Source organism: Homarus americanus, unplaced genomic scaffold (genome assembly GCF_018991925.1).
Source record: "Homarus americanus isolate GMGI-L3 unplaced genomic scaffold, GMGI_Hamer_2.0 scaffold45956, whole genome shotgun sequence".
Taxonomy (NCBI): Eukaryota; Metazoa; Arthropoda; class Malacostraca; order Decapoda; family Nephropidae; genus Homarus; species Homarus americanus.
Window position 1 is genome coordinate 1 of NW_024731226.1, and position 52,890 is coordinate 52,890.

General features: G+C 41.5%; 2 protein-coding genes across 5 annotated transcripts; one reads left to right on the forward strand and one right to left on the reverse strand.

Moving 5' to 3' along the window:
• Nucleotides 1-6,728: 6,728 nt before the first annotated feature.
• On the reverse strand, nucleotides 6,729-25,237 carry LOC121867576. 2 transcript variants are annotated; one of them, XM_042367582.1, is made up of 8 exons: nucleotides 24,573-24,945; nucleotides 20,492-20,639; nucleotides 15,279-15,484; nucleotides 12,425-12,619; nucleotides 11,941-12,039; nucleotides 10,360-10,437; nucleotides 9,669-9,767; nucleotides 6,729-6,928 (listed from the first exon to the last, which is right to left on the reverse strand). In XM_042367582.1, the coding sequence occupies exons 1-8, from the start codon at nucleotides 24,585-24,587 to the stop codon at nucleotides 6,749-6,751; spliced, it is 1,020 nt and encodes a 339-aa protein (XP_042223516.1). In that variant the 5' UTR covers nucleotides 24,588-24,945; the 3' UTR covers nucleotides 6,729-6,748. The 2 variants fall into 2 exon arrangements, with proteins under 2 accessions (XP_042223516.1, XP_042223517.1); XM_042367583.1 differs by lacking the exon at nucleotides 10,360-10,437 and having other exon boundaries at nucleotides 24,573-25,237.
• Nucleotides 10,359-52,528, forward strand: LOC121867577. 3 transcript variants are annotated; one of them, XM_042367585.1, is made up of 6 exons: nucleotides 10,359-10,449; nucleotides 31,384-31,549; nucleotides 32,611-32,918; nucleotides 46,636-46,830; nucleotides 50,800-50,898; nucleotides 52,429-52,528. In XM_042367585.1, exons 2-6 carry the CDS (start codon nucleotides 31,396-31,398, stop codon nucleotides 52,510-52,512), a joined length of 840 nt encoding a protein of 279 aa, XP_042223519.1. In that variant the 5' UTR covers nucleotides 10,359-10,449; nucleotides 31,384-31,395; the 3' UTR covers nucleotides 52,513-52,528. The 3 variants fall into 3 exon arrangements, with proteins under 3 accessions (XP_042223519.1, XP_042223518.1, XP_042223521.1); XM_042367584.1 differs by lacking the exon at nucleotides 10,359-10,449 and adding an exon at nucleotides 25,461-26,139; XM_042367587.1 differs by lacking the exons at nucleotides 10,359-10,449; nucleotides 50,800-50,898; nucleotides 52,429-52,528 and adding exons at nucleotides 25,461-26,139; nucleotides 48,849-49,178.
• The last annotated feature ends 362 nt before the right edge of the window (nucleotides 52,529-52,890 follow it).

Here is a 52,890-nt window from a genome sequence, read left to right on the forward strand (position 1 = left end):
GTGTGGAGTGTGAGGGTGATGTTCTGGGCATCTAACGAGACATATATACAGTAAGTAGCAGAGAGCGGCCTAGAGTCAGTCAACTGTTTCTGCTCTAGTGTAAAGTACAACGAGCCTGAGTAAGACAGCTGAAGATAATTGTTGTGCAAATATTGTGGGTGCTGTGATCAATATAAAGTGAAAAGACTAAGGAATTGTACACTGCAAGTGTGCCGACTTTATATTCGAAGTGAAGTGCTGTGACCTGGTGGAAATCTACCTGCCTATTGTTTGTCTGTACACTGATACCGATCGTAAAGAAAATTGCGGAGACGGGGCAGCCAGTGTGTAATTCAACGACACTTGTAAATATCTACTGCTTCTGTATATACGACCCTGTTGGTGGTAACGACCATCCTTTCACCGCTTACCCATTTTCCACTACAAAAGCTGTTTTTATTTTTTATTTATTTGTTTATTTTTTTTTTCGGGCGTTAGCCCACCCGGCAAGGGTCATTTTATGACCATAGAGGCATGGTTGGGAAAATATAGTAAATAATAAAAGTAATAAATTTAATAAAACTTAATATAAATTGTAATAATAATAATAATAAAAAATAATAATAATAATAAAAATAATAATAATAATAATAATAATATAAAAAATAATAATAATAATAAAAATATAATAATAATAATAATAATAATAATAATAATAATAATAATAATAATAATAATAATAATAATATATTATAAAATTTTTTTTTTTTTTTTTTTTTATAATAATAATAATAATAATAATAATAATATTATTAAAGGCCATATTAAATAATAAAACAAAATAATAAAAATATCAAGGAGAAATGATATGTGTGTATTATGTTGTCAAGTAAAGATAAATAGGTGAGGATGAATTGTGTGTGAAATGGGGCAGGTCAGATCTGCATGGGACTTGGTCATAATTTTGTGGTGTCATGTAGCAGGGTCTACCATTAGACAACACATTATGCTCTTGTTTGACACTGGTGTCAGGAGTGGGAAGTTTAGAAGTGAAATATTAGGAAGGGTGAGAGGTGTCAGACCAGGTGCAAGGTAGGGAAGGGAGATTTTATGTTGGGGCTTGATGCAATTCTTGCACACAACGGAAGAACAAAACAATTTGCAAGAAGACAAGAAGAACATAAACAACTACTGGAAGAACAGAAGGAGCAACAAACAAGGTTGCAAGAACAGCTACATTAACAACGAGAAGAGCAGAAACGTGAAAAGCGCAGCTGCAAGTAAATTCAGGAACAACAGCAGGAACAGAGAGACAAAACAACTGCAGTTGATGCAGGAAGAGACCGACAAGAAAATTCAGGAACGGGATGAGGCTTTTGCAAGCGATGTGTAACAGATGGAATGATGTGTTCATGAGTGTAAGTTGAAGTGGGTGAAAATTTAAAATGCACAAGCAAAAGTGAGTGGTGAGATCACAGATGTACGAAGGAGTTAATAGTGAGGACAGTGAGCTCAGAAAGTCAGTAGCAGGATGGAAGCTGGTGTGGGTTGGTTGTTTTGTTGGTTGTTGTTTGTACACTCTGAGTGGAATGCATATGTTGAAATTTCTGGAAAATGTGATGAGCGTGTGGAAAAGTGTTGGGTTAGTTAGAGAGCACCTGAGTTCAGACCCAGAGCTAGTCAGTGGTGGTGAGCTATCCAAGAGTGCCAGTGAAGAAAAACTGGAATCGATGGCAAGGTCTCATGGGGCATACCAAGCACAGTTTGAGTTACTGGCTGAATAAATGGGGTGGAGATAGGTGTGCAGTGCAATTAGCCAAGATTATTAAGGGCGGATGTGGGTTCTCAGCCAGTTGACGATGAGTGAAGCAGTTACATGTCACTGGTAAAGGTATTGGAACGAAGGTATGTAAATATGCAAAAAAATTGGGTTTACAGGGGTGATTCTGTAATCGTACCAGTAATTGTTGGTGAATTGCACAGCTCTCAAGAACGGGAAAGTATGGCTTTTAGGGCGTACCTGGAGCGTCCTGGTCTGTTAGCTGGTTTGTTGAGGGACTAGTTTGTGGACGCATTGGACAGCCTGCTGCTCAAGATTCAGGTGAAGCAATTCAAGCCTGTAACTCTACAGGAAGCTTGGCTAGAGCCTTGAGTTTGAATCTTAGGTGAGGTCAAGTTTAAGCTTGGGGACGAGTCTAGCTCCGGGTTTAATTCACGAAAGGGCCAAACAAGAGACAGAGAGAGAGATTTAAAGGAACCTGCTGGTATGCGAAAAGATTGGGCATAAACAGGGAGGACTGTTAGCAAGCGTGAACGAGGAGCGAGCAGGGGCAATACAGAGAAGAACGTGGAGAAGAGAGGATGTTGGACGTGGAGAAGATGGAACTTAAAGACTAAGTGCCCACAGAATTCCAAGGGATGGAAAGAAGAGCGGCCAACTAAGACGGAAAACTAGAGGTGGCTGGTGCTGAGGCAACGACCAGCCTGTCTCACCAGAGCCCCACTGTTGACAAAATACAACCGAACCACTGTAAGCAGTGTCTAGGTTGAAGGAGATCGATGGCATAAGTCCGTTGGTGATCGACACAGCCTCGAAGCAGACTTGTGAGGGGCCGGACGTAGTTAGTCATCGAAAACTAGTTGAGACCTCCCAGCAGCTGCGAAAACTGGACAATCTGCAGTGCTAAAGGGACCAGTGGATATCGGCATCAAGCTAGGAGAGGAGAAGAACTACAGGTTTATGTAGCGGATATAGAAGACCCTTGCATCCTGGGCCTGGACTACATCTACTCCTCGCAGGTGTCAATTGACCTAATGATGCAGCTGAATATTAAAGGAAAGTGGGTACCGCTGAGGACTGTGAAGCATGAGCTAGGTTACAGCTAGCGGTCAGTAGTTATTCCCCATGTTCAGAGGTGCTGTTGCCATGCAAGGTAAATGGTGCATACCCGTCTAGGAATGGTGGGAGCCTGATGAGCAGTGTGGGAGTAGAAGATGGAGTGATGGTGGGGGATAACTTAGTCAGATCCATCTGCAGAGAGGTACCTGTAATTGTGGTCAATTTTCTCCGGCCAAAGAAAATACAGCAGGAGTGGTAGATGGACTTTGCCAAGGTCGACCAGGAGTAGCAGCCAGGACTTGCAAGAGAGCGTATTGGCAGAAAAATGGTCTGCCTACCTGCATTTGCAGGACTTGTTTTCCAGGAGCTCCCAGCGTCTGGGTGAGGCCTAAGTGATACAACTGGAACAATTGTTATTGAAGTATACGGACGTCTTCGCAGGAAACCTAGACCTGGGTTATACAGACCTGGTACAGCATCACATCGACACTGAGGATCACCGCCCAATCAAGCAGCCGCCCGAGGATAGCAGCACCTCGTCGCCAGGAAATGGAGAAGGCGGGGCCTTATTCACCAAGGTCTGGTCGAAAAGTCCGGCAGTCCGTGGGCGTCAGTAGTCGTCCTAGTGAGGAAGAAGGGTGGCGCAGTGTGGTGCTGTGTGGACTACCGCGCCCAATGACGTGACGGTGAAGGGACTTCCTTGCCAAGAATTATGATCACACTGATGCTCTGACAGGCACCAAGTGGTTTCAACACTTGACATGAAGTCTGGGTATCATCTGGTGAAGATGGCTGAGGAAGACAAGAAAGACAGATTACATGGACAAGGGCTATGGCAGTTCAAAGTTATGCCATTCAGCCTGTGCAACACCAGCTACCTTCGAACGCCTCATGGAGGGTTCTGGAAGACATGCACTGGAAGACTGCCGTCATATATCCGGACTACGTGATTGTCTTTGGCAAAACTTTCGAGTAGGAACAGGAGGCTATAAGTGTTTGGGTTCGGGCAGCACACCTTAAACTGAGCCCAAAAGTGTTACTTGTTCCAGAAGGAATTTTAAATATCTGGCACATATAGTAAGTGAAGACAGTACACAGACCCGAAGGTGGCGTGGTGAGAAACTGGCCAGTGTCAACTTGTATAAGGGGCTTTGTACTTACTGCTGTCGATGGTCACAGCACCGTTGCTGAAAGCTGACTAAGAAGGGCAGAAGTTTCTGTGGACTACTGAGAGTCAAGGCTCCTTCGACCAGCTAAAGGATGCCTTGGTCAGCTCTTGGTTGCTCCGTAATTCACCCCAACTCAACCATTCATCTTGGACTGTGATGCTAGTGATGACGGCATCGGTGGGGTGCTCTCCCAGAAGAAGGATGACATCGAGTACATAGTGGCATACTACAGCAAAATTAAGCTCTCCATAAAGAAATTATTGTGTGACTGGAAGGAACTCTTAACTGGTAAAGAGTTTTGACTTTTCCATCGGATCTAGATTCACCATCCGGACTGACTACGCAGCATTGAGGTGGCTTAAAACTGTGAAGAAACCAGAAGGACAACTGGCACGGTGGATTGGGAAGCTGGATCAGTACAATTATACCATGGGAGATTAGAGATGGCTGGTGCTGAGGGGCAACGACCAGCCTGTCTTACCAGAGCCCCACTATTGACAAAATGCAACAAAGCCACTGTACACCTATGCAAGGTGTCCGTTGGTGATCGACACAGCCTCGGAGCAGACTTTTGCGAGGCCGAAAATGGTCAGCTATCGAAAAGTACCCGAGACGTCTCAGCAGTGTGCGGGATAATTGGACAATGCGCAATGTTTAAGGGACCAGTGGATATCAGCATCAAGCTGGGAGGGGAAGAAGAAGCCCAGCAGGTTTATGTAGCGGATAGAAGACCCTTGCATCCTGGGCTTGGAAAACCTCCTACCTCGCAAATGCCAACTGGACCTTGGCTCGATGCAGCTTAACATTAAAGGAAAGTGGGTACCGCTGAGGACTGTGAAGCAAGCAAGTGCTTAGGTTACAACTTGGCGGTCAGGAGTTATGCCCTCAGGATCGGAGGTGCGATTGCAACGCAAGGTGAAAGGTGCCTTGCATGCCCGTCTGGGAGTGGTGGAGCCTCATTGTGACCAGTATTGCCAGAGAGAGGCGCTTCCCAAGAAGTGTAGTCACACTACAGTGGAAGAGGAGCCAACCATTGCTGGTGAAGGCCTTGCGAAGCTGCAGCTGGAAGACCAAGACCTGCGACCAATGGTCAAGTGGATAAACCAGAGCTCAGTGCTGCCAGCCTGCGAGACAATCTCAAGAGCAGGAGTGACGACTGAAAACTACTGGGCACAATGGGATGCTCTTCGGCTGAAGGACGGTCTGCTGCAGCGCCAGTGGGTGACTACCAATGGCCTCAACAGGTACTGGCAGACAGTATTTCCCCGGAAGATGAGGTCAGAGATCCTGAGGGAGATGCACAACAATCTAACCAGAGGACATCTGGGAGTGAAGAAGACCCTGAGTCACCTGTGGCAAGGGTTTTAATGGGTTGGCATGCATAAGGATGTGGTAGAATGGTGCCGTTCATGCAATGTCTGCTGCGCCAAGAAGGGACCAAAGTTAAACATGCGTGCCCCACTGCAGCTGTACCATGCAGGCGCACCAATGGAGAGGGTCGCAGTATTGCAGGACCTCTGCCACTCACTGCAGATGGGAATAGGTACTGTACATATGTGTGGCCATGGATTACTTCACTAAGTGGCCAGAAGCTTATGCCATCCCAAATTAGGAAGCCACGACTGTTGCCAGGGTGCTGGTGGACCAGTTCTTCTGCCGGTTTGGTGTGCCCCACAAGTTGCACTCGGACCAGGGCAGAAATTTTGAGTCAGCTGTGTTCAGCGAGTGCTGTAAACTGTTGGGCAAGAAGAAGACTAGGACCATTCCACTTCGGCCACAGTCAGACAGAATGGTGGAAAAGTTTAATTGGACCCTGGGATAAGAACTAGCCAAGTACTGTGTTGCAGGGCAGACAGAATGGGACCAGAAGCTGCCTGCTTTGCTAATGGCATATCAGTCGGCTGCCCACGTCAACTAGATACACACCGGCAAAACTGATGCTGGGTCACGAGCTGCACCTGCCAGTGGACCTGGTGACAAAAATATCATCTGATGAAGAAATTCCTGAGGAAACCACCAGTTATGTCATAAGCCTCCAAGAAAAGTTGATGGAGGTCCACCATCAAGTTTGAGGAGCTTTAGAGTTCTTGGTGAAGTGATGAAGCGCAACCATGATGTCAAAGCAAGCCAAGTCTGTTACAAGGGCGGTGATAAGGTCTGGCTGTATAGCCCTCTGCGGAAGAAGGGTCAGTCACCAAAGTTGCAGAGTCCATGGGAAGGACCATACACTGTAGTGGAATGCCTTTCAGATGTGACCTACCAGATCAGGGGAAGAAGGAAGGCTAAGTCGAAGGTAGCCCACATCCATCGTCTGTGGCAGTATCATGGGCCAGGGCAGTACTCCTGGGAAGACTCTGAGGAGCTGTCAAGTGAGAAGTCCAGCTGTGAAGCCATTACCCTGTTAACAGTGTTGTGAAGAATAAGTGACTATTAAAGAAGACTACAGTGCACAAGTGTGTTTCTGTGACCTGGTGGAAATCTATCTGCCTATTGTTTGTCTGTACACTGATACCAATCGTCGGGAAATTACTGGAGACTGGTGGGACAGCCAGGGGTATCTTGATGACAGATGTGAGATATCTACTGCTTCTGTATATGCGACCCTGGCCGCTGGTAACCAGTGGTGGAAGCTGGGTAAGCGGTGAAAGGAGGGTTGCAACAATAGTTTTGCGCATGATCAAAATATTCATCGAGTCTTGAAACGGTTATACAGGGTAATTATCAAGAAGAGTCATCTCCAGTGAATTAGGAAAACTTTGCTTTATTGACTGGGCTGTGGCTCACTATTATAGGGCATGATGTGAATCTTGGTTGACTCATGATACAGGAGATAGTGATTTTGCTTTATATGAATGAGGCGGTACCCATGTTCTTGAAGGTTTTCCTTAACTTCGTCTAGACTGAAGAACTGCAGGAGTTCATTATCTTGGTACAGAATCATCTGGAATAGGAAGCACGATATAGGTAACCACAAACACTGTAGTTCACTGAAAAAGGAACAGTTACAGTAATATAAATAAGAAATAATTATAACTTTTGTATTTTGTTGACGAAATTACAAAATTACGAGCACCGCTGCAAAAACGACACCGCCTTTGTCCCAAAATGCATTGTAGTAATTAAACGATAACCAGAAAGATGGTGGTTGTTATTTATGATTCGTAACAAATTGAGACTAATTTAGTGGTGGCCCCTGGCACGCACGCACGCACGCACGCACGCACGCACGCACGCACGCACACACACACACACACACACACACACACATATATATAGTGCGTTTTGTCAGATCAAACCAGTATAAAAACATACATATCAGTAACTATGAGGGAAGTGCTACCGATAGGTGGTGGTTATTGTTCGTACCATGATCACTGCCGATATAGTAGCCTATGTGTCATCAGTTCTCTGGTGTGTTAGCTTTGGTCTTGGCGGGAGGTGTAATGATTGTTTATCAGATCATAGCTTACAGCCCAGAGAAGGACAGCACATATAGCAGTGACTGGAAGCACAGGTGTATACCCACGTAGGCTGACCCGCCCTTCATAATTAAAGTGAGATTAAGACCTGACCCAGCAGAGATCACGGTCACAATGAAACAGTTCTCACCGCCGCGTGATTAGTCAAACCGGTGTCATGAATGTGTTAACTCAAGAAACTACACTCCAGCCAGCACCTGTTCAAACACAGCTGTCTCGACACACCCAGATTAGTGTTAATTAGTGACGACATCTGCCGGCCTGACACCACCAATATAAGGGGCCGACAGCTCCTTCCCACAGACAGACAGGGAGAGTCAGAATTTAGGTGAAGACGGATTCACGCTCGTCACTAGTCGAGATCGGGAGGAAGACTTCCCTTCCCAGCACAGAATCCCCAGCTAGCAAAGTCCAGCAACCCCTGGGATCAGTCTCTTCAGCAGCACCAGCAAACAGATTCCCCAGCCGCTGGGCCTCCCTCAGGTCACACGTGAGTCATTGTCAGAGCGGTCCGCAGGGTGAGTTACTTATGGTGAGAAGTGTATCCATATTATGTTTGTGTCCGGGAGTCATTGTCTAGTAACTTCGATATAATGATTTATTAATGTGTTCATGCCATCCAGTTAACTAATAAATAGCTGTACTTAGAATTGGTGTTTAGAAAATTTCCCATAGGACATAGTAACGGTTAAATACCTAATCGGCCACGTTACCAACTTTCCTCACTTTGCAACTATAAATTCTTACTTTACTTGTACTTCCCACTTCACCCTCATTACACTGGCATGGCGGTGAGAACTGTTTCATTGTGACCGTGACCTCTGCTGGGTCAGGTCTTAATCTCACTTTAATTACGAAGGGCGGGTCAGCCTACGTGGGTATACACCTGTGCTTCCAGTCACTGCTATATGTGCTGTCCTTCTCTGGGCTGTAAGCTATGATCTGATAAACAATCATTACACCTGTAAGCTATGGTCTGATAAAAATTATTACACACACACACACAGTTAACAAGAGATCCGGAAAAGGTATAATTTGGAAGTTTATTTAATTAAATTTCGTAAGAAATAAAATTGGGATTATGTTCTCCTTTATAGAAGTTTTATAAGTAAATCATTCGTACAGAAACCAGAGACTATGTAAAACAAGCCCAATTCTTATATATAAAAAACTTTGGGTACAATATGCATTTTCTTCGTGGCTATTACAGAATATTTAATATTGTCTGAACATATATGAATGGAGATTTTTATCAACTTTGAAAAAGCCAAAACTTTTCTTTTGATATCAGTCAAACATAATATAATCTAATGAGCTAATCAGACCCGCCATAGAAATGTCCGCATATACCTGGTTGGTGTGCGTTAAAGAGTATATGACATCATGGAACCAGTTCAACTTAAGACTGCCTTTCAACCGTATCTGTTCGTCTTTCCTCTTCAAAACTGATCGGCCTGTTAGCCGCTTGGTCGGTCATGTCTGTTACGCACTGTTGGCAAGTACTGGACATATACTGGCTCCATAGTCCAAATGTTTGCGTACATGTGCCAGTATTGGTTAAGTCAGGTCTTAAATGAACTCATTCGGTACCATTGTTCTGCAAAATATCTACCGCTGTGAAATAAGTCACAGGTGACATTTTTGCATAAAATCCATGTAAAATAAGTCCCACTAAAAATATCTACCCAGGTGTGGTTTCAGATATGCTTTCAATAAAGCTATTGTTCTTTTATATCTTGAACTGAGCATATACTCTGAGTTGCTCATGGCTCACGGCATGTGAGTAATGATCTATCAGTACATGTATAGGGAGGATTGATTGATTGACTGTGGTAATTGCATTTCTGGCGACGCAACTGCTTAAGTCATATTGTAGCCTAGTTAAATGAAGGCTTAAAAGACTAAATTAATGCAAGTTAAAAACAATAAATAACATGGAACGTCCATAAAACCATTTAATCGTTAATAAATAAAATTGAAAGCTCGCCTAGAAGGCCGGCTTCCTCCACAAAGGAGAGGACGAAAATTCTGTGCACGAACCATTGATGATTTGAGTATACTGAACATTTAATATGGATATGTTTCCACTTTGAACATTATTTTTGCATTTGACAGAGATTTGCCGTAAATAATATATTTATATTTTTCCGTAAAAGCACCAAGATAAAAAATTTTGTTTTATTGAACAGAGAATTCATTTACCTTGACATGGAAATGATTGCCTATATCCTTGTTTTCTGTGAGGAACTTTGTCATCATCTCGAAGCCGCCGCCGGACACATCTAAGATGAGCAGATCAACCTGAAAGGGAGGAAGGCGTCGATCACACCAACATCCTACATGTCCTACTGTACGTGATAAATGGACATCCACCATGTCCTATACATCAGATAGTAACGACTGGAGATTATGCATATCCTAATATAGATGATAACTGGACATTCTACATATCCTACTCTAGGTGATTATTGGATATCCACCATGCTCTCTACACATCAATAAATAACTGTAAATCCTACACATTAGGTGACGACTTATGGTGATGATCAGAAATTTCCAACTACGTGATGCTGGACATTCTGCATGATCCACAGACAAGGTAATGATTATATCCTGCATGTTTTACTCCATTTGATGAGTGGACATCCTGCATGGTTACTCTACATAATTACTGGACTTCCTGCTTGTCCTATACACGAGGAGTGACTAGTTATAAATGTCTATTCTCTACGTCCGACTCATTAGTTATTGACTGGATATCCTATATGTCTTACTCTAAGTGATAATTAAACATTCCACTTGTCCATATGATCTGAAAAGGAGGATGACGCTACCTTCACGGCCCAGAGCGAGAATTCCCACTTATACGGTGCTATCACTCTTGTACACTTACCGTCTTGTAGCCAGCAGCGGCGAGGACTGAGAAGAGCGGGTAGCAGGTGGTGTTCCATACCTCTCCGAGTGCAACGTCCTAAGGAGTATAGTACATAACAGTTTACTTTATCTTTTAATTTTTATCCTCTTCACCATTGATCGGCTCGTTACCCGCTTGGGCAATCGGCCACGTCTCTGTCACGCACTGTTGGCAAGTACTGGGAATGCACCGGCTCCTGAATGTACCTGAACCTGCTCCAGTGTTGGTCAAGTCTGGTCTTGAAAGAGCTCTCACTCGATGCCGTCACAACACTTTCTGGCAGATTGTTTTAAGAGTTCACAACTCTCACCCCGAAAAAGTTTGCCCTCACAGTTTTCTGGACCTGCTGCTTCTTCAATCTTGAGCTGTGACCCCTTGTGGGGCGAGCGTCCGACAGCTCCAAGTAAGGACACTCGACTGAGTAGTGCCCCTTGAGATCTTATACACCTCAATTAGGTCGCCCTTTGCCCGTCTGTAGTATAAGCTAGGCAAGTTCAGGCTCTCCAATCTCTCAGGGTAGTTGAAGTGCCGAAGTGCAGGCACCAGTCTGGTGGCCCTCCTTTGAACATTTTCAACCAACTGACAGTCCCTAGCATATCTCGGGGACCAGACGGGGTGACAGTACTCCATATGGAGTTACGAGGGACGAACTGTCTAGATATCTGAACGACGTTCTTATAAGACCCAATAATTTATTTGCCTGATTTATCTTCTCGCAATGGCCCGAGAACTTCAGCTCATTGTCAACTTACACACCTAAGTCCTTCTCACATTCAGTCTCAAATAGTGGTTTCTTCATCCCGTTGGGACAGATGATACGCCTCCATACCGTTGGTACGCCCCAGGTGCATCCACTTACACCTCGTGATATTCGTATGATAAGAAATTAAGTTATCAAGAGCGTTATCTACTGTAGATTATGATAGTATAGCAGAGTATCACTCACAGAAAGGATGGATAGCTCAGTGCAAAGTAATCTAAGACTTATTTACATGTATATTATCTCTAATTCCCTCCCTCTATTTCTGTTTCATTTCTTTCTATGTATCTTTATCTCTATATTTCATGTAGGTAGCAGGGAGGTACTACTGCCTGGGAAGATATTGGAAGCATAATGTGTTGCCTAATGGTAGACCCTGCTGCCATATGGCATCACGAAAATTGTGACCAAGTCCCAGGTTGCTGATCTGACTTTCTGCCTCATTTACACACAATTGCAGGGTCTCAATTGTTTCTCTTACTATTAACAACACAACATATATATCGTTTCTCACTATTGATCTCCCTTTCATTCTTGTATTTATTTATGGATATATATTATTATTATTATAATTATTATTATTATAATTATTATTATAATTATTAATAATATTTTCATTGATATTATTTTATTATTATAATTTTTATTTATTTTATTAATTATTATTATTATTATTATTATTTCACCCCCGCCAGGTCCTGATGTGGGTCAATGATCTGTGCCCGGGTGGGCTAATCCCGTAAAAAAAAACGCAGTGTGACATACATCACTGAATCAGTGATATGGTTAGGGAGACTTACAGTGGGGGTAGCGTACTTGAGACGTTTGGAGTGCCCCGTCTGGATGCGAAACAACTCCTCCGTTACGTGGCTGGGATTGCGGGTGCGGACCATTTGTTCCTGGGGACGACACACACACACACACACAGTTATCTAGGTTGCCCTTACATTTACAACACTAGTATTGTAGTGTATGCATTGAATTCATTCACTACAGGTCCACCATACTCAGTGACATGATACAAGTGATATGTGAGCAAACTTAGCTTTAGTGAATTGAATTTCAATTCTTAATACTTTACTGCATAAATTTCATAAAGAGATCATATGTACGTTATAAAGATGTGTAAATCAAACTGTATTGAATTGTTAAAATTAGTCATATTCTCAATATCATCATTCAGACACATATCCTATCTGTCGGTATACAGGTATACACAAATTGTTAATGTAACTAGTTAAGTATTTGAAGTTGTTACCATACTGTTAGCATTGAGCGAGTTACCTGGACGATATGAGTATCGGCGGTGACGCAAACAGGGAGGATGCGGGAGGTTCTGGGTGAGGCTCGGAGCTGGAGGTAATTGAGAGGGTCAGCTTCCACCAGTAACCCCTGCCAGCCTCGAACGGCCTCCAGCCACCAGCTGTTACTTAACCATAGTCCATCCTGCGCCCCCACCTCCACAAATACTCCACCAGCCTAACACAGAAAATATTGATATTTAGCAATGTTCTTGTTTCTAATACAAAATACCACTTTTGTAGTGTACAGTCAACTTGCTACTTTGTACAAACGTATATTGTAATCCTATAGCTAGCATAAGGCGCCATCATTTACCAACACAATTGTATGAGCAATAATCTTAACATATTTTTCATCAGTTTTCACAACCGAAAAATTGAACATAATACCCGAAGCACCGACTATCTACAGAGATAGTGTATTTGCAAAACACAAGGCTAACAAAAGTACTTGGGTTTGCAAACAAATAGATAAACTAAAGTGTATTAAGTCACCAGGTCCAGACGAGATACTTGTCAGAATATTATATAAGGAAGAACTTAGTATGCCCTTCGCAAACTTATTTAACATATCATGAAAAACGGGTGTAGTACCAGAATCCTGGAAAACAGAGAATGCGATACCGGTTTTCAAGAAGGGAGATAGATCAATATACTCTAACTACCGTCCAATTAGTTTAACATTAATTGTAGGCAAATTGCTAGAAGCAACAACTTCAGTCAATTCGAAATCACCTCCAGAAACACAAATTGATCAGTGATTCCCAGCATGGATTCACAAGTAGGTATTCATGTCTGACATATCTATTATCATTCTTTCCAGCTGTCCAAAACAGTGGATGACGGACACGATTACGATGTGGTTTATCTAGACTTTAGCACACCTTTCGAAAGGGCCCCCCCATGAAAGACTACAGTACTATGTAAAGTGTACGCACATAGAAATGGGAATGTTCTAAACTGGATTAGGGCGTGGTTACAGGGCAGGAAACAGCGAGTAAACATTAATGGTACTAAATCCATTTGGGGTGACGTCACTAGTGGAGAACCCCAAGGCTTAGTACTTGGACCATTACTATTTATTATATACATAAACGACATAGATATAGGAGTAGACAGCAACAGAAGTAAATTTGCTGATGACACTAAAATAGGGCGTGTCATTAAATCTGACGAAGACTCATCAATGCTATAGGAAGAACCCCCCCAAAAATTTCGCATGGTCTGAAAAATGGCAGATGAAATTTAATGTGGACAAATGTAAAATACTTAGTCTAGGAGATGTAAACAGATAAACCAGATACCAGATGAACAACGTTGTTATAGAGAAATCCAACTGTGAAAAAGACTTAGGAGTAATGTTAAGTAGGCATCTTAAACCAAGACAACAATGTGTATTTGCTCTAAACAAGGCTAACAAAGAACTTGGATTCATACAAAGGAGTGTTACTTACAAGACTAGCGCAGTTATCCTAAAACTATATCTTGCACTTGTGAGACCTTACTTGGATTATGCAGTTCAATTTTGGTCACCTTACCAAAGAATGGATATATAATCCCAAGAAAGCATACAGAAAAGGATGACAAGACTAATCTTGGGCACTAGAAACCTTGAGTATAGGGACAGATTAAAGCATCTGAGTTTGCACTCCCCCAAGAGACATGAGTGAGGGGCGATATGAATGAGGTGTATAAATTGAAGTCAAGGTTAAGCAAAGGTGATATAACAAAGGTACTTAAATTATACAACCAGGAACTAACTCGTAACAATGGTTTTAAATTAGACAAATTTAGATTTAAGCGCGAGATAGGTAAACACTGGTTTGGAAATAGAGTAATGGATGAATGGTACAAATTATCAAACATCAATTACCTTGAACACGCTGGATAGCTTCAAATATAGGTTGGTTGGATATATAAGCGATAGGGGTAATTGGGTGTTGTAAGAGTGTACCATCGTACGATATGTTTTCCCATGTTGAGTGGGGGAGGCTGGTCCTTGGCAGCGCCTGGTGGCCAGTGCCCAGCTGATGCTGTTATAATAAAGTCTATAGAAAACATGGTCTATGACTCCAACCTCTCACATATCCTACTCACTGCGCCATGTGAGAGGTTGGAGTCATAGACCATGTTTTCTATAGACTTTATTATAACAGCGTCAGCTGGGCACTGGCCACCAGGCGCTGCCAAGGACCAGCCTCCCCCACTCAACATGGGAAAACATATCGTACGATGGTACACTCTTACAGGTGTAAAGGGGACTGCCTACTATGGGCCAATAGGCCCGCTGCGGTTTCCTCCATTCTTATGTTCTTTTGTATCCAGTGGGAAGTACGTACCTGCTCATTTCAGCTGCTAACAAAATTCTACAAGTGGAAATTGTAGTAAAGATTTTTTGGCAATTACTTTTAGAGAATTACACCAAAATACATTGTAGCTCTCAGCCGAGTGATGCATTAATATGTATAGACTGCGACATTATTTATGAATAAAATTTTTAAATTATGTTAATGTGAAATGATTGTTGACAACACAATAGCGGTTCATGGTACTGGACATGTATTCGGTATACAGTAGTTAGCATGAGAGTTAAGAATAAAGTACATACCAGTTGTACCCTTGCTCCATGCATAAAAGTTTACTTGATACTCGTCTGTGTGTGTGTGTGTGTGTGTGTGTGTGTGTGTGTGTGTGTGTGTGTGTGTGCGCGCGCGCGCGTGTGTGTGTGTGTGTGTGTGTGTGTGTGTATGATGAACAGCCAGGACAGACACAAATGTGCGAGGTAAGACTGAATGACAAGACATAAAAGTAGTACAGTAATATAAAATAAGATTTACCTTTCCTTGAAAAATAGTTCTAAGGAGTCCTTCAGTTTGATTGTATGAAAAGAGGTGTTCCCAGGGCGGGTGGTGAGGGTCTAGGCCATTTAGGTGTTGGGGGGACAATTTAGGCGGCGTCTCCATCTTGGCCTGCAGGTGGTGCAACAGACGCTTGTCCCACCATGCCAGTGGGTGATGCAGTCGCTGATGTATACAGTGTCTTGCTACCCACACAATGGAAACATCATTAATTCAAGAAAACATCGACGAACGGTTAAGGGAATATATTTGTTGATGGAAATTAAACAATAAGTTCTCCGTCTTACAGAAGTATAGTCTACTGTTTCTGTTGACGGGGACTTCCCCAACTTCCCAGTAATATCGACCTATCAAGCTTCACTGAAACTAGTACTGTACTTCACTCCCTTCAAATTTAATTATCCGTTTGATAATCGCCTCGTTTTAGCCTCAACCATCTGCTCGACCTCCATGCGGACTTCTGAACCTGAGTGCTGCAGTGATATGGTAACAGTTCAGCAGTGCCACACACACTGCTGAACTGTCACCGTATCACTAAGATTTGAAATATTAATAATAAAAACAGAATCTTACTAGCCAAGAGGACTTGACAGTATTGTAGTATTTTCTAGTGCATACTGTGGTATTGTCTGGTGATAGTTAGTGGGTCCTGCAATGAGAAACTAATTTTGCAATTGCACTGTGAACCAAACGTAGTAGTTTATCCAGGAGAAATGTTACATCGAACTGTGCCATATGGTGATGTAATATGCCTTTTGGAGACAGAATTTATATTTAGCCAATGATAGCCTCGAGTTATAATATTAGCACATGGGAAATGAATGAGGCGAAGTTACAGAGTCTGGGACATGCCCAGAAAAGCCCTTTCAAGTTTTTTTATTTAATAAAGGTTGTCAGCCTGCTCAGACATAGATTTTGGTCCAAGAATAGACAGTTGAGAGTTTCACTGTGTTTAACACTGAAGTATGGTTACTAACCGTGAGAATGTAACATTGTGTTTATAAACCTTCATCCTTCTCCCCATCATTTCTCCCGTATCTCTGCTCCCCTACCGTAAACTCCCCTCTACCCAGCCTTCAACCCCAACTTGTCCATCCTCACAGATGCAGTTAGATGTGCTTAACCCTTGCTCCCTGCTCTTACGCCTCCAACACTCTCCCTCACTGTCTCTTCTCCCTCACCAATTTCTCACTTCTCCCTCAAACTCCATCACTGAATATTAAGTTAAAAACTCTCTTAATTGAGAGCTTAGAAAATACATAGTGACCCAGAAAAATACTTAACATTGAGGTGATGTAAGAAAATTTAAGTTGGAAGAATAATATACTTAAAAAAAAGAAGAAACAATTAAGACTAAGAATCAAGATGATTACACACACACACACACACACACACACACACACACACACATATATATATATATATATATATATATATATATATATATATATATATATATATATATATATATATATATATATATATATATATATATATGTATATATATATATATATATATATATATATATATATATATATATATATATATATATATATATATATATATATATATATATATATATATATATATATATATATATATATATATATATATATATATATATATATATAGCTTTGTCTTTATTCACATCTTCAGTTGCCTCTGAAGATGTCTTGAATAAAGACAAAGAAAAGATTTATCAATTTTCATTGTGATCCACATTATATATATATATATATATATATATATATATATATATATATATATATATATATATATATATATATATATATATATATATATATATATATATATATATATATATATAGTGCTAATTACTGTAGTATTGTCTCGTGCTAGTTACTGTAGTATTGTCTAGTGCTAGTTACTGTAGTATTGTCTAGTGCTAGTTACTATTGTATTACCTAGTGTGGATTAACCTTGGGAGGGATAAGGCTACGGGAGTAAACCCCAAATGAAAAAAAATTGCGATGGAGCCCCGCATCAGGCAGACATGCTTACAGTGCTCCAACAAGACCCCAACGGCGGAATAAGCAGAAGAGATGTCCAACATGGGTACCCAATGGCTAGACCAACGGATGAAGGTAATGCATGATGGACAAGCTACGAAGGCGAAACCCAACAAACTGGGCTATCAGCAGTCCATTGCAACTCTCCCTCTCCCCAGTCGTTGCAGCTTGATGCACCACTGGATCAGGAAAAGAGAGTGCAAGATGTGTGGTTGCAGCCTGCACTCCTGCCTCGCTGCATAAATCAACTCACGCACAGTCATTATCCAGTTCATGATACTTTTCATCGTCATCAAACCCCTATAGCTGCAAAAGTCCTTTGGCGACAGACGAGTGGTGACGGGGACAGGCAGAGATGACTGCCTGGAGTCTCTAGTCACAACTGGGATCTAGACAGCAATGCAATTTGGTCCTGTCTGTGCGACTGAGCAGCCCTTTCGAGAAGCCACTCTGCTTACCCCACATGGGGAGGGGGCTAGATAGGGTGCCCCAAACATAGCCTTCCTAAAAAAACCAACCTGACTGGGCAACCGCACCCAGTAAGGTCATCTCTATACAGTCGAAAATACAATAAAAATCACATATCAAAGTAAAAACAAACTATACAACCTCTTATGGTCGCTGCATGGAATGTCAGAACCCTTCTGGATACTGGCACAAATGAGCATCCTGAAAGAAGAACTGCCCTTGTGGCAAAAGAGCTGGCTAGGTATAACATCGACAGAGCGGACATTAGTGAGTCCCGGCTCACAAGGGTCGACTCACAGAACAGGGATCTGGCTATACCTTCATCTGGAAGGGTAAGCCAGCATTTATGGAATTTGCTTTGCCATTCGCCAATTCATCCTAGATAGGCTAACTGAAATATCTGTTGGGATCAATCAGCGCCTTATGACGCTCCGAGTTCCACAGAATCACTCACGTCATGGCTTCTTCATCAGTGCTTATACCCCAACACTGGATGCAGAGGATGACATCAAGGAGGCCTCTTACGCCATCTTTGACAGAGTGCTAACCTCTATCCCCAGAGAAGATAAGGTGACTTCAATGCCAGAGTTGGAAGAGATACTGACATATGGCAGGGAATCATTGGGAGAAACGGAGTAGGTAAGTGTGCTGCACACAACCTCACTATCACCAATAACTTGTATAGGCAGGCAGACAAATTCAAGGGTTCGTGGCAACACACAGAATCCAAACAACTGGCAACTCATTGACTACATCATTGTCAGAGAAAGAGATTGCCGAGATGTTCTCATCACTCGAGCCATGCATGGCTCAGACCACTATGACACTGATCATCGTCTCGTCAGAGCCAAACTCTCACTTCAAGTTGCTTCAAAACTGCGAAGGCAACAAGCCTCCAGAAGAGGTTTAAACACTAAGCGTCTGGAGGATCTAGCAGCAGCACATGCTTTTATAGAACAGATCGAACATGGGCTGATAAACAACCCGACAACAAACAACCCAAATCCCAGTGGCTAATGGGCACTGTCATGACAAAAACCTGCAGACAGACCCTCGGCCAGATCGAAAGTATACACCAGGACTGGTTTGACGAAAATGACGTGGAAATCAACGCACTCGTCGATGATAAATGTACTGCTTCAACTGACTGGCAGAATAACCCTCAGCCTCTGATCAAAGCTGATATCTTTCACAAGAAGAAAGCGGCGGCCCAGCGTGAACTTTGCAATCTAAGGAACGAATGGTTGAAAAATAAAGTGTGAAATGCAAAAACGTGCAGATCATCACAAGATGCAAAATTTTTTCAATTCTACTTAAAAAAAATATTGGCCAATCACTCATGGTGGAACTCCCGTCCACTCATCCGATGGTAACTCCCTAATTAAAGACGAAGAAGGCATCCGTCAGCACTTGGAAAGAGAACTACCATTTACTGCTCAACCGAAACACTGATGTGGATGTCCTGACTACCCAGCAGGTCCCTCAGCACCCAGAGCTGACCTACCTAAGCTATCCTCCATCTCTGGTTGAGGTAGCTACTGCCATCAATCAGATGAAAAATAACAAAGCCAGAGAGCCTGATGGAATCCCAGCCGAGGTGTGTAAAGCAAGAGGACCTTTGCTTACCAGCAGTCTCCACTATCTCCTGGAAAATATAAGGGAAAATGAAGAAATTCCTCAAGCTCTTAAAGACGCCTCCACCGTCGATATTTAAAAGAACAAGGGAGACCGATCATACTATAGCAACTATCACAGGATCTCGCTGCTGTCTGTAGCTGGTAAGATTACCACCCGAGACCTCCTAAACAGACTTCTTCCTGAGGCAGAAAACTTCCTCCCAGAATCTCAATGTGGCCTTAAACCAACACGTGGCACCACTGACATAATTTTTGCTGCCCACCAGATACAGAAAAAGTGCGGAGAAGTGCCGTGACCTGTACACTGCTTTCATCGACAATTACGTTGGACTGGCCATGTTACCCGCATGGACGACAGTAGACTGCCAAAGCAACTACTTTGCAGTCACCTAATGAATAGTAAACGTAACACTGGTGGGCAACTGAATAGGTATAAGGAAAGTCTCAAGACAAACCTAAAAAGTGTCAACTCGACCCCCTCACCTGGGAGACGACCATTCCACACCGTAGCGCTTAGAGGAGCACCACTCGAGGTGTCAATACTTTCGAGTTAGCCCGATTGCTTATCAAAGCAGACAAGCGCCAGCGCCGGAAAGATGCTGTCGCAGCCCCTCTCGCACTCGATGTTGCCCTCCACAAGTGCAACATCTGTGGACGCCCCTGCCAATCCCGTATCAGCCTCTCGAGTCATCTCAGAGCTAACCAACGAGGGTGACATCCTTAATAACCTATATTTTATCATAGATGGATGATCGTCATACTCGATTCCGAGTGACAGCAAAGTAGTAGTAGTTACTGTAGTGTTGTCTAGTGCTAGTTACTACTGTACAGCATTGCCTAGTGTTAGTCACTGTAGTATTATCTAGTTCTACTTACTGTAGTACTGTCTAGTGCTAATTACTTTAGAATTGCCTAGTATTAGTTACTGTAGTATTGTCTAGTTCTATTTACTGTAGTATTGTCTAGTGCTACTTACTGTAGTATTGTCTAGTGCAAGTTGAGCTATTGCCGGATATGCTTGTCGGTTTGAAAAAAATAAAATAAAATGTAACTCACGGCAAGGTGGGTGAGGCGAGGAAGGGTCGGCCGGGGAACTACTAGCAGGAGAAGAGAGGAGAGTGGATGTATTGCCTGATGTAGTCACCCACACTTGTATTACCGTCAGCATCGTCGCCCACACGCACAACGCTGCCCTCGACAGTTTCTTATAATAATAATAATAATAATAATAATAATAATAATAATAATAATAATAATAATAATAATAATAATAATAATAATAATAATAATAATAATAATAATTATAACTAATATTATTATCATTCAGTAAAGTTGCTATACAGGTTTACAATTGGATAAGCACGTTTATAACTACAGTTCAGTATGAATACTGTATAGACAATGTAGGTACATTATGCAGTGCAAGTAGGACAAGGCGGATACCTCTCCGCAAAGTGGATAGCCCACCTGCTGTCAACCTCCGCCTAAATTTCCCACTTGTGAACTTTACCTTGTACTGTACCCTTTTTGCACCCTCAGAGCCAAGGCTCTCTTCTCTCCGTATCACCAACCAACCGAGTAGGCCGTGGGAATACAGTAGACAGTTTCCCGTGTGCCGAGGCAAAACAGGTAAAGAACAATGGTAAACAGTAATGCAACTTGACCAAGAACAATGGTAAACAGTAATGCAACTTGACCAAGAACAATGGTAAACAGTAATGCAACTTGACCAAGAACAATGATAAACAGTAATGCAACTTGACCAAGAACAATGATAAACAGTAATGCAACTTGACCAAGGATAGCCGTCCGTCAAAGCTGTCAGAGCGTATTTCCCGGAGGGTCCTTTGTTTTTACTTTTTTATTTTTATCCTCTTCACCACTGATCGGCTCGTTAGCCGCTTGGGAGATCGGTCACGTCTCTGTTACGCACTGTTGGCAAGTACTGGCTCCTGAATGTACCTGAACCTGCTCCAGTGTTGGTCAAGTTTGGTCTTGAAAGAGCTCACACTCGGTGCCGTCACAACACTTTCTGGTAGAATGTTCCAAGAGTTCACAACTCTCACTCCGAAAAAGTTTGCCCTCACGGTTTTCTGTGACCCCTTGTGGGGCGAGCGTCCTCCAGTTCCAAGTAAGGACACTCGACTGAGTAGTGTCCCTTGACATGCTTATACACCTCAATTACGTCGCTCCTTGCCCGTCTGTAGTATAATCTAGGCAGGTTCAGGCGCTCCAACCTCTCAGGGTAGTTGAGGTGGCTAAGTGCAGGCACCAGTCTGGTGGCCCTCCTTTGAACATTTTCAACCAACTGATAGTCCATAGCATATCTCTGGGACCAGACGGGGTGACAGTACTCCAGATGGGGAAGCACTTCACTCTTGAAGATCGTTACGAGGGACGGACCTAGATATCTGAACGACCTTCTTGTAAGACCCAATAATTTATTTGCCCAATTTACCTTCTCGCAATGGCCCCAGAACTTCAGCTCATTGTCAACATACACACCTAGGTCCTTCTCACATTCAGTCTCAAATAGTGCAGTTTCTTCATCCCGTTGGGACAAATGATACGCCTCCTTACCATTGGCACGTCCCAAGTGCATCCTCTTGCGCTTCGTGACATAGAATCTCAGCAGCCATTTCTTCGACCATTCTTGGAGCTCACAGAGACCCTTCCGCAGCTCTTCACAGTCCGCATGGTTCTTGATTTCCCGAAATAACTTGGCGTCATTAGCAAACATTTGTATGGAGGAGTGTACAACGTCAGGCATGTCATTTATGAAACAAACAAACAACAGCGGGCTCAATACACTGCCCTGTGATACCTCGCTTGTGACAGATACTGATGATGATTTCGTGCCATTAATCACCACACACTGCTTGCGGTCATGTAAAAAGTCTTCTATCCATGCAAGGACATTTCCCCGAATTCCGTACCCTTCCAGTTTGATTTTCAGCCTTTCGTAGGGTACACTGTCGAAAGCCTTGGCAAAATCTAGGTATATATAGTCGATATTACCACCCCTTTCCAGAATGTGTCCAAATATCCAATACCTTAAGCAATTGTGTTAAGCAGGAGCGCCCCGGCATGAAACCGTGTTGACACTTTTTTTTTTTTTTTTTTTTTATCTTCACTGATCCGCTCGCTAGCCGCCTCGGCTATCGGTCTCGTCTCTGTCACGCACTGTTGGCAAGTGCTAGGCATGCACCGGCTCCTGAATGTACCTGAACCCACTCCAGTGTTGGTCAAATCTTGTCTTGAAAGAGCTCACACTCGGTGCCGTCACAACACTTTCTGGTAGATTGTTCCAAGAGTTTACAACCATCACTCCGAAAAGGTTTGCCCTCTGTTTTCTGGAATTTCGGCTTCTTCAATCTTGAGCTGTGACCCCTTGTGGGGCGAGCGTCCGCCAGCTTTAAGTAAGGACACTCGACTGAGTAGTGCCCCTTGAGATGCTTATACACCTCAATTAGGTCATCCCTTGCCCGTCTGTAGTACCAGCTAGACCAGGAGTCACCAAACTTTTTTCAGTGGGCCGGATAACTGAAAGAATGACGAGCGCGGGCCGCATAATCATTCTGTTCAATACTTGCAAGCCAGAACGAAAGCTCTGGGAAAAAAGACGAAAAACTAAGTTTAGCATTCCATGTTAATCATGGGTGAGTGGCGTGCAATGCACAAAAAACAAAGACAACCAACATATTTATTTACTAAAAAGTTACCAAAGAAGGCGACGTTAGCAAAAAGATAGTTACATCAGACCTAGTGTGCACATATCCGAATCTCACAAACTAAGCAAATTCAAGTACCGTCGGCTGGCCGTAGTTTGGTGACCACTGAGTTAGACCAAAGGTAATATTTTTATAATAAAAAACTATTCATTGTTATTTAAGGTCATGAGAAGTTTCCAAATGTTCGTATTTTTGTTTAAATAATTAAGAAAATTTGGTGAGAGAATCTTGTGGCAGCTGTGGTTGTAGTCCAGTTGCCAATTCATTAATATATTTTTCTTCATTATTTAAGCAAATATACGAAAATTTGGAAACCTCTCATGACCTCAAATAACAATGAATAAATAGTTTATTATTATAAAAATGTTACCTTTGGTTTGTTTAACATTTATCCTGAGTGATACAGCCGAAAACAGATCCACCATTCACAATCACCGTTACATACAGGTTTCCTTTACTAAGTATTGCAAGGTAAAATTGCCAGTACGAGACCCAGTGTGGGGTCGGTGCATCTTTGGTTGACTGTACATTGTATACCTGCATTGTCTGTATCCATTGTATGCACTATATAGTCTAAATTGTATACTTACATTTTCTGTGTACTTTTTATTCCTGCATAGGCTATGTATATTTTATATTTGCCTGTCTGCCCAGCAGTAATTGGGGGATGTTAATCGATTTGCGGATCGTTTTCCCGGGTAATGGTTAGCCAGTGCAAATGGCGAGTTGTCCGGTCTTCTCGAACTGTTCCTTTACACTGGGTCATGCAACTCGTTAACTCAGGGTGTGGTTGATGTGTAGGTGACAGCTTCTACACCTTAAACAAATTGATGCTTAGGTGGCCCTTGGGCCGGTTATCCTCGTTATGCGAGGGCAACCATTATTTATATTATTGTATAATTATGTGCACTATCTTTATAGATTGTATACTTGCACTATGTACATTTTTTGTATACCTGCACTGTCTGTGTACATGCTGAATCATTTTGAGCGTGCATGACGATTTTACTGGATAACTATCATTTTAATCGCTTTTCATCCACCCATTCATACATACAATCATCATGTACCTACTTTGCGAAGGGATTCCGAAAATATTCGTAAGCCAGTCATATTACAATAATATTCATGATAATAGTCGTGTTCGTATTACTTTTACTTAAAAAAGATAAACACTCACACTTCTTACTAAAAGATAAACATAGAGGAACTAGTTCAGGGGTTTCAAGTTGACACGAAGGCTGTTTTTGTATAGGAGATACTATTAGTAGTCAAACCATCGTGTAGGATTTTGGGCCATTCGTTATTAATGCCTCCTGCTGTACAACACACACACGGGCTACAAATACAGCATGTTGCCAACTTTAAACCCCTGAACGGATTTGTTAGTTTAACTGGCAACTCACCAAGTGTCTGTTCATGTCCAGAACGTTTGTGGAGGACGATACCTTGTAATTGCTGTAAATTTCCTTCAGGATTATATCACAAAAGCGTCTTTAGGAACACTAGCTATAACCTGGCTCGGTTTCTTAGTAGTTTTCTTCACGTATATGAGAAGTTTGTAAGGCTTTTCCTTAAGTTAAAAATCGCGAGTATATTTTTTTCCTGCACATTTACAATAAGAGACTTTAAACCGTTACAACGTTATTGAATATACTATACTTAGTGGCAGTGATTTTTTTTTTGCAGCTTTCTTTTTTTATAGCAGCGTATTCCTAAACACTGGTTGTGTGTAGTGTCTGGCAGCTGTGAAGGTCTTCCCACGACTACCAGCGCGTCTCCCCAGCTCACCTTCCTCAGAATTTTGGCCGAATTTTCCTTATGACGCTGTGGCAACATCTTCGTACTGTATCCCTTCTTTATGCAAATGTATTTAACGCTTTCATCATTTATGAATATACTTCGTATCGAAGTTAATATTACCTTATTAGTCATGCTGGCACAATGTTGTTTATTTACACCAGGGAATGATACTGTAGTAACTAAGGTTTAGTTTTCCTTAAATGGACTAGTCTACGATGGGGTGATACTTTTATTTTTTATCCTGTTCGCCACTGATCGGCTCGTTAGCCACTTGGGCGGTCGTTCACGTCTCTTACGCACTGTTGGCAAGTACTGGGCATGTACTATCGTGGACAAAAGTTCGCTCCCTGTAGTGAAACTGAGACACGGGAATGAGTCTCCGAACTGACTTAACCTGGTGCGGGTGTGCTGTGCGGGTCGATACTATTTCAGCTTGGGAAGGAGCGAACTTTTGTCCACGATAGTACTACTGGTTCTCCTGAATGTATCTGAACCTGCTCCAGTGTTGGTCAAATCTGGTCTTGAAACAGCTCACACTCGGTGCTGTCACAACACACTGGCAAGTTGCTCGCGCTTAAATAATACTCATGCAAAAACCTTATATAATTGAATGGGAAGTTATTATAAATAAATATATAATATAGACGTCGACACGAGATCACCACTTTGTTTTTCATCAGGTGTAAATAAAGCACTAGTGATAGCCTGTGATTTATCACGTGCAGGCGGTCAGAAACGCCGACACACACCTAATTGAAGTGTATAGACATCTCAGAAGGCACTACTCAATCAGCTGATGGACACTCGCCCCACAAGGAGTCATAGCTCAAGGTTGAAGAAGTCTAAGTCCAGAAACAGAAGGCAAGCTTTTTCGGAGTGAGAATTGTAAACTGTTGGAACAACCTGCCAGAGAGCGTTGTGATGGCACCGAGTGTGAGCCCTTGCAAGACCAGACTTGATCAACAGTGGCGCAGGTACAGAGGTACTCATACATTCAGGAGCCAGTACATCCCCAGTACTTGCCAATAGTGCGTAACCAACCGCCCAACGAACTGTCAGTGACGCAGAGGATAAAAGTGACAAGTAACGAGATAAGGAAAATCCTTGACGCTACGTATGCTGGCAATGAGGAAAACTGGGATTTAAATTCCAGTGATGGCAGCTGCGGGGGTGAGTAGAAATGTCTTGTGTCGGATTTCCTCTCGCAATGTCTATATTTACGTAACTACATTCTAGTTGAGGGTTTTAGGCTGTATATTCTGATCTTAATGTGTACGACGAACTATGCGAGTTGTGTTGTGGCTGTACAGCGTATATTCTCTGTTATAAGATTGCACGTGAGCGTAAACTCACTTATTTTGTGGCGCAACATTGCTGACGTCTTTCCATTGTTGTTGTTGTTGTTGTTATTATTATTATTATTATTTAGAGCGCCAAAGTGATTCAGATCGATTCTAACTAATTTAATTAACTATATAATGTGGGAAGGTGAAAGTACTGAAATTGGTTATTGTGCAGATTACAGCAACCATAGAATTTCATAAATTTACTTCATTCAATCGAAAGAACTATTTTTTCCATTATAAATTTCTTTTATACACTTCCGTCGCAAATTTATAATAATGAAGTTATTGAATAAAAAAAAATATAAAATAAAATCAGAGCACCTGGCCCTGACTCAGGGTAAGGTAAGAAATACTGTAACGGCTATTTATATTATTGTGGAGGCTGACCACGCAACTCTGGGGTTTTTACCTACCAAATGGCCCTAGCCGCGGACGACCGAGGGCCCGGTTAAGTAAGGTTTAGTTTGGTTGTATTGTATAATCCACAAATCACTTTTTTTTTGCTCTCCCTCCCCCCCCCCCTCAAAAAAACCCCCGAATTTCCACGCTCTTCCCCATTATAGTTATAGGGAGGAGGAGGAGGAGGGGTGGGGGGCTAAATCACAAACGAGTGATTTCCGACAAAGGTCAGATTTGAACTAATCACACCAAAATCCACCAGAAAACAAATTTTTGTTGTAATATGCATATTTACCCTGAAGTTAAGCACAGTTTTTACAGCTTATGCGATGACTGAAACGGCTGACCATATTAAGTTTGTGTGAAGAAACAGCTGACCATACTGAGTTTGTGTGAAGAAACAGCTGACCATACTAAGTTTGTGTGAAGAAACAGCTGACCATACTAAGTTTGTGTGAAGAAACAGCTCACCATACCAAGTTTGTGTGAAGAAACAGCTGACCACACTGAGTTTGTGTGAAGAAACAGCTGACCATAATAAGTTTGTGTGAAGAAACAGCTGACCATACTGAGTTTGTGTGAAGAAACAGCTGACCATACTGAGTTTGTGTGAAGAAACAGCTGACCATACTAAGTTTGTGTGAAGAAACAGCTGACCATACCAAGTTTGTGTGAAGAAACAGCTGACCATACCAAGTTTGTGTGAAGAAACAGCTGACCACACTGAGTTTGTGTGAAGAAACAGCTGACCATAATAAGTTCGTGTGAAGAAACAGCTGACCATACTAAGTTTGTGTGAAGAAACAGCTGACCATACCAAGTTTGTGTGAAGAAACAGCTGACCACACTGAGTTTGTGTGAAGAAACAGCTGACCATAATAAGTTCGTGTGAAGAAACAGCTGACCATAATAAGTTTGTGTGAAGAAACAGCTGACCATACCAAGTTTGTGTGAAGAAACAGCTGACCACACTGAGTTCGTGTGAAGAAACAGCTGACCATACTAAGTTTGTGTGAAGAAACAGCTGACCATACCAAGTTTGTGTGAAGAAACAGCTGACCACACTGAATTTGTGTGAAGAAACAGCTGACCATAATAAGATCGTGTGAAGAAACAGCTGACCATAATAAGTTTGTGTGAAGAAACAGCTGACCATACTGAGTTTGTGTGAAGAAACAGCTGACCATACTAAGTTTGTGTGAAGAAACAACTGACCATACTAAGTTTGTGTGAAGAAACAACTGACCATACTAAGTTTGTGTGAAGAAACAACTGACCATACTGACAGTTTGTCTGAAGATAAAAATAATAATTACCGAAATGTAACGAACCAAAACTGAAAGTGAGCAATGTGAAATTAAAGTGTGTTGTTACATTGTGGTGAAATTATTCTTTAATGTTAAATTCTGGGATGAAAATATACCGTTAAGTTTGAAGTGAAATTATATTGCAATAATATATTCAGTGCTTAGTATTCCAAACATATTCAGTCATCCACACTCGACTTTGATGTTGTTATATTTCAGTGATAATTATAATTTGAGTCTTAAAATATATATATTAGGCAAGTGATTTCGTGTATAATAACCAAAGCTGGAAAAAACTTCACGAACAGGACCACGAAACCATATTCATTTTAAAAGTTTGGTAGTAGGTCGTAGGCAGTAAGGCAGCTATCAAACAGGGAGGTACTACCGCCTGGGAAGATATTGGAAGCATAATGTGTTGTCTAATGGTAGACCCTGCTGCCATATGGCATCACGAAAATTATGACCAAGTCCCAGGTTGCTGATCTGATTTTGTGCCTCATTTACACACAATTGCAGGGTCTCAATTGTTTCTCTTACTTTGACAACACAACATATATCTCACAATTGATTTTTTTTAATTTAGCATTTGTTTATGGTTCTATATTATTATTATATTTAATCTTTTTAATTTGTATTTTATTATTATTATCATTATATATCTTCGCCACCCAGGCCCTGATGTGGATCATTGACCTGCGCCAGGGTGAGCTTAAAAAAAAAAAAAAAAAAATCCTAAGCTCACCCTTAACGCAACTACCCAAAATCGTTAAATGAAGTTAAGGTTAGACAATCTTCTCTATCAGAAATAAAAAACGTGACTTTGTGGTCTTCGTGAAGTTTTTTAACACTGGAACACGAATTTAACTAAGAAGCATTTATCTTTGTAACCGAAGTTAGTGAAAACATTACCGGTGTGTCTTGTTAGTGAGAAAAATAGGAAAATGAGGAAAGAACGGAGCCAAAGGAAAAAAGAATAACAGGGAGAAGATAGAGAAAGAAAAAAAATCTGAGGGTAGGGGAAGGTGGCAGGATGAAAATATGAGGGAATACGGAGGAGGATGGAGTGGCGGGGAGGACATAATTTACGAGTAACTGTAGTTCCGTTCATAAGTTCGTTATACACCCGCGGTAAAGAGCTCATAGTCTGTTGCAACCAAAGTCTAATTATTTAGACATTGGTTGCACCCTTCAGGTCACTAGCACGTTATGCTGAACCCCCCACCAACAGAGTCGAACTGACAACGGAACAGTTTTATTCGGACGAAGACTCATCAAAAAGAGATGGGGAGGAAATTACAGTAATGTGAATACTGGCCAACGTTAATGTTATGATAGAGATGTGTTAATATACTGTACAGCTTACAAGAAAGAAAAACTGATAGGATTATCTATCCAATATCAGAATACATGTACAATGGGGGAAACCGGTATCGAATGAACATTATAACATAAGAGCATAAGAATGGAGGAAACTGCAGCGGGCTTATTGGCCCATACTGGGCAGTCCCGGTTACACCCAACCCGTCGCTCCTATAACGGTCCAACCTATATTTGAAGCTATCCAGCGTGTTCGAGTTAATGATGATGTTTGGTAACTTGCTCCACTTATCCACTACTTTTTCCTAATCAATGTTTACCTAGCTAGCGCATAAATCTAAATTTGTCTAATTTAAAACCATTGCTACAAGTTCGCTCCTGGTTGGATAGTTTGAGTACCTTTGCTATATCACCTTTGTTTAGCCCTGACTTCCATTTATACACCTCGATCCTATCGCCTCTCACTCTACGTCTCTCGAGGGAGTGCAAATTAAGATGCTTTAACCTGTCTCTGTACTCAAGGTCCCTAATTCCCGGGATAAGTCTTGTCATTCTCCTCTGAATTCTTTCTAAGGACTCTATATCCATTCTGTAGCACGGTGAACAAAACTGAACCGCGTAATCCAAGTAAGGTCTCACAAGTGCAAGATATACAGTAGTTTTAGGATAACCTCGCTAAACACTCCTTTGTATAAACCCAAGTACTCTATTCGCCTTGTTTCGAGCAAATACACATTGTTTACTTGGCTTAAGATTCCTACTTATCATTACTTCTAAGTCTTCCTCACGGTCGGATTTCTCTATAACAACGTTGTTCATCTGATATCTACTCCAATCAGATTTAATGCCGTTAATGCTTACTCGCTGTTTCCTGCCATGTAGCCAGGCCCTAATTCATTTTAGAATATCTCCTCCAACTCCATGAGCCTCCACTTTTCCTATTAGTCTCTCGTAGGGACTCTGTCGAAGGCTTTGCTAAATCGAAGTATACCACATCATAATTGTGCCCATCATCCACCGATTCGAAAACAGTTAAAAAGAATGTTAATAGATTTGTCAGACATGAAAGCCCACTTGTGAAACCATGTTGGGAATCATTGATCAACTTGTGCTTGCCTACAATTGATGTTAAACAGATTGGACGGTAGTTAGAGGCTAGTGATTTATCTCCCTTCTTGAAAACTGATATCACATTCGCTACCCTCCAGGATTATGGTAATACACCCGTTTTTAATGGCATGTTGAACAGAGCTCATGTATCAAGAATCTTCAATGTATTTATTACTTGAAGTTTTCGTAGAGAGAGAGAGAGAGAGAGAGAGAGAGAGAGAGAGAGAGAGAGATTATTATACGGAAAACTTCAAGTAATGAATACATCGAAGATTCTTGATATACGAGCTCTGTTCAACTACTTCTTATAGTGTTCATTCGAAACCGGTTTCCCCATTGTACAGTATTCTGGTATTTGAAACATAATCCTATCACTACGGTTTTTTCTTATAAGCTGTATATTAACATCTTTATCATCCATAAGCATTAACGTTGGCCAGTATTCACATTAATATCCTTTCCATCTCTTTTTGGCGAGTCTTCGGTCGAATATAACTGGTCCGTTGTCAGTTCGACTTTGTTGGTGGGGGGTTCAGCGTAGTGACTTGACGTCTAGGAAGGGTGCAACAGGTTATGCGCCTTTTACCGAGGGTGGATAACGAACTTCTGATTGAAGCTGTACCAATCTCAAATAATAGAAGTATCGTGTGGATCAAATTCAGTTACAAATTAGTTATGATAGAGCACTGATAAACAACTATTGGTCCTACTATAGCTTGCGGTCTACAAAGATATCTTTAGTCTAACCGAGCCGAACCGAGCTTAACCTAACCTGACCTGACCTTATATAACCCGAGTTAACTTAAATATCTTGTAGACCGCACGCTATACATGCACCCAACTATTTAAGTTCGATTTGATAAAAATTTTTGATTATGCGACTAGCACGAAGTTTATTCTCAGAACACTTGTTAATTGTCGATTGTCAACAGTGGCGGAGGAGGATGGGTCAACTGGGCATCTGGTGGACGTGGACAACACTGCTCACGCTGGCTCAGATATACCTATATCAGCAGGAGGGCGGCCTCACCCACACACTCCAGCCACACCGCACCCAGGGCCGAGAGAACGTATATATGCATAAACACTGTGTTAAGAGTGAGTGTTTCATCGTTCGTGTGTCCAGGAGAATTTTCTCAAAGATAGTTTTTATATCGTAAGACAACCCATGTGTCCAGTCATAATTTTCTAAATACTTTTTTGTCTCAAATATCAAACGTGTCAGGATTTTTTTTTCTTCAGACTTACAAGGTATACCTGAGGACACCTTTCTGACAAGGTTGATGATATTCTAAACTTGAAGGAAACGCTTCCTTGTACCACCTAGGACTATCATCTATACCAATTTAATGACGACAGAATCCAGTAGTAAATTTTTGGTCACCCATAAAACGAAATCGAAATTTTGTATACACACTGGAAATGTGTTTACGAGTTAAGTAATAAAGACAACCATTTACAAGGGTTGTGGTGTATACCCTGAAAATCAACCATCTTATGTCATGGTGATAAACTTCCCTTGTTTGTAATATATGCATGAAAACGGTATTATTTTAAAATACAAAATTAATTGTATTAATTCAACGGCACAATAATAATAATAATAATGTGAACACCTGAACGGCACTAACATGCTAGCTTTTGCATGTACGAAGAGTTAGCCTGTGGATGCGACTCTCCTATGTTGCTTAATAATTTTCATCAGATAAATGTACACTCACGCGCCTACTCCTGACTCATGGAAGTGGGTAGCCCTGGCTTCATACCAAACGTCCCTTCCCCCTCTCACCCCCCCCCCCTCCCCCCCACCCATTGTTCAGTGGTTCAACATGGTAGCTCGAAGCTTCGCTGGATTGTACGAATAGCAGTTCATGATGTAATATTTGAGAATATACAGTATGCACGATACAGGTTTTTTAGCGACTTCACAACACTTTATTACCATCATTATACTGACTGCTTCCCTCGAGCCAGGAGTAGGGGTAGAGGGTGCGTCGAAACTATAGCGAGTGAATGTACGTACTGCACATTCAAGAAAGCTGCAGCACACTAAAATCCTAACCATGTCGACACTGTACTGTTGTTGCTGTTCCCTTTGTATTAATCAGGCTAAATAAACCGTTTTAAATTCCATACTAATACTTCAACTTGTGTGACAGTCACGTGTTGGCGATGGAACCTCCGGTACCCCATCATTAATAACAACGACCACCGCCTGGTACGTTACCTGCGGCACATGATAGACCCTCCACCGCATGCCGCCCCTCTCCATCACCACCCTCTCTGGGACGCACCACGCTTACCCCCTCCATCACACTCCAGTCCTACATCCAGAAGGACCTCAGGACGCTTCCGCCATCATCAGCAGCTGGGGACTCCAGTTACTGACCCTGACCACCCTCCCTGGGAGAACATCACCTCCTACAAGGCCATAGAGAGGACCATCAGGGACTTGCTGGGTAACACGGTAAATGAACATGTCTATTATTTCAGTCTATACAAATTGTGTGGAAAACATATATATTTAGTCCTTTATTTTTACTTTGGATGTGTCCTTAAAATTCTTGCATCCAGTCCCCAAATTTTGTTTTGTGTAGGTATAACTTGTGACACTGCCTTGTCAGCTATTCCTGCCCAGAGAGTTAGCATCCAGCCATAAATCTATACTTCAACAAGCCTAATGGTAACCGGATCACCAGTTCAAGGAATTGTATCCATCTCATGGTCTCCGCTACATTTTCTGGGCCATCGTCCTGGGTATGTGTTAGTGAGAGGGGTGGAGGAAACATCCCGTTGTGGTTTTACAGAACAGGTGCCATCAGGTAATCGCAGCTAACCTATACAAGCGTGGAAAATAACCGTAAACCAATGATGATGATGAGTCTATCACATACACTGTGCTGCTGGACCATATCTGTCTCCTCCTTTCCATCTCTACTTGTGGGTCGATACAACGAGTTTAGGTGAGACATGAGCTAATACAGAAATTAAGATAATTATAACCGTAAATATGTCCACTGGACATAAATACCCCTGCCGGGAGCACGCTTGAAGCTTAAATGCGAATATAAAGACAATAAAAGATTGAAATTTCCACACCTCGAGAACCATTATGGCCCCGACTAGGAGAAATTATAAAATGAGGAGAAAATAACGGCCATATAAATACAGACGATTTGCTCTGTCGAAACTTATATTGGCTCCACTGAATAAACTTTGAATTTTATTATTTTATAGATTACTTTTTTCTTCATATCGCTGGTATTACTGTGATTCATTTATTCATTCTCATATTCATTATTAATTCGTTCATATATTCATTGCTTATTTATTAATTCATCTATATCTACTAGAAATAGTCTCATCTGCTGTTGAAGAACCAAGTACAGTATACTCATCATTAAGTGGCAGCTCAGACATACAGGAAAACACTATAGAGCGTTGTTGCCAGAACACACTGGGGGGGTTCATAACTCATTAAAGCGACAGCAGGCAAGGCCTGGTAGGGACATAATGAAGATGTGATGGTGAATGCATTTTCATAAACAATGAAAGCCAAGCAGTTGGGCTACAGAGGCAATATTTATGGCAAGAGAAATATCTAGGGAAGACGAGAAAGCTTCACTTGGTACTTGTACGTGTACATTAGAGCAGGGGTTCTCAAACTTTTTTTAACCAAGGACCCCTTATATACCATGACACATACAAATATTGTCAGTAATGAAAGGATAAATCACAGTCCAAAGCATTTGTTCATTTCAACCCAAATCCAAAATATCCTGCAAATTGGAATCGCCAAATCTCTCACAAACGTTAAACACACTATTTCTCAAAAACTTTTCGCGGATCCCCGGTTTGAGAATCACTGCATTAAAGAATGCATCTGACAGAGTACCGCTTGAGACATTTAGGGGTTCAGGAGTGTAGTACAATTAGTTTACTTTGTATGACGACACAAAAACCTCTGTGAGAGTAAATGTCGAGGAAAGTGAAAATATTTCCTACGAAAATAAGGGTTCATCTAGGGACTGTCTTGAACCCCCTTCTGAAAATAATGGGGCTAGGGGAGGTAAATTTTCACTTGCTGCCACTATACAAAATCGAAGTTGAAAATATGTTTTTTCCGATGGTTTTGTGTGTGTGTGAACACAGGGTGGTATAATGCGTCTAGTGTGGCAGCATTATGTTAGTGTTAAGGTGCAAGCACTGCTTGCTTCCTCTCGCTTTCAGCTACTGCCGCTGGCTAGCCCTCATGGCGAACAGGGAAGCAACTTCCCCTGCCAGTACACAGCCTCTTCACCACCAAGACTCTTTTTGTGCCTCCTCGTGGCAACACACGGTAGCTGGGTGCTTCGTGGACCCAGGCTAGACCAGTAGGGGATCTCGGAGTAGCAGTGGGCCCCAAAGGGACGACGCATAGGCCCACTGGCATGTGGACACGTCCTGGAGCCTACCAACCAATGCCCCGCTGCCTTGCGGATTAACCTCGGTAGGTATAAGGCTACGGGAGTAAACCCCGTACAAAAAAATCTGTGTTGGAGTCCTGCATCAGGCAGAATTGCTTACAGAGCTCCAACAAAGACCCCAATGGCGGTATAGGCAGAAGAGTTAAACAACATGGGAACCCAACAACTACACTGGCAGAAGAAATCAATGTATGATGAACAGGCTACTAAGGTGAAACTCAACAAACTGGGCTATAAGCAGTCCATTGCAACTCTCCCTCTCCCCAGTCGTTGCAACACTTGCACCACTTGATAAGGAAAAGGGAGAGTCATGATGTGTGGTTGCAGTCTGCGCTCCTGCCTTACCACATAAATCAACTCGTGCGCAGCCATCATCCAACTCATTATCATCAAACTCTTACACTCCAAAACTCCTATGGTGACGGACGAGTGGCGACGGGGACAACCAGAGATGACTGCCGAGAGTCTCAAGTCACAACTCTGCACATGGGCGGCACAGATATGATGGTCGCTAATGCACTGGGATCTAGGCAGCAGTGCAATCCAGCCCTGATCCTGTCTGTGCGACTGAGCAGCACTTTCGAGGAGACACTCTGCTCACTCCACATAGGGAGGGGGCTAGAAAAGGTGCCCTAAACAGTCTGCCTAAAGAATCAACCTGACCGGGCATTCGCACCTAGTAAGGTCATCCTTATGCGGTCGAAAACACAATTACAATCACAGATCAAAACAAATTATACAACCTCTTATGGTCACTGCATGGAAAGTCAGGACCCTTCTGGATAAAGGCGCAAATGCACATCCTCCAAGAACCACCACCCTTGTGGCAAAAGAGATGACTAGATTTAACATCGACAGAGCAGCCGTTAGTGAGTCCCGGCTCCCAGCCTAGGGTCGACTCACAGAACGAAGGTCTGGTAACACCTTCTTCTGGAAGGGCAAGCCTGCTGCGGAGAGCCACATTTATGGCGTTGGCTTTGCCATCCACTGACGCATCCTACACAGGCTAACTGAAATGCCTATTGGGATCAACGAGCGCCTCATGAAGCTCCGAGTCCCACTGAATCACTCACGCCATGCCCTTTTCATCAGTGCATATGCCCCAACACTGGATGCAGAGGATGGCATCAAAGAAGCCTTTTATGCCGACCATGACAGAGTGCTAATGTCTATCCCCACAGAAGATAAGGTTGTGCTACTTGGTGACTTCGATGCCTGAGTTGGTAAAGATGCTAACATTTCGCAGGGAATCATAGGGCCTACTCCCCCTCAGCAAGTGTGCTGCACACAACCTCACTATCACCAATACCTTGTTTAGGCAGGCCGACAAATTCAAGGGTTCGTGGCAACACTCACGAACCAAACACTGGCATCTCATTGACTACATCACTGTCAGAGAAAGAGATCGCCGAGATGTCCTCATCACCCGAACAATGCGAACAATGCGTGGCTCAGACCACAGTGACACTCATCATCAGCTAGTCAGAGCCAAGCTCTCACTTCACGTTCCCCAAAACAATGAAGGCAACAAGCTTCCAGAAGAGGTTTTAACACTAAGCGTCTGGAGGATCCAGCCATAGCACATGATTTCAGAGAGCAGCTCGAACATGGGCTGATAAACAACCCAAATTCCAGTGCCGAATGGAGTATTCTCGACACTATCATGACAAAAACCTGCAGAGCGACCATCGGTCAGGTAGAGAGAATACACCAGGACTGGTTTGATGAAAATGACCCAAAAATCAATGTACTCGTCGATGATAAACGTGTTGCTTTAACTGACCAAAGCTGATACCTTCCACAAGAAGAAAGCGGCGGCCCAGCGCCAACTTCGCAAACTAAAAAACGACTGGTTTAAAAACAAAGCATGTGAAATGCAGAAACTTGCAGATCAACACAAGATGCACGAATTTTTCAATTCCACAGAACATTTTATGGGCCAATCACTCATGGCACAGCCCCCCTCCACTCATCCGACAGTAACTCCCTAATTAAAGACAAAGAAGAGATCTGTCAGTGCTGGAAAGAGCACTACCATTCGCTGCTCAACCTGACTGCTCAGCAGGTCCCTCAACATCCAGAGCTGACCCACCTCAGCTATCCTCCATCCCTGGATGAGGTAGCTACTGCCAACAAACATATGAAAAACAACAAAGCCTCAGGGTTTGATGGAATCCCAGCCGAGGTGTGTAAAGCAGGAGAACCTCTGTTTACTATCTGTCTCCACTCTCTTCTAGAAAATATATGGGAAAAGGAGGAAATCCCTCAAGCTCTTAAAGACTCCTCCATCGTCAATATTTATAAGAACAAGGGAGACCGGTCAGTCTGTGGCAACTATCATGAGATCTCGCTACTGTCCGTAGCTAGCAAGAGTATCACCTGAGTCCTCCTGAACAGACTACTACTGTACCTAGGGCGGATAAACTCCTCCCAGAATCTCAGTGTGGCTTTACATCATCCCGTGGCACCACCGACATGATCTTTGCTGCCCGCCAGATGCAGAAGTGCAGATAACAGCATCGTGACCTGTACACGGCCTTCGTCGACCTAACCAAGGCCTTCGACTTGGTCAACAGGGAAGCCCTCTGGCGGACCCTCAGCCAGTTTGGCTGCCCACCAAAATTCATCGCCATTGTGAGGCAACTCCACGACGGCATGAGCGGCGGTGTCCTGGAAAATGGCACTTAGCTTGCATTCTTTCCCATCCAAATGGGAGTTAAACAAGGGTGTGTACTAGCACCAACTCTCTCTTCCATTTTCTTGGCTACCTTCCTTACTCATGCCAGTGCCAATAGCTGGCGGGGTGGGCATCGTGTACCGGATGAACGGCGGTCTTTTCAACATAAGACGACTCCGGGCAAGAACAAAGGTGTCGGCAGCTTCCATTACTGAGCTTCAGTATGTAGACGACCGCCCCCTTGCCACTCACATTAAATGTGATCTACAAGAAATCCTGAACACCAACGGTCCTACGCAAATACGCATGCACACTTCGGCCTTGAGGTGAATGTACGTAAGATTTAGATTCTCTCTCAGCCTGCCCCTGGTTCAGCCACACCTCCACCATCCATCCAACTTAACAATACTACCCTCTCTAATGTTACCAACTTTTGGTATCTCGGCTCCCACCTGTTCACCACTGTGGACATAGAAGAAGAGATTCAACATCGGATCAGATGTACTTCTCAAACCTTTGGCAGACTCCGTACCCGTGTCTTAGGCTGTTGGGAGCTGAAATTATCAACAAAGTTATACGTATATCAAGCAGTGGTTCTACCCACCCTGCTACATGTCAGTGAGACATGGGTTACATACAGGAGGCATCTCAAAGCACTTGAAAACTTTCACCAACGTAGTCTATGCTCCATCCTCCGAGTTTGCTAGGAAGACAAGAGAACAAATGCCAGTATTCTTGCTGACACCAACTGTAAGATCATCGAGGCTACCATTATCCATGAACAACTACATTGGACTGACCATGTTACCCACATGGACGACAGTAGATTGCCAAAGCAGCTACTTTACAGTCACCTAACGAATAGTAAACGTAACGTTGGCAGACAACTGAAAAAGTATAAGGATAGTCTTAAGACTAACCTGAAAAAGGCCAAATCACCCCCCTTACTTGAGAGACGATTACTCCATACGAGAAGGTGTCAATACTTTCGAATTAGCCCGACTGCAAACCAAGGCACACAAGCGCCAGAAAGATGCGTCCGCTGCCCCTCCTGCCTTAGATGGAGCCATCCACGTGTGCAACATCTGTTAATGACTCCACCAGTCACGTATCGGCCTCTTTAGTCACCTTAAAACACACCAACCTATGTGACATCCCTAATAACTCGTATTGTAATACAGGTAGTTCTGCTATAACGCGATAATTGTGTTCTTGTAAAATATCGTGTTATAGAAAATCGCGTAATAGAAATAACAGGGCTTATGGAGAAAATAGGGTTAGGTGCAGATTACTCGAAATCGAAAAAATTTAGTAGTTAGCCTAACACAAAGGATAGCACAGTCTAAATAAATGTTACATTCATATCTAATAATGAAATCATACAGTAAATGTAACACTTTACTTGATGGGGGAGAAGGGTGATTTTGAGGTTGATAAAATCGAGCTTCTCTTCAAGTGTTATATCCTTTCTTTTACGATCATCACCGGGAATTCTATCACCAGAACGCTTCTTGTTGATATTCTTCTTTACTATATTCACAGTTAATACAGTGGGGTATGCTATAACGAACGGATCCTACTACGAATATTCCTATAACGAACGGTTTTACCTATAAAATTGAGAATGCTATAACGAACGAAACTCCTACAACGAACATTATTTAATTTTTTTTTTCTAATTTATTGTTTTTTTATTACAAATATTAATGATATTCTTTATTTCAGGGGTTTAGATGCATATTTATGCACTTTTTTACAATTTTTACAATTTTATATTATATTTTTCAGTGTTAAGTGGTTGTATTTGGGGGCCTGGAACGGATTAATCCTATAACGAACGAATGCTATAACGAACAAGGTTCTAGAACCAATTAGATTCGTTATAGCATACCCCACTGTACCACAAAATTGGAGAAATAGTAAGCAAAAATCGCGTTATAGCAAACAAGCGTTCGCGTTATACAAATATCGTTCCTAATTCATAAATCGCGTTAGAGCAAATTCGCGTTATCAAAACACGCGTTATAGCAGAACTCACTGTACTCGATTTCCGAATGACAGCAACGCAGTAGTAGATTTGTTATGAACGAATTTGACCTTTATTTCTGGTGTATCTCCCATCTCAGACTCTAGACCAGTGGTTCTTAACCTTTTTACTACCACGTCCCCCTCTAGGAATTGGTCCTTCCCTCCACGCCCCCCTTGCATCTATGAATAAAATTCCCTCCCAGATTTTAAAGAAAAATTAAAAATATTGTGTTTTTAGTCTTCTGCTTCGAATCAAGAAATATTGCTACTTCTTCTCGTTGTTCATAAAGCCGTCCAAGCATGTTTCCCTTTGATAGCCATCGTACGTTCGTGTGAAAAAGCAAGGTTTCATGTTCAGATTCCATATCCTTACACAGCAGTTTGAAGAGACGACTGTTTAAGGCTCCAGCTTTCATAAAGTTGACTACCTTGATAGCCACGTTCAGGACATCCCTCATTTCAGCAGGTAAAGTTCTGGATATTAAGGATTCACGATGAAGTATGCAGTGTGTACCCACAACAGACTGATTTTTTCTTTCACCATTGTAATGAATCCAGACTGCAGACCAAGCATGGCTGGAGCTCCATCAGTGCACACCAGCGAGTCCCACGAAAGTTGGTTTTCCTGAAAGAAGTTTGATACATCATGAAAAATAGCTGCTGCTGTTGTACAACTTTCCATGGGGTGACAGAACAGCATTTCCTTTTACACTGTTGCCTGACACGAAACGAGCATACATCAATAACTGAGAACACTGAGCGATGTCAGTCGTTTCGTCACACTGGATGGCAAAAACAGGAGAATCTCTTACTTGGTCGAGAATTTGATCTCTGATGTCTTGAGACAATTCATCGATCCTTCCCTTGACTGTATCGTTTGATAGTGAAATTTGGGAAAGCTTGTTTGCACTATCTTTCCCCAGAACGAGTTCTGCTGCACGGAGTATGCTTGGTTTTATGAGAAACTCTCCGATGTTATGGCTCTTCTTGCTCTTTGCAATCAACATGGCGATCTCATAGGAAGCCTCAACAACCTTTGAAGTTTAATGCCCCACTGCCGTCCAACTTAACTTGCTTCAAGGAGTGTCTTTTTGTTTCACAGAATGCCTTGGGCTTGTCAGCTAGAGCAGGATGTGTTGTCCTCAAGTGGCGTTCCAAGCGTGAGGGCCGCATTCCATCATTGCTCAGAGTCTTGTAACATATCACACACTGGGGGACCTCTGTGTAACCTTTTTGGAGAGACAAGAATCCAAATCGAATATATTCGTCAAGATACTTCCGCTTCTTTGCACTCATTGCGAATTATTTGATGTGCAGTGGACAACACAAATCTGTGAACAAAACATAAGGCAGGTGTAAGGTAAGATAAACATCACCACGTGCTCATGAACACCACAACATCATGATAATCACAACCGCATGATCAATAACAAACATGTGATCGTAAAGTTCGTAAACACTACAAGTGACTACAATCATACATGATCATTAACACCACCATATCATTAACAAACATCACATGATCATAAACACCACATGATTATTAACAAACATCAATGATCACAACATGATCATAAGCACCACTACATGATCATAAACACCACCACATAATTATTAAGTAAATATTAACAAACACCACAACATTATAGTAAACACATCATGATCATAAACACATGATTATTAAGAAACAAATCAATATCATCATAAATACAACTTTACCATAACCACCTGTTACCACCACATGATTTTAAGCACCACCAACTTCTGATAAAATACAAACGGAATTCAAAACTTGCGAATAACAAACAGAGCAACACATGCGTGTTCACAATTCACCAATAAACTTATGGCTGCTTACTATTTTTAGGTAAATATAACAACTGGGATAAAACATACCTCAACAGCCTTAACTGAATAAATGTGAGAGAAGAGGAATTATTGCCACGGACGTGTGCAGAAGACTGGGAGAGAACGGGGCTCACCAGTCACCAACGAGCAGTATACAGGTCCAGGACGAGTTAACCCCCCCCCCCCATGGGTTTCGAGGGATAGGGAGGGGGGTCAATAAGTACAGAAAATGGTAAGCCCTAAGTCAAAAAAGTAGCCTATAGAAAACTAAAGTTATAAGGCGATACTTTTGCATTTTTTCATAAACTTCTCAATATTAGCCCAGGCTCTTGTTAAGAGAATAAAAACTATAATTATAATTAGAGAAATTCCTACTCTTTCCCTAGGACTTGCACCCCCCAGGTTAAGAACCACTGCTCTAGACTAAAAATGTGCTATAAAAATAAAGGTAAACAGTATTAAAGATGCATAAAACAAACATCGCAAAAACAGTTTTGAATCTAATCTAACCAACCAACCAGACCTAACCTAACCTTATGGAAGGGGGGGGGGCTCCACAGTCGTTCGATGTTCTCAGTGTGTACTGCCAGGTACGAACATATATAATTAAATATTAAATATCTCGCTTTAACGTAATTTGCACCAGTAATGCCATTGAAGGAAAGTGTCTTAGACTTGTCAAAGTTACCGATTACAACTATAAAATTCCCAAGATTCGTTTTGTGGCAACTAGTAAAATAATTACCCCACACGGCCAGCCTTTGCTGGCCCAAAAATCTTCAAATTTTGTGCCTGAAGAACCAGGTTGATCTGTCTTTAAATGTTCGTAAATCTCCCTGGCTTTTTCACAAATGAATTCAGTAGAAACTGAATCACCTTTCAACTGTTTTTCCCTAATCCAGATGAAAAGTAACCTCTCAGTTTCTGCAATTAGGGATCTACTTTTAAACATTCTTGTAGATTTGTCTCTCACTTTCACTTCTTTAAATTTGTCTTTCTGTGCAAGAATTGTCGACACAGTTGATGTCGACATGCCATATTCTTTGCACAGCGCATTTGTTCTAATGCCTTGTTCATGTTTTTTTTTTAATTTCCTGCTTCGTTTGGATTGAAATCGCTTTTCTTGACCTCTTAGGCCCCATGCTGGATTCAAACAATTCAACACGTGATTTTTAAAGTTAAATTGGCTGTAAATAAAGAATATTTTCTTTAAAATAACACTGCACTGGCTATATATTGTCAATATGTAAAATAAATTTCAAAATGACCAATAATTTGCTTGGAAACACAGAAAAAAAGCGTTTAGTTGAAGAGAGTCTCAAGCAAGATGTTACCTCCAGTGAAAACAGAGAGAGACGAACGCTTGTTTGGTGTGTTAAGAGGCTGGATGGCGCGTATAAAACTAGTGATTTTACCTTCAATTATGTTCAATAATTGTTAAAATGACTAAAAAATTTAATATTAAACTTTTAAAAGTATTGAATAGTATAAAATTCTTGATATTTACTAAAATAGTAAGGAATTTAAGCCCTAGAACCGATTACTATATTGGCGGACTAATACTACAGCTGGTTGACCGCCAAGTGCAAGCGAAAACATGTTGAGGTCGGCTCGTAAGAAACTCGTTAACCAAAGTAAAGAATCTTATGGGAGGTAACTCGTTAACCGAAATCTCGTTAACCGAGGGATCACTGTATATATATATATATATATATATATATATATATATATATATATATATATATATATATATATATATATATATATATATATATATATATATATATATATATATATATATATATATATATATATATATATATATATATATATATATATATATATATATATATATATATAATATATATATATATATATATATATATATATATATATATATATATATATATATATATATATATATATATATTATATATATATATATATATATATATATATATATATATTATATATATATTATATATATATATATATATATGTGTGTGTATATATATATATATATATATATATATATATATATATATATATATATATATATATATATATATATATATATATATATATACACACAGTATTACCCCGCCTAACGCGGTTTCACTTAACGCGTTTTATCATATACGCGGTGCCTCGCCAGAGCTGAACTTTCACTTAACGCGGAATTTTTCATCGTATACGCGGGAAGCGGCGCGGGCACGATGCGCACAAGGTCGTCCAGTCATCAAAACATTACCGAGTTCTTCACCCGCCACCCACCACAGCCGGCCCAAGTCAGTGATAGTGATAATTATAGTGAGGATATGGACTTATATGGCCTTTGAGGGGTTTGACAAAGAGGCCCTGCAAACCTCTGTGGTGGATAGTGATACAATTGATACAAGTGATACAGGTGAGGGCCAATAATCTGCCCTCTGCCTCGGAACCAACCCCCCATCCCCGTGTGCCCAGCCATCTTTTCTACTAATGCAAGTGTTAAAAAACCTAATATTATTGATATTTCTCTTAATTATTAATTGTGTGTGCATACCATCATAAAGTTAAGATAAAATTTTTACTACAACATAGTTATTATTATTAGATCAAAAAGTGGAGTTTGGGGTGGGCGAATACTCTATTGGAATTAATCCTATGTTCTGTTGTTCACTTAGCAGTTCCACTTAGCAGCGGTACCCTGTGGAGTTCAATTGACATGATTAGCTGAGTACTACTATTAATGTTATTATATATATATATATATATATATATATATATATATATATATATATATATATATATATATATATATATATATATATATATATATATATATATATATATATATATATATATATATATATATATATATATATATATATATATATATATATATATATATATATATATATATATATATATATACACATTATATATATATATATATATATATATATATATATATATATATATATATATATACCGTATATCACGGCCTATAAGACGAAATTTGAACATTAAAAAAATCTGCCCAAAGTTAGGGGGTCGTCTAAACCACCAAGTTTAAAATTCTTACCTCTTAAATATTTGGTTTAGTGTGTCAAGAGTGGTGATGAAAACATCGTAAGCCACTCACAAGGTCTTACCACTAATTATTTTATACTGAAACTTACGTTTGGCAAGCTGGATTCAAATTAAGATTACCGGTATATTAAAATAATAAAAATGTATTATAAACCTGTCTAACATACCGTAAAAGAGATTTATACCCCTGTAATAAACACAGCTATCATCACACACCCCTCCCCACGCCCCCCCCCATTTGCCAGTGAGGAGACAAGAAAGGAAAAGTGCATTAATTCTTGAAACTATCGACGGTTAATTACAGACGCTCAAGTGACGTCACTAGTGTTTACACTACACCAGCTGGTAATATTTGATGCCATTACTTGAAGTGAATTGGCCTTATTTTAAGTAACTAACTATAAATAAATACAAAAATTAAAAAAAAGATCAAAACTGAGAAATAATATACTGTATGTATGTTGTGTTGTCAAAGTAAGAGGAACAATTGTGTAAGTACGTAATATTTTTTCACTCAAATCCTAATGAAACACTACTGGAGAACATTCCTTTGTCGCAAAACAGTTTATAAATTAAAGAAAATAATTACAGTGTGTTTAATATATTACAGTATATTATAAATAAATAAATAAAACAAATAATTCGGTAAATTTATTTAAAGTAAATGGAAAATAAGCAAACATGTTATTTACCAAGACCCTTCCCTTCCGTCTGGCTCAGGGTGAGATGTAGGGGAGATAAAGAAGGCTATTTATAGCCCATCAGAAGTGGCTAGTACCCTAATGCACCATAAATAATTCATTGAACATTCATTTTTTGTACATAGTATATTCAGTATATATATATATATATATATATATATATATATATATATATATATATATATATATATATATATATATATATATATATATATATAATATATATATATATATATATATATATATATATATATATATATATATATATATATATATATATATATTTGTGTAATAAATGTATGTAGTAAGTACATACTGGTAACCTTTTTCACTCAAATCCTAATGAAACATCACAATTAGAATACGGTGGTTGCTGTTGAACCACATGTTGTATAAATAGTCACACCACCGAGACGAGGGAACACTCCCACCACGCTTCAGTGACGTCACTAGTGTTTACACTACACCAGCGGGTATAATTTGATGACATTACTTGAAGTGAATTGGCCTTATTTTAAAAAATCAAGGATGGTTGGTAAAGGACTACTGAGTCAGTGGGTAAGTGTCACATTTGGGGTACTGGTCTTATACAGCAAATAGAGCTCAAAAGCTACTTTTTAAATGGAAATTTGGGGGGGGCGTCTTATGCACCCCGCCGCCTTATAGGCCGTGATATACGGTATGCACCTTGTTTTGTACTTCTCCTTAGTCTGTACTCACCCCTGAAGATGTGAATTACACGAAAGTTCTTGGGAACTTTGTGTTTTCTTCTTTCCTTGTGGTTATCAGCATATATATATATATCCATTAGCTGGAATCCCTCAAACTGGGAACTCTCCGATAACCGGAGTTGAAATTTTCTCGGAAATTGGTTCTCAAAGCCGTAATTTTGGGAAAAATTCCGGCTGTGGGAACGATTTTACTAGGGGCACATTTTCCGGAAAATTCCAAGAAAATTTTTCCAATACCCAGAAAATTCCGGGGATGGGGGAGTTTTTTTCCTGGTTTGAGAGATGAAAACCAGGTGCATTTTCTGGAATTTCTGAGAAAAATTTTCCGTTACCCAGGAAATTCCAGGGAAGAGGGATATTTTTCTGGGTTCGAGAGATGATGTAATGGGCAATTTCTGGAACTACCGAGAACATTTTTCCGTTACCCGGAAAATTCCGGGGATGAGGGATTTTTTTCCGGCTTTGAGAGTTGTCTCGTTACCCTGAAATCTCTCATTCTCGGAAGTGCTCTGCACTAATTGTTGCGGCTAATGGGGATATCACTGTGTGTGTGTATATATATATATATATATATATATATATATATATATATATATATATATATATATATATATATATATATATATATGCTGTACAGTATACAGATTGTACGTTTCAGGTTGGCGGAGTATTTGTGGAGATGGGGTCGCAGGATGGACTATGGCTGAGTAACAGCTGGTGGCTAGAGGTCGTTCAAGGCTGGCAGGGGTTACTGGTGGAGGCCGACCCTCTCAATTACATCGAGCTTCGAGCCTCGCCCAGAACCTCCCGCACCCTCCCTGTCTGTGTCACCACCGGAGACATCCCCAAACAGGTTAGTCTTTACTGCTAGATTTTTATTTATCTAATTATTATATCTATACCAGAGATATACTGTCCAGAGATATACTGTCCTGTACTTGTCTTTCTAATGTTTATGCTTCTGTTGCCTTTTATTGTAATATCTTTACTATTTATTATGCAACTCAACATTCAACAAAATTGTGGTTGTAATATACAGTGGGGTATGCTATAACGAATCTAATTGGTTCTAGAACCTTGTTCGTTATAGCATTCGTTCGTTATAGGATTAATCCGTTCCAGGCCCCCAAATACAACCACTTAACACTGAAAAATATAATATAAAATTGTAAAAATTGTAAAAAAGTGCATAAATATGCATCTAAACCCCTGAAATAAAGAATATCATTAATATTTGTAATAATAAAACAATAAATTAGAAAAAAAAAAATTAAATTATGTTCGTTGTAGGAGTTTCGTTCGTTATAGCATTCTCAATTTTATAGGTAAAACCGTTCGTTATAGGAATATTCGTAGTAGGATCCGTTCGTTATAGCATACCCCAATGTAATTGGTTTTCAATTTATTTATTAATTTTAAGATGCACAGTATAAAAATTGTAAATGATATATGCTTCATTGTATGATGGAACGAACGAATGCTTGCCTGGTCTCTTCTAAAAAGTAATTAAAAAGGATACAGGTAAAGGCGTTAATTAGGAAGAGTTGTAGTGGAAATTTCCCCTACAACTACAACTGCCGTTTGTCGCTGACTAGCCAATCCCTTTTCGGGTTCCCCTCCACAGGATGGAGGAGAAACTGATCACTCTCCCAGTCTTCAATCACAACATTGAAGACTGGCTTATCCACACAGAGGCAGCCTCATCGGCTCTACAGCTACAGACGAACAGAAATACGGCGCCCTGATCTGTTCCTTGCCCACAGAAGTTGCCACGCAAGTCTCAGAGACCATCACCAACCCTGCAGCTGACAACAGATTCGCTGCCCTACGGGATGCTCTGAAGACGCGTTACCAGAGGTCCCGCACCAGTCTCCTGCAAAACCTATCCTCTCTCTCCCTCGGAAACTCAACGCCTGCACATCTTTGGGAGGAGACATGTAGACTGAACTTCCGGCACACAGACAGACTTTCCGACTCTGTCCTGCACCAGCTTCACGCACAAAAGCTCCCCACACAAGTACGCATCACCCTGTCCGCAGTAGATTACTCTACAACACCAGAACTCTACGCAACCTCGGCAGACAGAATATTCAACGAGTGCGCTGCTGTACGCCATGCTTCCGCGCACAACTCAGCGGACACACTTTCACTTTTCTCTGGTCTCGTCAACCTGACCAGCGCTCCCCAGACGACCAACACCTCACAAGACATGCGGGACCTGCTACTGTCCCTACACCGCAGGTTAGACACCCTAGAGCAGCTTGTTCCTCCAAGCATGCAGCTGCCCCTCTTCCTGCCCTACGTCCTACCAACACACCCGTCCAGCCTCAGAAGCCGCCCCCAGCACAGGGTATCTACCCCGTTGGTACCACCAACGTTTTGGTGCTAACGCTAGACGCTGTGAGGCTCCCTGCAACCACACGGCGAAGCGACATCGACGGAGACTGGTAGGCGCCATAACCTCCGCCACTATCAAGCAGCACATCACACGCCTTACTTCTGACCCTGACCACTTCACTCCTGCTGTCCGTCACGACCTACTACAAACACTACGACAGGCAGTTTCTGCATTCAAGGCTACTGCCCCACGCCAGCCTTCCCACCGCCCTGAACACATTAATCCCGCACCTCCTCCGCCAGTCTGCCCACCATTACCCCTTGCAGCACCACCTCACCCACATTTCTGGGCACCCTCTTTTCATCCTCAGGTACCTACTGCTCCTGACGACCCTGCAGCCAGCCCTATGGACCCAGACACCCTACCCGGCGCCACTGAGGACTCTGTACCTGCCGCGAGAGAAGCACCACATTTCTCGCCTGTACAACCTTCTCTTACCCACAACCCTCCTTCTACCTGTGCTTCTCCCACAGATCTGGTGTCTCTAGACAGAGTCGTCTCCCGTAGCGGCCGGCTAATCCACACCCCCGCCACATGTCTCACATGTGGGATACAACCCTGCCGACAACAAGTCTCCTGCACCGCCCGGAGGGGAGGGGGAGTATTGTAGTGGAAATTTCCCCTACAACTACAACTGCCGTTTCTTGCTGACTAGCCGATCCCTTTTCGGGTTCCCCAGCCAATGCCTCGTGGTCTAAGGTTGGCTACTAGCGACGCCTAACAAAGTGAGGTCAGCTATCAAGCCACGCCTACCTCCGCTATATAAGACCTCACCTTGCCGTGAACGCCCTTCTACCTACAGCCACGCAGCATGCAACACCTCCTCTGAGCAAGCTCCGCACCAACCAGCTCTCTCTACTCCACGCTTCTAACCACACAGCAGCTTCCCAGCACCAAGCTGCACTGTACACCCAATACAATATATGTAAAGAGAGAGCATTGTGAGTTTCCTTTCTCCAACCCATCCTGAGTGTGAGACAACATCACGAAACCCCACAGAGAAAACTGAAAGTTTATCCGATTATATACAAGTGAAATATGTTAACACTGGAGCCATATAGGTTGGCCCTCATTGGACCTCTGTTTGGGACAAGATGGCTGTAACAGGATAAAACCAATCCAACATAAATGTATCCATCATTCAATTAATTCATTCAAGATATTTGAAGAAAAGAAACGAGAGCAGACCTTAAAAGTTGAGCAGCTATGAAATAAAAAGATAGCAAGTAAAGTAAAGAAAGGTTAAAGAAAAGTAAGTAAATACAGGGTACAGAAGAATGTTGTTTTGGTTGATTGATACTGGTGAGATGCAAATACTGTAATGTATGTCTGTGTAACGAAATATTTAACCAATGTTGATGAGCAAAAGTTGAGGATTTGGATTAGATAATTCGATCCAGTGTTACCTGCTCCTGAAGTAGTGTTACCCGTCCTGAAGTAGTGTTACCCATCCTGAAGTAGTGATACACCCCTCCTGAATTAGTGATACACCCCTCCTGAAGTAGTGTTACACCCCTCCTGAAGTAGTGTTACACCCCTCCTGAAGTAGTGATACACCCCTCCTGAAGTAGTGATACACCCCTCCTGAAGTAGTGTTACCCCCTCCTGAAGTAGTGATACACTCCTGAAGTAGTGATACACCCCTCCTGAAGTAGTGATACACCCCTCCTGAAGTAGTGTTACACCCCTCCTGAAGTAGTGATACACCCCTCCTGAAGTAGTGTTACACCCCTCCTGAAGTAGTGATACACCCCTCCTGAAGTAGTGTTACACCCCTCCTGAAGTAGTGATACACCCCTCCTGAAGTAGTGATACACCCCTCCTGAAGTAGTGATACACCCCTCCTGAAGTAGTGTTACACCCCTCCTGAAGTAGTGATACACCCCTCCTGAAGTAGTGTTACACCCCTCCTGAAGTAGTGATACACCTCCTGAAGTAGTGTTACACCCTGAAGTAGTGATACACCCTCCTGAAGTAGTGTTACACCCCTCCTGAAGTAGTGATACACCCCTCCTGAAGTAGTGTTACACCCCTCCTGAAGTAGTGATACACCCCTCCTGAAGTAGTGTTACACCCCTCCTGAAGTAGTGATACACCCCTCCTGAAGTAGTGATACACCCCTCCTGAAGTAGTGATACACCCCTCCTGAAGTAGTGTTACACCCCTCCTGAAGTAGTGATACACCCCTCCTGAAGTAGTGTTACACCCCTCCTGAAGTAGTGATACACCCTTTATTAAGCAATGCTTCAAATAATTTACTGTGTAACCTCATGAAGCAGTGTTACCAAGTACAAATATTTACACCCTCCTAAAGCAGTATGTCCCTCAAGTAGTATATCCTCTGTGAGAAGCAATTTCGTCCCCTCCTTCTCATCCTGAGGCTTAATAACTTCCCCACCTGAGACAGTGTCGCCCCCCCTACAGGAGTTGATGGTACGCAGGAGGCACCCTGAGCTGTGGAACACCACCTTAGGGATGCACCAGCGAGGCCAGTCCATGATGGCCAGGTCCGCCGCACCCACGGTAAGTCCTTACATACACTACCTGTGGGTCTCCTGTTGGGTTGGGTTGACAGTTCCTTGTTCCTACTTGCTGGGACTTTAGTGGTGGCTTCCTGGTGCTTTTATGGTTGGTTGTTTAATGGCTTATAGTGGGTGAGGAGAATGATCGTTGTACGTTAGGTCAAAGCACCAAGTTTTGGCACATCAATACTTTAGTGCTATGCAAAAATTTTTGAGAGGTGGTTGCCCAATTTTTAAAGTAAAGGTCAAAGGTCAAAAGCAGGGTTGCCCAAAGCAACAAATTTGCTAAAGTTTTAGTTTAGACCATATATAAATTTTGAGAAGTTACCCAATTTTAACCATAACCTGAGGTTTAAAATACTATATTATTTTTCAAACATAATCCTTCTTTTTAGATAAACTATTAATTTACATAAATACAAAATGGCTGCCATAGTGTGCAAATCAAGTTTGCTGGTGTATTTACCTATACTTTAGAATTAAAGGTTAACACAAGTTTAAATGCAATGTATGATGATGAACACCTTTCGAAAGCACATAGTAACTGGGGGTCTGGACCCCCTTTTTCATCGGAAGATTCCAATACTTTTTCTTAAATGCAGTATTGTACTCAGACATTTTTGTAGTAAAAAGTAATTACTACTGACCTCAGAATATCTCCTAATATCAAGTGCACATGGCCTCAAAATGCCCATGATATTGGTCAGAAATAAAAAAACACTCTCTGGGTGAACTAGTATCCTATCAAGGTGGTGGAACACACTCTGGGTGAACTAGTATCCTAACAAGGTGGTGGAACACTCTCTGGGTGAACTAGTATCCTAACAAGGTGGTGGAACACTCTCTGGGTGAACTAGTATCCTATCAAGGTGGTGGAACACTCTCTGGGTGAACTAGTATCCTATCAAGGTGGTGGAACACACTCTGGGTGAACTAGTATCCTAACAAGGTGGTGGAACACTCTCTGGGTGAACTAGTATCCTAACAAGGTGGTGGAACACTCTCTGGGTGAACTAGTATCCTAACAAGGTGGTGGAACACTCTCTGGGTGAACTAGTATCCTAACAAGGTGGTGGAACACTCTCTGGGTGAACTAGTATCCTAACAAGGTGGTGGAACACTCTCTGGGTGAACTAGTATCCTATCAAGGTGGTGGAGTATCTCGCCAACTGCTGAATATCAAGTGTCAAACCAGTATTTGTACCACCACTTTGAACCATATCAGGAACTTTCTGCATGAATAAATTTATTGTACATATAGGAACATGTAATGGTAGTTGGATTCCCATTAAGATTTTTTAGGTACAGTCACGAACAAAAGTCCTGTGGCCCCTTCTGCTTCTCCGTGAACCTTAGAGATTCAGACCCGTGAACCCAAAGCAGTAGACACTGATGTATTATTCATGATTCTGAATTTTGGGGTTTGTGGAGCAACAGAAGGGGGCGACAGGACTTTGTTAACGATTGTACGTTCTTTTATATAGTCAGATGAGAGAGACAGAGGCTGTACCAACATATTGTGTGTCAACAGAACCTGTACCTGGGGGAGACGTGGAACACCACCTGCTACCCGCTTTTCTCTGTCCTAGCTGCTGCTGGCTACAAGCAGGTATAATGTGTGTGTGTGTGTATGTATGAATAACCCTTGATTATCTTATTTAAGGGCAAACAAGAGCTCAGTTGTTTTTTTTTTAAATAAGGAGAGTTATCGCCATTCTATACGTCCATTGCCATAAAGTTTTTAATATTAAATAGGAAAATAAGATCAATTTGTTCTCTACATTAGTGGCCTTATTAGATAAGACATATTCTGCTTCAATAATCAAGTTGTACAAACAAAATAGTATAATATCAAAATTCCATGAGTTCTTCAGAGTGATAATATTTCTTACCAGCTCTTTATGGTAGTAATGGAGGAACATTTATAAGTTACTCAAAATGACAGGTTTATTTTCAGTGTTTACTATGTACTGTACACCATTATTTATATTTA

What these genes read in the sequence shown, in the direction of transcription:
- LOC121867576 (XM_042367582.1), bottom strand. An exon ending in CTCGCCTCACCCACCTTGCC is followed by an intron (nt 15,485 to 20,491) that starts GTGAGTTACATT and finishes TTGTGTGGGTAG; the next exon opens with CAAGACACTGTATACATCAG. An exon ending in CCGCTGCTGGCTACAAGACG is followed by an intron (nt 9,768 to 10,359) that starts GTAAGTGTACAA and finishes CCTCCCTTTCAG; the next exon opens with GTTGATCTGCTCATCTTAGA.
- LOC121867577 (XM_042367584.1), top strand. An exon ending in GCATAAACACTGTGTTAAGA is followed by an intron (nt 31,550 to 32,610) that starts GTGAGTGTTTCA and finishes CTTGTGTGACAG; the next exon opens with TCACGTGTTGGCGATGGAAC. An exon ending in CCAGGTCCGCCGCACCCACG is followed by an intron (nt 50,899 to 52,428) that starts GTAAGTCCTTAC and finishes GTGTGTCAACAG; the next exon opens with AACCTGTACCTGGGGGAGAC.